The sequence below is a fragment of the Leguminivora glycinivorella genome, chromosome 6 (assembly GCF_023078275.1).
Source record: "Leguminivora glycinivorella isolate SPB_JAAS2020 chromosome 6, LegGlyc_1.1, whole genome shotgun sequence".
NCBI classification, from domain to species: domain Eukaryota; kingdom Metazoa; phylum Arthropoda; class Insecta; order Lepidoptera; family Tortricidae; genus Leguminivora; species Leguminivora glycinivorella.
In genome coordinates, this window is record NC_062976.1 from 3617807 (window position 1) to 3678754 (window position 60948).

At 36.6% G+C, this 60948-nt stretch overlaps 4 protein-coding genes and 1 non-coding gene across 5 annotated transcripts; 4 read left to right on the forward strand and 1 right to left on the reverse strand.

The window, feature by feature from the left end:
• Positions 1-1986: 1986 nt before the first annotated feature.
• On the reverse strand, positions 1987-10358 carry LOC125227623 (HEAT repeat-containing protein 1 homolog). The gene is made up of 5 exons (XM_048131979.1): positions 10229-10358; positions 8921-10104; positions 3971-8473; positions 3018-3437; positions 1987-2249 (listed from the first exon to the last, which is right to left on the reverse strand). The coding sequence occupies exons 2-5, from the start codon at positions 10090-10092 to the stop codon at positions 2057-2059; spliced, it is 6288 nt and encodes a 2095-aa protein (XP_047987936.1). The 5' UTR covers positions 10093-10104; positions 10229-10358; the 3' UTR covers positions 1987-2056.
• A 1639-nt stretch (positions 10359-11997) lies between these two features.
• Positions 11998-26030, forward strand: LOC125227628 (lysosomal thioesterase PPT2 homolog). The gene is given in 7 exon segments (XM_048131983.1): positions 11998-12336; positions 12923-13064; positions 13459-13566; positions 22189-22229; positions 22396-22526; positions 24246-24347; positions 24525-26030. Coding segments are annotated over 7 exon segments (852 nt in total). The 5' UTR covers positions 11998-12207; the 3' UTR covers positions 24724-26030.
• On the forward strand, positions 23941-24012 carry Trnaq-cug. Its single transcript has one exon. It is a non-coding gene; the product is annotated as a tRNA-Gln (tRNA).
• Positions 26031-47457: 21427 nt separating the features above from the next.
• On the forward strand, positions 47458-49555 carry LOC125227433. The gene is made up of 2 exons (XM_048131752.1): positions 47458-47545; positions 48217-49555. Exons 1-2 carry the CDS (start codon positions 47470-47472, stop codon positions 49548-49550), a joined length of 1410 nt encoding a protein of 469 aa, XP_047987709.1. The 5' UTR covers positions 47458-47469; the 3' UTR covers positions 49551-49555.
• Positions 49556-55792: 6237 nt separating this feature from the next.
• On the forward strand, positions 55793-56600 carry LOC125227309. The gene has a single exon (XM_048131593.1). The coding sequence runs from the start codon at positions 55929-55931 to the stop codon at positions 56301-56303; it is 375 nt and encodes a 124-aa protein (XP_047987550.1). The 5' UTR covers positions 55793-55928; the 3' UTR covers positions 56304-56600.
• Positions 56601-60948: the final 4348 nt, after the last annotated feature.

Here is a 60948-nt window from a genome sequence, read left to right on the forward strand (position 1 = left end):
TTTTTTAAACATATGGTTCAAAAGTTAGAGGGGGGGACGCACTTTTTTTTTCCTTTAGAAGCGATTATTTCCGAAAATAATAATATTATCAAAAAACGATCTTATTAAACCTGTATTCATTTTTAATTACCTATCCAACAATATATCACACGTTGGGGTTAGAATGAAAAAAAATATCAGCCCCCACTTTACATGTAGGGGGGGTACCCTAATAAAACATTTTTTTTAATTTTTTATTTTTGCACTTTGTCGGCGTGATTGATATACATATTGGTACCAAATTTCAGGTTTCTAGTGCTTATGGTTACTGAGATTATCCGCGGACGGACGGACAGACAGACATGGATAGCTGACTACGGAACCCTAAAAAAGGCATGAAATATCAAATTTTCCTTCGCCCTATATTTTCAATAGTTTTTTAAGTGCTAAGTTTAACTCGTCGATGATTCCGTCACGTCAAGAAGCCACGCGCTTTATTAAGACAATTGGCGGTTAAGCCCTACTTTTATTCTGCCACTTTTTTTACCTGACAAGATTTGCTTAACCGTCTAAAGTATAATAGGTAGGTATGTATAAATTCGACTTGCATATAATAAGAGTTTAACCAAACTAAGTACATGGGCAGCGATACTTTCATAGAAGTTCCACGTTTAAACGAACACTTGCGCTGACTGGACTATCAAAATCGCTGCACGCTAAGCTTGGTCTGACTCAAATATCAAGTCGCCTTAATTCAGACATAATGCTGATTATGGTACTTTTTCACGCCTACACCTTTGGATTCAAGCCAAACATGGAAATGCCTCTATTACTTTTTATGGGAAAAATCTGTTGAGAATTTATTTTTCTGCTAATATTTGTTTTATTCTGAAATATTTTTTATTTTTTAAAAACAGACAAACAGAGTCGCAGTATTAGTGCATTTTCACATTATCCGATCCGATTTTGACATTGTTTTTTATACGAGTAGGTATCCTTCCTACATCCGATATCGGATCAGACCTCTTGGGTTATTTTTGTACCTTTTTGGTACACGGAACACGTACGGAACCCTAAAAATAGCGCTACGTAACGTGTAGCCCAAATCCCAAAACTACTAGGTACCTACACATCACATGGGAAAGTTTCTGTTATATAATAATATATTAGAGATTTCCACTAGTAATTTTGTAAATTGATTTGTGAAATATGACGGTTTTTTTTAGTCTAAATTATAAATTGATTTGAACGACATCTAGACAACAGTCAAAGAAACTAATAACAGCGCCATCTAGTTTAATATGTGTACAGCACCACTTGAATATTGTAATTAACGCCATCTAGCGTTGGTTTACCCCAACAATATTAGGAGAGCCATCTAACGTGTCTCATAGGTATTACTTGCGAACCCTTCTTAGGTTAGCGCTTGTTTGCAGAAAGTTTAATAGAAATTCGCTAGATGGCATTTAAATCAATGAATAAAACGCATTAGATTGTTTCACAGAGAACCTCCTATAGAGTGGCAGTCTTGTATATTTGGTTCGCGATACGAGTCACCAGTGTTTGGGGTGCGAGGAGCGGGCGGGGAATGTGTTAAGCGCGCTGTGATTGGCCGTTTCAAGGACGGCGGGCAGTCGCGCCAGATGAAAAGGGACAGAAGTATGACTGTCCCTCTACTGACGCGTAAGTGGCCAATGTAAGTTGACCTATGCCGGCTCTGAATAAATTATAAATATGACTTATTTGTGGAATGTAATGCCGTCTGTTTTTAAATTTGAGCTTCTTGTTACCTTCCACACCATTTCACACTACAGGTGGACATCTTTAAGGCATCAAAATACCCTTTTCCAATTTTTTTGTGCGAAAAACACGCGCTGCTTTCGGGTCTGTTACTTGGTCGATACTGATCGGGCACGGCGAGCGCCCGCGCTTATATCAGTGCAAATACTAGGAAGGCTGGCCACCGCGAGTCGTCTTGTAATAGATGTCTATAGGGGTTGGTCTGTGGATTGTTTACTTCTTTTACTAACAAAGTTTTACAAAAACATTTGTTGTGTTATTTTATTATTCTTAAAAACTAAAAGTATTTCTCAAGCGGCTCCCCAAGTATGGTCTCCAGTTTCCGAATGGCGTCCTTCGTGGTAGTCTCGATCTTGGGGTCGCCATCTTCTAGAAGTTCGGCAAGGAAGGGAACGCTCTCGGCTAGGAGTGGGAGCCAGCTGCTGCCGAGCTGCGTTGCCATGGCAACCAGGCAGTCCAGGGCTAGCAACCTGGAAATCAAAATAAACATTTGGAATTATTTTAATTATTACAAAGAAAGAAATGAAAAAGCCAGTTAGTGAAAATACTTCTTTTAGACGAGCTGTGGTGATTATAGGTGGCGCTACCTCATATCTAATGTCATTTAAAACCAATAAAAGTGGTTAGAAATATACTACTTTACATTTTGGGTACCTGTTTTGGGTTTTGTAGATGCCTATAATTATAAGGCCTACCTGGGGGGTTACCATGACGTACTAAAGACGTTCAGATTGGGTTTAGAGAAAGGGACACAGCTATAGCAGTTACATAGCTCCGTCCCGCTCTCTCAACCTAAACTGAACGGCTTTAGCACGTCATGGTAACCCCCCTGATGTCACATTATGTAAACTTCGACCACGCTAAGTTTGCACAAGCTTGTCAATCAGGATATTTTGCTCGAATAATTCTGGATCCATACATATCCCTCAGTTCCAAACTAAATGCACGTAGCACTTGAAATGCACATTTAGAGTTATATCTCACAAAGGTAAGGTCCTTCGAAACTTAAATTCTATACATACTAATATTATAAATGCGAAAGTGTGTGTGTCTGTTTGTTTGTCCGTCTTTCATGGGAAAACGGAGCGACGAATTGACGTGATTTTTTAAGTGAAGATAGTTGAAGGGATGGAGAGTCACATAGGCTACTTTTTGTCTCTTTCTAATGCGAGCGAAGCCGCGCGCAAAAACTAGTATTGTATATTATTAAAAAATTTACTTCAATAAACAGTCCTCACCTTATCTCGGCATCATTATGTCTCGTCTTCAGCAGCACCTGGTAGTTCAGCAGCTTCCACAAGGAATCGTCGGCCGTCGCCACCGCAAACTGCGCCACGCACGGCACTAACCACTCTCCGGCCCTCTCCTTAAGGCTCACTATCCCACCCAAATCATTCTCCAACTGATCCACTACAGGTTGCATCAACGTCTCAAATCTGTCCTTATTCAAAAAGTTTTGACTGTCGTATAAGAAAACTATGTGCAAAGTCTTAATAATATAGTTGATGAGCGTAATGCATTTTTCCTCGGAGTCGAAGTATAGGTCTTCGGTTTTGCTCTTGTTGCAGGAATCGAGGAGTTCGGCTGCGTTTTTGATGAAGTGGCCCGCGAATAGCACGAATAGGCCTTTTAGCTTGTCTGCGATCGCGCTGCTTACCCTGAAATTTGAGAAAATAATATGTAAAATATTTTTAACTTCTGATTAGCAGAAACGTCTACAATCGATGCCACTAGGCTTAGAATAAATTTAAAAGTGGAAAATGTCTGCCTTGGGTGAGACTTGAACTCACGGCCTCTGGATCGATACTCCAGCGCTCTGCCAACTGAGCCACCAAGACTTCAACCAAGCCAGCGAAATAGTTTAAAAAAATTTTTTTACAAGATTTTGAAAATATATTTAATCATAGGTGCTAATGGATTTTCACGTCGGTAATGGATAAATTTCAAGATGAAAACTATGTCTCCTGAAAACTAACTCCGTACCAAGTGCCATATAAATCGGTTTAGAAGTAAAAGCGTGATCAAAAAACAGACAGATTTACTGAACTTATAGCTTTGAAAATTGACATGGTTTTTAATGTCAATCACGGGTCGCATCCCAAGCGTTCATTCCTGTGTAGTGTGTAGGTACAGAATGCGAGAATTTAAAATATTAAAATCATGGTGTCAGAAAACAAAGAAATTGTCTTACCTATAGAAAGTGATAGCTCTGTCCCTCTGCCCTTCAACATTAGTCCTTATCGCCCAGTCATATATCTTGAAATAGAACGGCCTGAAGCTAGTCTCAGACAACTTCAGCACTAGACTCACTAAGGCATTCACCACCTCCTCCTCCGCGGAGTCTATTGTCGAGTCATCTGCTTTATCCACAGAGTCGCTTCGTAACTGCAGAGCCGCCAAAAATAACGCCGTCAAATCTTGCTGCAATGCTGTGAAATCACTCGAAGTTATATTAGCAAAGCTTTCAGCCAACACTGCCATCACTGGACCAACAGCATCATACTTCTCCTTGTCCAAAAGCAATTGATAATTCGCATTAGCAACAGGAATCAACACTCTCGGCGGAATCGAACTAGCTATCTTCTTCTTAACAGCCATCAACTTAGTAACTATCGCTGACACTTTTGCGCACTCCTGATCAAAAGATTGCCATTTCGCTAGCAATATTGCGTACTCGTATAAAATCTTCTGTAAATACGGACTCAGGAATAGAGGTAGGCTTTCTATAATCTTCGCTAGCGATGTCACTGTGCTTAACAAGACTAATTCTGGTGTTTCCGCTTTACGCTGTAGTTTTAGTACTTTAATGAGCGCCGGCATGAATTTATGAAGGTATTGTAAAGCGTACGCCTTCATGTTGGCACACAACTCTGCTAATGTTAAGACGACCGATGCCATAACATTGCTGGAAATGTTTGGTCTGCATGTGTACTCAGTAACAGTTTCAAGCACGGACCCAAATTCTTCAGGTTCGGTCTCCGCCAGCATTCTTGCTAACAACTTCAAGGAGAGAAGAGCAGTCTGTTGATTCAGTTCCATATCTTGAGCGACCAATTTATTCCCTTCTTCGTTTGTAACGTCGATAGTTTTGACGATGTCGACCAGAGCAGGCAATAAAGAATAAACCAAATCTTTACTGACACCCTTGAACATTTCAGCGTTATGTTGGATTTTGTTATTTAGCAGTTCCATGGACTTCCTTCTGACTGTCTGCAGGGTGTGTTTCAGTAAACCTCTGACGACTGATAAGAACATGGGCGGGGATAGCAAATTGTTCGTATGGTCCAACAAATCATAGCTGTGGTGCAACATAACTCTGTAATACTTGACGGTTTTCTCATCCGTGATTTTGGTAATACTTTGGATGAATGTCAGAACATTAATAATGAATGTTTTGTAATGTGTCTCCATTGTCTTAATGTCAGTCGCCTGCCTGCTGTGATGGATGAATCTCGATGAAGCTAAGAAGCTGTTCATGAAGGTAATAATGATATATTTGTAATGTCTGAGCTGATTTGGTCGATGTCCGTTCACGCTGAATATTTCTGTCGGGTCGACATTCGTGTCCATGGCATTTTCATCTTTCTGCAGTGGCAGGGTTTTGGCATATGCCATCAATTTAATGAAAGTCTCCATGCAGATTTCTGGGGAGAACTCTAACAGAAGGTTTTGTCCGAAATCGAGTCTGTTCATCGGAGATTCTCTCTCAGCTAGGGATTTAGGACGCTTGTCTGCTTTCTCCTTTTCTTCGTTGAAGTGTGCGACGTGCGTCTCCAGCAAGAGAGCGAGGAACGTCCACAGGAACTGGTTAGGTCCAATAGTCTCCATCAGTTTCTTGTAAAGGGGCAACCTCCTATGTTCCGGCACATGCAGCACGACGTCAGCAAATATGCGCAGCACGGGCACGACGCGCTTCTGCAACTGTTGCAACTCTTTCTCACTGTACTCCTCTACAGGTCTATCGAGTTTCACCAAAATCGGTATCAGGGTTTCGATAATTTTGATTATGATTTGGAAGCTGTAAGCATCGTCGTGCCTCAAAACCGACGAGCCCATGAAAGTGAAAATCTCCATCGTGTGATGCAGGACTTGTTCTGGAAGCATGTACGCGGCGTGAGTCAGCAGTATCAACGCGTGGTGATGAGTCTGAGGGTTCTGCGTGCCACGAATACATTGCACGACTAGTTCAATATCAAACATGGATTTAAGACTCTTCAGTTGATCTTTGTCCGTATCATCGACAAATTTCTTGCAGTAATAAAACAGAGATGACAACACCAGCTGCTTTGGGTACTCAACATAAGACTGCTCTTCGAACCGCAAACATTTGTTCAACACTTGAAACAAGGTTGTTACGAAAGTGTTGTCCACGGTCATTCTCTTTTTATTCTGTACATATTCCAGCATAGTGACTCCTAAACGCCATTCCTCTGTTTCTGTCAGTCGATAAGAAATCATCGAGACAGAGGCAGTTTTCTTCTTCTGGCTGACGGCACCGGGATCAGCCGCATTCAGCATTTTCTCGAGTATAGGTTGGAAATCGGCGAAATTCAAGTGAATCTTTCGCACTACTTTAGCAGCGGCGCTTGAAATAAGAGGGTTGTTACTGAAAGTACCAGCAGCCGCGATCAAATTAACCAAATCTTTTATCCTTTCTTCGGGAACCTTCTTAAAAGATTCTTCATCAAGTTGCTTCATTATCAACACACACGGGCTTCTAAACGTCTGATCCTCCTCCATAATGCATTCCCTGTATTCTCTCAGAGCGAATGCTACAGGGTCCCAGAAAGTTTGCTTAGATAATGTCGAGATTGTGGCAGAATTGATTCGGCTGCAGATGTTTCTGAAGATCTTAGACTCGTAGACGTCAAACGTGAACTTCGGGTTGTCTTTGTTCAATTTGAGGATAAGTTCAAACATGTTGAAGGCTGGAATGATTATAGAGAATGCCTGGATGTTATTGATATTTGCCATGATCTTAAGCAGTTCGCTGGACACATGGGCGGGCGTGTCTTTAACTACGATGCCTAGAAGTTTATCCAAGCACTTCTTCCTGAAAATTTTATCTGCCGACTGAGTTAGGAGCGTATCGAGGACTTGAGATATTTGTTCAGGGTCCATTATTAATTCTTCTCTATGGTCATGTAACCCTTTCATGAGCTGGACATATATTTGGTTTTTGTGGGACTTGGTTTTCAGTAACAGCTCAATCATGTCAACGGTGTAAGATCTAATAACAGAAATCGGGTTGTTCAGATTAAATATAATCATGAGCATGATGACGTCAGAGTCATAAAGCCAATTCTCGTTTTGCTGCATCTGTATGAAGGTGTAGAGTAGTTTGAGACTCTTCAGCTGGAGTTCTGGGTTGATCACGTCGTTAGGATCATTGGCATACAGAATATGTCCACAACCAAAGTTTACGATAAATTCGAATTTTTCTTTTGGATCAGAAAAGGATTTATCAAGCAGCTTTTGAAGCAACTTTGAATAATTATGGCTGTAGCCTTCGAGAGAACATCCGGTTATAAAAATCTCGTATAATCTCCTGATGAGTATTGTGTTTGGGTCTTTGCAAAGGTCGCACCAGGGCTTGGACATTATTTTTATCTCCATACCATCAATCATTCTACCGAAAATGTACTCCATGACTTCAAAGACAATTTTGTTCTGATGTGAAACCTTTATGAAACTTGGTATCATTTCCACTGAAAAAAATTCTCCTTTAGTTACTGGAACTATTTCTCTGCCCTGAATGGATTCTAGAACTAAAGCCAGGATGTCCGAAAATTCTTGGGCAGTCATTGTTTCAAAGGAACAGGATTTCAGCAGCAGATAAATAGAAATGTCCAGTATATTTTTTTTATTTAGTTGCAATGGGTCCAGGAAGTCAAACTTCGTTGATCTTTTTACAAACAATTCATTATACACCAGTTGTATTAAGACCCCACAATTGTCGCTGTATGATTTTTTCAGTTGAAGATCTTTCGTCAATTCAAACCTTTTTCCCCAACTAGAAGTCAATATTTGCCAAGTCACTTTAGCGGAATCTTCGTCATACGGAAACAAGTATGGCATCAAGGCAACCACGGTAGCCTGATTTACAGGTAAAGCATCTAATTCGCACAATCTCATGATAGCATCACGTATCACAGGTTTCCATGAATTATGCCTCGCTTGTTCTAATATCGACGTAAATGCGTCAGTAAGTTCCGTGGCATCAAACACAGCATTCAAGTTTTCAGTTGGGATTTTCAAAACAGCGGCAACTACTTTAGAATTTAAATCGTGAAGTCTGTCCATCAGAGCATCTTTGACAAACTCTTTGCTTTCTGTTATCAAATGTTTGAATTCCTTGCCTATATATTCCATGGCTTGGATCCTACGTTCTGGGTTGATATGAGTAAGGTTTTCAAAAAGGAAGGTGCCACCGATTTCATGAGCTACAGCCGGATTAAATCCTAGAACTTTTATAAGTTTTCTATTCATTTTCACAGAGTTCTTGTCAACCAAACTTAGTTGATGTTTCACCACTTTATCAAAGTGTTCTGGGTATTTTCTTTCGATGCTTTTCAAGAAGTGCGAATACCAGTTGAGTAGTTTAAATGAGAAGGAGCTTTCATCTACCATGGTGATGTCATCGTCAACTTTCATACTTTCTTGTTTTGGTTCCTTGTAAGACATGATTGCAATTCTGAAAGAAAAATAAGTTAATTTAATGCCTATGTAAAACATATGTACAATTCCAAAGTATTTTCTGTAGTTCTAGGTTATACAATTGAGCAAGATTTATGATGGCTAGCGGGAACAAATATCTTTTCAAAGGTCAATTGGAAAAAAATAATCTTAACAAAATTGTTGGTCATTAGGCAACAATTAAATATCACAATTACAGAAGGCTCAAACAGCTAACAGCTCAAGATTTAGGGCCGGTTGCATCAAGCTGCCTCTCACCATTAACATTCGTTAAATTTGATATTGTATGGGAAGTTCCATAGACATCTGTGTGACAATGTGTGTGTCAAATGTGGTTTATGCAACTGGCCCTTAATGAGTAATACCTTGGGTTGAAAATTAAATAAAAACAATTCTAAAGTTATAACCTCTAGTAACAACATAAAAAATGTAATGATTAACTTACTCAATTATTTTTTCAGGATTCTGGTTTGTCAGATCAAGGCTGTCCAATAATATAAGTGGCATTTCACTATACAGCATAAACTCTTCCGTGTTCTTGAGCAACTGGTTCACTGTGCTACTCAGGAACGCACACACAAATCTGTGCACTTTGATCTTGCTCTCAATCAACCTCTTCAAATGCTTGCAGAGAGTGCCCACAATGTCGTTCGACAAACTATATAGTATTGGGTCTAACAACAACGACATACCCGAATTTTGCTGATTGTTATACATCAAGTTTATAAGCAACACTGTGTCGTAACTCAAATCAGAGTTCAGTAATTTATCCACAATTTTTATCAATGTAGTCAATTTGAAAGTAGTTTTGGTAGACAGAAAACCAAGAACTACCAAGCACGAAGATTTAAAATCAGGGATAGAAGAATCTAAACCTGGCATTATAGTTTTCATGATGTGGGGGAGCATAAGTTCAGTAACCTTTTTAGCAGAGTTAATAATGCCGATAACAGTTGAACACCAGAAAGCATACACGGTGTTCAGCTGTGTAGCTCTCTCTCCAAATTCCTGGACAGCTTTGTAGGTGTTCTCACATATGAAGCCTAACAAGGCAGGGTTAGAAACACACTCTTTATACAAAGCCTGCTTTGAGAGAGGTGCTCCAGTCTTCTGCACATTTCGGAGCAAATTCCTCACGAGTATAGAAACAGAATCTATCTTCAGAATTTGGACGATACGCACAAATATTAATGTCTCATGGTACGGAAGAATCAAAGCTAACACAGCTAATGCATTATATTGATGGATACTGTATCTGTTCACCAGCCATTCTAGAGCCTTATGGGCCGACTGTAGTTGTAAATATGGCGACAATTCTATGAGAAACTTTTCAATATTAGCGTCCAAGTTTTTGTTTACTTCCTGGCTTTCTACAGCTCTTTCGAAATCTAAAGACGACTTATTGAATAGTGTTTCCTCGAAAGTCTCAAATTTGGCGTTTAGTGATATGAGTTCCTGCAGACCGCTGAGACCGAGTTCGTAGAAAATGTTTCGATCCTTCAAAGCGGCATCATTTGGGTCGAATAGTAAAGATGCTTTTTTTTTGTCCTCCTTGTAAACATCAGTTTGTGGAGCTGCTAATTTTTGCAGCTGCTCGGCTAGCGAGGTCGTTGCCATTGTGTTATTATTCTGTTGACAAAATACAACTTAAATGAATACTTTAAAAGCATCGAATCGGCGTTTTATAACCTGCTTTAGGTGTGTATTTTTCCGAAGCGGTTTATCGAAACTTCTTAGATAAAATTCAACTTACCAAGTATTCATTTGATACAAAAACTAGTTTAACAAAACACACGCTCCTTGGCTATTCAAATATATATTTATTGAATAAAACACGTGCACTAGCGAATCGCTTTGATGATTTTGTCGATTTTGATGAAACAAGCATGCTGCATGCATGCATGTCAGTGTCACTTGTCATTGTCAATGTCAGTTTGTCAGTTTTGACACACAAGAATAAAAGGCTAATTAGATCCACGCGTTGCTAAAAAGGAGTTAAGTGGCTAACACACGATCGTAATACACCTTAAACTGCACCTGCACAAATTTCACTGGGAGAGCGTGAAAAAAAAAACTGTTAACATACGCCGGCACCGCATACATGCATGGATCGCGCCACGACGAATACGTGAGTATATAATTCTTTGATCGTCAATAATAATTATGAAACATTTACATGATTGGCAATAATGGAAAACATACATTTAGGCCGGGCCGGCAACAGACAGTGTTAAAATTCATAATCTGAAAAAGCCATAATCTTATAAAATCAGATCGAGTGCACGGATTTCCATACAATTTCGCAACTGTCCACACACAATCATAATTATTTTCAAGATTAAGATTTTTTTCAGATTGATCTGACAGATTGCGAACAATTTGAATTTTAAGAATGTGAGTGGCAAGGCAGTCGATCTTATTTTATAAGATTATGAAATTTAAGACTGTCGGTTGCCGGCCTTAAAATTCATTTCATTGAAATCTGTCAGATCAAACTGAAAATTCATAATCTTAAAAAATAGGAGTGTGTGTGGACAGTTGCGAAATTGTATGGAAATCCGTGCACTCGGTCTGATTTATAAGATTATGATTTTTCATATTATGAATTTTAAGGCCGGCAACAGACAGTTAAATTTCATAATATGAACCTAACTTCTCCAAATTCTACACTTGCAAAAATACATGGCGATTTCAAAATAAAATGAAATCGTGAACTAGAGATGGGCCGAATATTCGGTAAATATTCGGTATTCGGCGTATTCGGCAACTTTGCCAATGTTCGTTTTCGGCCGAATAGTTCGGTTACATTGCCGAATATTTACCGAATAAACAAAGTGTTAAATAACGTAAGTTTTTTCGTAATTCATTGGATAATGTCATCCTATTTCAGTATTCCAAGGAACTACAAAAATAGAGTTAAATATATGCTTAACAATATCAATAAAATTTTGTATTTTATAATACAATAGATCGAGAAAAAACAAAATTTTAAGTAGGCGCCGTAGTATCACTAGTAACATTATGTATTCATTACCATTCGTTTAGATGTTTTAAATTTTACACTAACTTTAAAAATATAGAGCACCGAATATTCGGCCGATTCGGTTCGGTAAGATCTGAACCGAATGTTCGGCCGAATATTCGTATTCGGCAAAGTCCATATTCGGCCCATCTCTACCGTGAACAGTCTTTGAATTAACGCCACATTCGAGTTTGCGGTTAACACAGTGATTCGTGCATGAGTGTAAAGAACGCTTAAGTTGCGACTACGCGGATTTAATTAGCCCTTAAGGGATTGTTCCAAAATACCAACCGGCTTAGCAAACATACCAATCGGTCACGATCTGTAACAAACATAATAACGCATCTTTTACTATCACACTAGTACAGAAGAGCGAGAAAGAAAAACAACGAGTATAACAAACTTAGAACAAGCGATCGTAAGTTTGGCTAGGCCGGTAGAATTGTCAAAAAAAAAAACAACATCAACAATTCACAACTGTCATTCATTATCATTTCGTCATTCGCCTTTGAACTCTAAATTTCTGTTCTTATTTGCGTAATAATCGTCCTTCCTCGCTATCAGCAAAACGTAATAAACAGTAACTGACAAATCTAAACCACAAATAATAATTCACCCACAATACAAATACCGACTCAGTCATATTCATATCATACTTTGCCTGCGTCGTGTTCTTTGTCCTTTTTTATATTATAAAATTGAACTGAGCAATGGCTCTGTGGATATACGGTCTGTTTCTGTTGATAAGTCCATGCTTGAGCTACAAACCGGTGGTTTTAATACATGGAGTGATGACTGGCAGCGGCAGCATGGAAATGATAGCGCACCGAATACAGGAGGTAAACAAGAAGTTTACTCGTTCTGAAGCGTTCGATAGATGATTATTGAGGTACTTTAAAGTAGTTATAGTACATAATAATAATAAAGAGCGTTAATTCATCGCCTAGTACCCTTAGTTCGGATCTAGTTAGATTTCTGTAAGGTGGCCCCCCCATTATGTTTTTTTTAATTCATACCCTTATACTTATTCACACACTATACTGAGTTTGGATGTTGTTAGATTTGTGTAAGTTAATAGGTTATTCCCACTATATTTTTTGTTATCTGAGCATTTTCCAATTTATAAACATCAACTTTTAATTAATGTTTCTAGAAGTTGTCTCTAATTTTTATTACAGTTTTAATCTTATATTAGCTTATAAATAAATTAAATATTGTAATAAACAAGTGGACATAATAGAAAAGTTAGAAATATTCTCATAAAATAATTATTTTTTGTGAAATTTTGTTATGAATTTTTAGACAAATTTTAAAATATTACATGTATGGTATGCTTTTGCTACATTAGCAAAACTCTTGTGATCATTTTACTCTAGCGAATATATAGTATTACATACATATGATACATAGATTACAAATTTTCAGAAACACCCAAACACAACTGTGTACAACTGCAACCGCTTCGAAAGCTGGTCCAGTCTGGAGAACATGTGGCACCAAGTGCTGGAGATTGGCCAAGACGTCGCAAACATCTCGGCGAGGTATCCGGAGGGCATTAACCTTATAGGTGAGCTATCAGTGACCTATAACCAACTTGAATGTTTAAGTTATACATCTATATCATCATACATATATGTATGTATATCAGTTATACACCTTGTTTTTTATTGAATTCTGTTAACTTTTAGGGAAAGTTCTTTAGGTTAAATACCATTGATTTCTCTAAGAAACTAGTGTCCTAACTCTCACATACAAGAAACCCGTTGACCACAAACGATGTAAAGTGTTCGAAACTTTGGGATGAATCGTAAATTCATTATACGCGATATAATCCGTTTCCATAGTTCTATTTCATAAGTAACTATCGCGGTAACGCGGTAACCGAAGACAATAAGCCTAGACTTATATTTGCGTGATTTAACCAAGTTTTCCTATGTATAAGTTCCGCCCTTGTTTGCCAGGGTATTCCCAAGGAGGTCTGATAGCCCGGGGCATCGTCCAGACATTCCCCAATGTCTCTGTCAGCACCTTTATATCTCTAAGCTCACCGCAGGCTGGCCAGTACGGAGGTAAACTGCTTTATATTATTTTTATTTATTTTATTAGTTAGGTAGTTAGTTGTATTTGCATTTTCCGCAAATCGACAATGCCTATTTTGCCTATTTTATTGTTTCAAGGGTTGAAGGAATCAAAATTGTGATATTGCAGTGTCAGGTTGCCCAGTCGACTTCTACAGTACCCAAGGGAGGAAAGGGGTGATGAAATTCTTAATCTTAGTTTATGTTACATACATATGTTGTTACATACGTATGTATGTATGTTTTACTTCAAAATTGTACAGCATCAGCATAACAATATTAAACAATAGATTTGCTACTGATATGCTATTATAAAACAAGTATCAAATACAATGAACATTCTTATATGGGCATGCACACACTTGTACAGTCAGCTGTACTGTACCATAGACTAAGCTTTACATTCAATTATAAATAAAATAAATAAATATTATAGGACATTCGTACACAGATTAACTGACACGGTAAGCCCAAGAAGGCTTGTGTTGTGGGTACTCAGATGATATATATAATAAACAAATACTCAGGGATCGGAACCCGTTCCCAAATACCATTTGATATCGTTCTTAAACCGTTACCTATAAATTTTGTTCAATGGGAACAAAATAATTTCGGTTACGGTTCTTATATCGTTCCCTAAACGAACGGTTCATTATAAATTTTGTTCAGTGGGAACAAAATAATTTCGGTTTCGGTTCTTATTTCGTTCCCTCAAAGAACAGTTCCTTACAGTAACGTTTAAATGAACGAACAGAATTTTAGCGTTCCTAAAACCAATATTATTTCGTTCCGAGCCGCGCGGGAGTAGGTATAGCGACTGTAGCGAGCGCCAGAGCCGAACGTTTTCGCCGACGCACGAGCCGCCTTTCGCTGTCTCTTTTTCACACGAAGTTCATGTATATTTCTGTTTCGGTTAGCCGGCCGGCCGCGGCCGGCAATGAAGGTGAAGGTAGGTTGTTTGTTTTGTTTACTTCATTTACTTGAGTTGCAACTTTCGGCGTATAAACAGCGAACGTGCAGTGATAGTGTATGCTTGATATTGAAACTATTAGGATAGGAAGAAACAGCATAGAATATACACCATGTATAAAGGGCGGCAAATTTTAAAATTGTAGGGCTCACCGGCCAATTGTCTTCATAAAACCTGTCTACTTAAAGTTTCACGTTAACGGAATCATTAAAGGATTAAGACGATACAGGAGGCAAGCACGAATTCAGATTTTTAGGTCTTTATCGCCGTCGCGTTGACGGGGGCGGAACCCACAGAGAGGCCCTGTATAGTAAAGTTGTGTGTGCGCGTGGCGCACGCACACAGACGCGTACGCCGGCGGCGCAAGTACTCGCGCTCGAGCCGACCGGCGCCCGCAATCGCTCTCTATAGTCTCTATCTATATTTTTCTAGTTTTGGACTTCTGATTTGCGTATAGTTTTGGACTCCGTGAAGTATACTCGTACTGATTTGAATAGAATGCAAATTTGTCATATTTTAGGTATTCTAAATATTATTCCTTACCTTATACATAATGTAATTATCTTAAAAGGAATCATGATACCGAAATAAAGTTATTCGGTATGTAAAAAACTAAAGCCTTTTCGATGTCAAAAAGAAAGTTTAAAATAATTTTGTGGTAAAGTAAATATTTTCTGAAAGGATTGGGTTATACCTAGGGATTGCAATAATATAAAATCCGGATTTTCGGATTATTTTTAGGGCAAAATCCGAACTCCGGATTAAATCCGGATTTTTTTAGTAACTAAAGCCTGACAAGTTTTTATTTGACCCTGGAAGAGTGTCGCTACAAATCGTTTTCATATGGCAATAATGTGCCGACGTCATGTATAATCGGGACAGCGAGTACTGGGTTTCGTTTCGCGTTAATATTTGTAGAAAATTAAAGCATGGTTTTAGAGAATGACAATTTAATAAGCTAGGTTTGAAGACTTGCTACTTCCACACAGCCTAAAATTCATGAAGCTTGTGCCTGTATCGAAGTCGTCGATGTTTATTTTCTTCTTACGTGGGACCTTGTTTTGTACTGGTGGCGATGATGAAACGGCCTCCTTATTTCTTTAAATATTTTTCACGGCAGAGCTAAATACAGACACCATAAATAAGAACAAAAAATATATTAAGCTAAGTCGAAACCAACTAATCATTGCATGAGAACATTATTAGGGTGCCCGCCCCCTACACGTAAAGTGGGGAGAGATTTTTTTTTTCATTTCAACCCTGACGTGTGATATACCTATTGTTGGATAGGTATTAAAAAATGAATAGGGGTTTACTACTAACATTTTTTGATATTGTTAATTTTTTCGGAAATAATCGCTCGGAAATGTATGGGACATTTCAGAGGTAAACTTTTGTATGGGCTTTGTCAGTCCCGGTATCTATCGTCCTTGATATTAGGCAAGTCAATGTGCACCTCTAACGACTCTTACGCAGTGGCCATTGAGGCCAATCAATTAAAGGTGAGGAAACAGTCTCAGCTGTTGCCATTAGATTTGGTGAAAATAACATTGATCGCGTTGGATATGGTAAGTATGGTTAAGAAACTAAAGCCTGACCAGAAATATAAATAACTATTGTCAGGCAGGAGTGCGCTGTTATTCTGATGTATGGAGTGACAGTTCAGTATAGTATGATGACTATGAAGAAAATAGTTTTAATGAAATTCCGCTACATGGCGCGTAGTCATATATTTCTGGTCATGCTTTACATGTGTATAAAATAAAACAAAACTTATGAATCTTATGATATAATCTTTCCAGTAATTGCCTATGGGAAAATAACATTGTAGTTACCACTGGTAACAACTTACTGGTAACTCTGACTAGTGGAATAACCCTTATTTTATAACGATATTTCACTAACGAATGTACCAAAATATGATTGACTTTTACACTGAAGCTATAATTATGATAGAGTACACATAATCTTGATACACATTTAATAATATTTTTCTATTTTATTTTCGAGATCTTCTAAACAAGCCCGTAAATTCTCTTCGGGAACTTGTTCTAACTTTTTCTTATAACGACTGCAACTATATTACGCTTGCATGAACAAGGGCACATCGCGTCCGGTTCCGGTTCACTATAAATGGATTGCATGGGTTGTGCTCTCTCAAGGACTGCATCTTGGTCCTTAAAAACATTTAAAAACATATCACTATTACAAATTCACACAGATTAAGTAACACACATATTTATACAAATTAGTGCAGATTATATTTTATACAGCTTTCTCACACTATAAGCACTTACATCCAACTCAAGGTCATCAGAATCGCTTGGATATGGGGTAGTTTTTTCTCTATATATATTTTTTTGAAGGCTAGATCTTCATCATCTATGTCAAAGCTTTTATCTGCAATAAAAATATCTTATTTATTTTGCATAATGTACTTACATTTCTAGAAAATTATTACAATAAGTTACAAGCTTTTGAGAATTGGGCCCTTGGTGTATCTACATGGAATACACAACTGTAGTTGGCGAGTGTATTAGTGTCTACACTGTCTACAGACGACCAAACCGACCAAGGTCCAACAAGTACGGGATTGTAAGAGCGGGAGAGCTACGTCAACCGGGGTGGCTTTAGGAAAATTTGGGGTTACTTTGATGGTATTTGAACGGCTTTAAAATTAACATCATTCATTATTTACTGAAACTGTTCATGTAATTAGTAGATAGATAATAGATCAATAAATATTCTTGTAAATCTACCATAGAAAATCGCGAATTTACTTACAGTATGACTTTAAAACTAAATTTTCAAAGTCACCCCTGCGTTTTAAAGCCACCCCGGTTGACCGTATAAGGCTTTCTCATTTTTTTACAAATAACTGCGTCCCTAATTGACATATGTCGGTACGGTCGCCTGTAAGTACCTACTTTAGGAGTGACACCGAATAGGGCTTGTATTGTAATCCGGATATATCCGCTGATTTTGAAATTCGGATAATTTGCACGTTAAAATCCGGATAAAACGAATAATTCGAATATTGTGAATGACAGAAATACCATTGCAATTTTTAAGAAGCTCATTTGGAAAACAAATTTTAAAGTAAAATTAACACATTTACGATATTAAAGTGATTTATATCAAAAATTACTCCTTGAGTGGCACTACTACCTTATTTAATAATAGTCATACTAGTTATGAAAAGAAAGCTGCACTTTTGGATGGAAGCAAGTCGCTTTGCATGGTGATAGTAGACATCATAGTAAACGATTTTTTCCGAGGATATCGAAATTTCATCCCTTAAGAAGCCGAGCGTAGCGAGGTGTTTTATGAAAATGAAAAAAATTCTATCTTTTTATTGTATCGTCCGATTTTGACAAAACGTATCTCAAATGAAAGGTATTAATTTGTGTAATTAAAAAAAAATACAAAGAAAAAAAATTTAAAATAAAAGTAAGAAAAAAATAAAAAAAGTAAATTTCCGTCTCGCACTGAATAACTTCAAAGAATGACAGACAAAATGTACAATGTCGATATACAAGTTTTTTTTTAATCGATTTTAATTAAATTTTTAGTTGAAAACTGAAGACCGCATCGAAATCAGATCAGCATTTTTTAAGATACAAGTTGCCAAAGTTGGGAAAGATCGCTTTATATGGCCACTTTGAAATTCCTTTGCCAGAAAGTCAGAAATAATATGTTTTTCGGACACAGAAAAATACATAGTAACAGTACACATCAAAATAAAATTAAAAATTCCGAGGATATTATAATTTCATCCCTTAGAACGACGAGCGTAGCGAGGTCGGTTACGAAAACCGAAAAAAAATCTCATTTTTTTGTACGTCGTCCGATTTTGACAAAACATGTTTCATTTGAAAGGTATTACTTTATGTAACTTAAAAAAAAATATTGAAAAAAATTGGAAAAAAAATGTAAGATTTAAAAAAAAACCTTAATTTTCGTATCACACTGAATAACCGCAAAAAACGGTAGACACGGTGTATAATTTCGATATATGATTTTTTTAAATTAAAGACAAATAAATGTATGATTATAAACTATAAACTAAAAAAGGAATTTCAAAGTGGCCATATAAAGCGATCTTTCCCAACTTTGGCAACTTGTATCTTAAAAAATGCTGATCTGATTTCGATGCGGTCTTCAGTTTTTAACTAAAAATTTATCTGTCTTCGATTAAAAAAAACTTGTATATCGACATTGTACATTTTGTCTGTCATTCTTTGAAGTTATTCAGTGCGAGACGGAAATTTACTTTTTTTTTTTTTCTTACTTTTCTTTTAAATTTTTTTCTTTGTATTTTTTTTAAATTACAAAAATTAATACCTTTCATTTGAGATACGTTTTGTCAAAATCAGACGATACAATAAAAAGATAGAATTTTTTTCATTTTCATAAAACACCTCGCTACGCTCGGCTTCCTAAGAGATGAAATTTCGATATCCTCGGAAAAAATCGTTTACTATAATGTCTACTATCACCATGCAAAGCGGCTTGCTTCCATCCAAAAGTGCAGCTTTTGGTCAAAAATTCTCCATAACAAGTATGACTATAAGTAAATAAATAATAAACAAAAATATTGGGGGACATCTTACATAGATCAACCTAGCCCCAAACTAAGCAAAGCTTGTACTATGGGTGCTAGGCGACGATACGAATACATACTTATATAGATAAATACATACTTATATACACAGAAAACATCCAAGACTCAGGAACAAATATCTATGCTCATCACACAAATAAATGCCCTTACCGGGATTCGAATCCGCCGGGACCGCGGCTTAGCAGGCAGGGTTTTTTTCATGAATATTTGTGGATAATCTCATGTAAATGTATATCAATTTAACTCAATCAATCAAGTGACACTGAGTACCGTATCAAACGCTGCACTTTCATTATTGTTAGCATCCGAATACATTATAAATAAATAAATAAATTGCAAACAGAACTAAAACTGTTCAAATTTTCTGACAAAAAGAAGTCTTCTATGTATCCCGCGGCGGAAGACCTGTTTAGTATTGAACTGCAGAACAAGATGAAGTAGTTAAGCAGATACGCTTTTACATTTTATCCTTTCAAAATAGGTTGCAAGTGTTGCAACACCAAAACTTTTTCGCTGTATACGTAACGTAAGGCCCTCTGGCTAAGAACGTCTACCCGAGAGTCCCAAGTGTAACTGGAATGGAGTCACGAAGTCATCAAAGATAAGAGGTGAAAATTATTAGAGAGAAAGATCATTCAGCCTTGTTATTTAACAAAGCTAAATGGTGTTTGTAATATGTCATAGTTCTTTTTGCATTTGAATAAATCGGCAATGAAAACCTCGTAAATGCAATCTGATATTTAAACAAGGAGTAGGTAGGTAATACCTTTTTTAGGTAATATTCGATCTAAACGATCACAACATGACGTTTTGCCTCATATGGCAATCAGATTATGTCTCTAGCATTAAAATTCATTAATATCAAATATTAGTCAAAATTACATAAAAATAAAATCATATATCTTATGGGCAACTGAAGTCATTTCATAAAAACCGGCCAAGAGCGTGTCGGGCCACGCTCAGTGTAGGGTTCCGTAGTTTTCCGTATTTTTCTCAAAAACTACTGAACCTATCAAGTTCAAAACAATTTTCCTAGAAAGTCTTTATAAAGTTCTACTTTTGTGATTTTTTTCATATTTTTTAAATATATGGTTCAAAAGTTAGAGGGGGGGGACGCACTTTTTTTCCTTTAAGAGCGATTATTTCCGAAAATATTAATATTATCAAAAAACGATCTAAGTAAACCCTTATTCATTTTTAAATACTTATCCAACGATGTATCACACGTTGGGGTTGGAATGAAAAAAAAATCTGCCCCCACTTTACATGTAGGGGTGGTACCCTAATAAAACATTTTTTTCCATTTTTTATTTTTGCACTTTGTTGACGTGATTGATATACATATTGCTACCAAATTTCAGCTTTCTAGTGCTTACGGTTACTGAGATTATCCGCGGACGGACGGACGGACGGACGGACGGACGGACGGACGGACGGACAGACAGACATGGCGAAGCTATAAGGGTTCCTAGTTGACTACGGAACCCTAAAAAAGGCAAGAATGAAATAACTAAGTAACCTAACCTAACATTAAGGTTACGAACAACAGCTCAAGCCTGATTATAAAATAACAATTTCCTACGACGTGTTTTTCGTATCGTAGTACATAATTATGTTACTAATTATGAGATTTATTAAATAAAATAAAAAATATTCGAAATATCCATTTTATCCGAATATCCGGATTTTCAAATATCGAGTCGAATCATCCGGATTTCGAATTGGACGGATAATTGCAAGCCCTAACACCGAACCACCGGGCAGAGTTTCAGTATTTAGGTTTATGAAGGTTTAGTATAGGTAAGTACTTACTCAGTGGCTCATTCTGTGCATCGATCAAGTCATAAATATCATCATTAGTGCCCCTTTCACTCGCAGCAGTATAAGAACATTGGATGAATTGGGATTCTTCGAGTTCTGGGACACGGGAGTGTTGAATACTAAAAACAATTTATTTTTGTGACTAATTGCACATTTCACATCTTTCATTGTGACGTTTTTAGACTAAGGGCCCGTTGCATCAACCACATTTGACACACACATCATCGTCACGCAGCAGACGCCTATGGAACTGTCCATACAATAAAATTTAACGAATGCTTTAACGGTGACAGACGGTTTGGTGCAACTGACCCTAAAGGTCCATTGTTGATAGTAGCTGATGTAATTTCTATGGTAATTGACTATCTACAGTACCAACGACACAATTAATGGGAAAGTAGTGTATATTGTACACACGCACACGCACACGCACACGCACACACACACACACACACACACACACACACACACACACACACACCTGAGATGACCGTACCAAGGTCAAATAAGGACGCTCGCTCTTGCTAATAGCGGCGTCCCGTCCTTATTTGACCTTGGACTGTACGATTGCCTGTAAATAAATACTTAAGCGTCGTGACATTACTTAAATTTTAAAATCGGTAAAATTGAAAGCACTAAGTTAAAAGAAAAAAACTTACTTCATTGTAGTTGTGGTGCAGAATGTTTTCGACGTATTTGTTTCGTTCGACGCCACGTTTACTCACCGCTAGTCTCAAATCAAACTAAAGTTACTAAAGTGATGGCCGTGGCCGACACCGCTTGCACTGTTCGTTCAAATTCTTGGAAATAGAAAAACCGAAATAATTTCGTTCCAAATACTTATATAATCCCACACCGGGGCAAACGACGCAACGGAGCCGCTGTGACGTCATCGTCCAAATCAATTGTTTAATTTATTTTTATTTTTCTCTCTATTATTATGGTTCTCTTTTTTGTTATCTAAGTTTCGTGACGCATTGGTTTTACTGTAATGTCATGTAAACATGTTTTTACTAATAAATAAAGGTTTATATACAATTATCCATAGAAAACATCCATAACTCAGGAACAAGTATCTGTGCTCATCACACAAATAAATGCCCTTACCGGGATTCGACACTCAGGCAGGGTCACTGCGCGCTAGGCCATACCGGTCGTCCCGTCTATATCTTCATATCTTCTTCTTTTATTTTTACAGCCGGTTTCCTCCACCTAGTTTCCCCGGCCTTGTAAAGGAGAGTGCATACGAACTCTTCTACTCGCGAGTGGGCCAACATACCTCAGTCGGGAACTATTGGAACGACCCTACCACCAAAGTTTATATGAGAGCTACAGTGTGTACCTGCCTTATATCAACAACCATATTGAGTAAGTTACATGTTCCATAGTATTGTTACCCTGGTAGAGTGCAAACAAACTGTTCTACTCGCGAGTGGGCCAACATACCTCAGTCGGGAACTATTGGAACGACCCCTACCACCAAAGTTTATATGAGAGCTACAGTGTGTACCTGCCTTACATCAACAACCATATTGAGTAAGTTACATATTCCATAGTATGTTACCCTAGTAGAGTGCAAACAAACTGTTCTACTGGCGAGTGGTCCAACATACCTCAGTCGGGAACTATTGGAACGACCCCTATCACCAAAGTTTATATGAGAGCTACAGTGTGTACCTGCCTTACATCAACAACCACATTGAGTAAGTTACATATTCCATAGTATTGTAACCCTGGTAGAGTGCAAACAAACTGTTCTACTCGCGAGTGGGCCAACATACCTCAGTCGGGAACTATTGAAACGACCCCTACCACCAAAGCTTATATGAGAGCTACAGTGTGTACCTGCCTTATATCAACAACCATATTGAGTAAGTTACATATTCCATAGTATTGTTACCCTGGTAGAGTGCAAACAAACTGTTCTACTCGCGAGTGGGCCAACATACCTCAGTCGGGAACTATTGGAACGACCCGTACCACCAAAGTTTATATGAGAGCTACAGTGTGTACCTGCCTTACATCAACAACCACATTGAGTAAGTTACATGTTCCATTATGTTACCCTAGTAGAGTGCAAACAAACTGTTCTACTCGCGAGTGGGCCAACATACCTCAGTCGGGAACTATTGGAACGACCTCTACCACCAAAGTTTATATAGTGTGTACTTGCCTTATATCAACAACCATATTGAGTGAGTATTATTAAATTAATTAGTTGAAGTAAATCTCGTTAGTAAGTTTATCACATTCATTAACCCGTTTGTCCTTTGAACAAATGTGACGTTTTCAATGAAAAGGTATCACGGTTTTGGTTGATTATGGAAATAGCGCCTAACTGACTTGATTGTGATTGTCCCACGTTTATTTTTTATTTTTTTATTTTTTTTATACTACGTCGGTGGCAAACAAGCATACGGTCCGCCTGATGGAAAGCGGTCACCGTAACCTATGAACGCATGCAACGCAAACAGTGTCACATGCGCGTTGCCACCCCATTAGAAACTATTTATTATTTATTTTATTACTATACATACAACTTTTGTCAAGTGGTTCTGCCACGATCTGCGTTGTTTATCACAGTTATCACGTTACGCACGTCTATAGTAGCCATTATGACGTTAAATGATCAATAATAATATTATAATAAAAATGTGTGTGTCTGTTTGTTTGTCCGTTTTTCACGGCAAAACGGAGCGACGAATTGACGGGATTTTTTACGTGGAGATAGTTGAAGGGATGGAGAGTGACATGACTACTTTTTGTCTCTTTCTAACGCTCCGCTTTCCTAAAAGAGTGGGTGAAATTTTGTATGAAGCATTCCTCATTTTTCGAATTTAACGCGTGTAAAACCGCGGGCAAAAGCTAGTATTTCATATTTTGCTGACCTAAAAGCGTAACATGATGTAACAAGAGCTTGTGATCAGTAAATTCGTCGATTAGCTCAGCCGGTTCCATGGTGTAATGGTTAGCACTCTGGACTCTGAATCCAGCGATCCGAGTTCAAATCTCGGTGGAACCTGAATTTTTGTATTTTTACTTTTTATATTTTAATTATATTATTTTATTTAGATGTTGCTTTTTATATTTTTTTTTAAATGTTTTTATATTATTTTAATAATGATTTTCTTTTAAATTCATATTTAGTACATTATTGCGTAGATACAAGCTTATCGATTTAATACTAATAATACTATGCGTAATTATGTTTTTAGGTCAAAGACGTCAAAGTTAATTTGTTCATTACTATTCTAGGTCAGCGAAGACGAATGATTTCAAAAACAATTTGCTGAGGCTGAAACGTTTTGTCCTGATTGGGGGACCTGATGATAATGTTATTACTCCCTGGCAAAGCAGGTAATTTCCTAAATATTTTTTTATTCAATTTATTACCTAAAACAGCTAAAATTCACTATGCACGTTTCTTGCACACGTGTTAAATATTTTTTACTTGTGTTTTTATTTCATTATTTTGAGGATAACTTTAACGTTCAGTTAACATTATATTTATTCTACACTTTCATATTTTTGCAGTCAATTCGGGTACTACAACGCTAACGAAACTGTAGTCGAAATGCGCGACCAGCCAATATACAAAGAAGATAAAATAGGACTCAAAGAATTGGACAAAAAAGGAAAATTACATGTCGTCACTGTACCTGGAATCAACCATTTCAACTGGCACATGAATGTTAGTATAGTCGACGATTATTTACTACCATATTTGGATTAATTTAACCATTAAGTATGGTACTTCAGCATTTTTTACGCCTAGATAATGAAAACAGCGTTGTTTAGTTCCATATTTCTCCGTGGCGCTCCTAATGATTCCGCAGTTCGCCAATAGATGGCGCTTAAATCAATTTCTTATATTTTAGTTTCTGATTTTCCCGTAGACGTGTAGTGGCGATACTTGTTAGTATCACATTATGTCAATAGATGTCTCTGTGATAGATTATTATGTTTTACTGGTCGTGAAATCAGGAACGTACGATTATTATTTTTAATAATTATTTAAAATAAAATGTAAATTATCGTTAAAAATCAAAAGTGCCGCCACTCTTTTAACTATGAAATAGAAAACGTGTATAGAAATTAAAAAGTAAACGTGATATTTTTGTAATTTGTGCAGATCTGAATTGTACAAGCTTTTGAAATTAACTGTCGTACAAATGTCAGCCATATTTTCTCAATGTGTTTATACAAATTTAAATTATTCGCCAACAAATTATGCAAGTTTGACATAATGATTGGCTTTTAAATTAAGAAATGGAGTAGGTAGTTTTTTCTAAGAGGTATTTTATCATATAAATACCCAAGTATTTTGGCTTTTACCAAATAATAGCTCAATTGTAGTAAGTAAGTTTGCATTGTAAAGCGTGATTTTATTTTATGTATTTTTGTATTGTATAATCAACTCGTCTGAAATGAAAAATCAATTCATATCAGATATTTATTTTCCGAAACATTTATTTAATTATTTCATACGATTGCAATATTAGCTCAGTGATGTTTATTTTTGTAAAATTATTGATAAGATTAAATGCATGTGTGTGTGTATTTGGTAGGTTCATTTACAAAGTATAGTAGGTAGTTATGTACCTATACCTAATATCTATAATATATTTTTTAAATCCCATAATAATTAAGTTCTCCACTGAGACGAGAATCTCAATTTTGATATCGATTTTTTTATATTTAATATCATAATTAATTTATCGAAGAAATTTAAAGATTGTAAAGTATAGATTCCACCTCAGCAGAGCACATGAAACTACTCAAGTTTCAGTGTCACTGCCACTCTTGGCAAATAAGGGGTCAAAATGAGACTTGTATAGTCTTCGATCAATATAAAAACTTGTGTGAGTGACTAAATAGTCCAAGATCAAATAAGGCTTACTCATTATTATTTTTCTATAGTCTTGTCACCATTTTTTCATTAAATTATGTCATTGTCATTATACTCTGTATTTTACATTCGGTTTATTGCAGTCTAGTCAGATATCTGATTGATTGAAATATATTTTTTATTGCAAATTACTCAGCTTATTATTTTGTATATTCCTTATCAGAATATAAACCCATTTAGTTTTTGGAAATACATACATACAATCACGCCTGTATCCCATAAAGGGGTAGGCAGAACACATGAAACTACTACAGCTTCAGTGCCACTCTTGGCAAATAAGGGTTTGAAAGAAAACGAAACTGTGGCAGCATGCTCATGAAATTCCAAAATTTTTATCATAACTTCAGTAAGTAAACACTTTTTACATTTTAAGTTATTAGATATGACTAATTTGGTGATATTAACCCTTAAATGCATAGTGATGTATATATGCATCATGTATTTTTGACTCTATTGACAGCATGTCAAAATTCAAATATGAATAAATATTTGTCAAGGTCATGCATTTAAGGGTTAATAACAAAGTAGATACGTCATTATGTTGATAACTGAACAGATGCAGTGCGAAAAGATTTGCCTTCGTATTGTTACGGAAACGTACGAACGTGTTATGCTATTTCAGTCAGTCTCAGTACAAGACGTACTGACACTGTCTGAACTAGCAAGAAAATACGAACGTTTCCGGAAAAATACGGAGGAAAACCTTTTCCGCACCACATTTGTGCTCTTATTTGATATTTACTGGAATATTTTTGATGTAATGCGACCAGCGGGCCGATTTTTGAGTCTCACGCGTTCGAATTCAGAAAATTGTCACTGAAAATAATAAGCAAGTCACCGTTTTCAACCGGTATTTTAGTGACAAAATCCCGTATGCGAGATTCAAAAATCCTGTATTAGACCTTACAAAATATTCTGTTGCGATTTTTTTGGATAGTTTGAAGACTGTGGAGAGCACTGATGAGGAGTGTCCACAATCGTCATGTCCCCCAAGAATAAGCGCGTTACAAAACACGGAGAAACTAAAAAGCAAAAAATAATAAACCTTTGAATTCAGATTTCTTATCGTATTGCAATAATCTAAACATCCACATTATAAACAAATCAATTATTTTTGTAGTCGGTACCAGACCTGTTCGTCGCCTTGCTATTGCCTATTTGCCCCACACAACCATACGCAGGCTGGTACCGACTCCAAAAATAATTGATTTGTTTATAATTTGGATGTTTAGATTATTGCAATACGATAAGAAATCTGAATTCAAAGGTTTATTATTTTTTGCTTTTTAGTTTCTCCGTGTTTTGTAACGCGCTTATTTTTGAAGGCGGTTTTATTTTTTGTTAAAAAGTTTGTTTATTTGTTGATTTTTAGTGGTTCCTATTGATATTATATGCATCAGTCCGAATATATGCACACTAGTGAAAGAATTATCCTTTAACTCCTAACCATTGAGGAGTTGACCTTCCATCATCAGCTCAGCCACATAAAATTATTACCATCAGGCGTAAATACTGGTGTACCTTTGAAAAATACACTAAAAACATTACATGTGCCTATAACATTTGAAGAGTTCCCTCGATTTCTCCAGGATCCCATCATCAGACCCCGACTTGGTACCAATGGGACCATCTCGGGGTTATACCCGTACGATCAAAAAAAAAATTTTGAAAATCGGTCCACAATTCTCGGAGATATCGAGTAACATACATACAAAAAAATAATAAAAAAAAAAAACATTCAGTCGAATTGAGAACCTCCTCCTTTTTTGAAGTCGGTTAAAAAAAGAAGAAGATATTGGCGTGAGCAATACACATGATTTCAGAAGTTTGAAGCACATTTTTTTATCGCGCTTATTATATTCGTTGCAGGGATCGGAACCCGTTCCCTAAAACCATTTGATTTCGTTGTTAGGCAACTTTTAATTTATTAACGGAACGATTCGGTTTTGCCACATGTAACTAATTCTTTGAAACGATAAAATGATGTTCTCTGAAGTAACCTTTTCTCCAAAATGTCAATGATTGACATATCTTTATCCAGATTCAAAGTAAACGATTATCTAGATCAAATCTTGCAAACAGATGTCTTGTTATATGATGATATTGAAGATGATAAAATAATTCTTTGTATTTTGAGCGGTGAGGTCTATTTTGGAACGAAAAAAATATATTTGTGTTTAAGTAGTGAAATCTTTGCGAAATTAGATACATATATTCACCAACGGTTTTTTATACGTTGGTATAGGGTGCTTTGTGGTAACTTAGTCTTACATTTAGGTGAGTGTAGAGTATGTAAGGGTTTGAGCTCGTAAGTCACAATCTAAGAAGTATGCCTTCGAAGTAGTGAAATCTTTCCGAAATGAGATATATTCACCAACGGTTTCTTATACGTTGGTATTAATACGTTGCTTTATATTGGAGAAAAAATTCAGTAAAAAATTAAAATATTTTGAACACCATTTTTTAAGGTAGGGGTAAATTCGAAACCCAGTGGGGTAATCTCGAAAGTCTGTAGAAATGATTCTAATGCTATATGCGTTTAAGGATCATTTTTTTTTTCGTTCTAATTTACCCTCCTTAAAAATCCCGCTGATAAATGGTAGGTACAAATAATAGGAATTAAAAAAAAACGCAGAATTTATTTTCGAATTTACCCCGCGCTATAAATTTTATGATCAGTGATGTCAACGGTTTTTATTTGAAGAATCAAGTTTTTACTAATGTTTATTAATCTATTAGAGAATTAAACAATTACGACTCTGACTGATAGACCGTAGTATTAGTACATTCATTTGAAATTTCCTCATGGGTTACATTCGAATGCTTTTTTAAAAATACATATAGGCCGTTATGATGCACTTACTAATACAGCGAAATATACCTACACAATACATGGCGTCTTGACAAGTACTGCCAGCGTAGAAATTGTTCTCAGTTTTGTAGAAATTTGTTATTTTCGAATTTTCCCCAAATTCGAATTTACCCTAAAGCACCTTACTATATATATTATATTACATAATAATATTAGTTACGTACATAGTCATCAGTGAGGTGAGGCTTATATAGTCAAAATCAAGGATCCTTATTTTTAGCGCCACCTATTAAATACTAACATAACTACACTGATGTGATGATGCCTACAATTTTTTTTTCAATAGGTATATTGACGTGATATCATCATATTAAAATAAAGAAGCTTGTCATTTGTTCTCATAAAAATAAAAACACGCAAAAATATTTGGGGAAAATATGATTTTGGCCACTTCCAGGCTGCGAACAGCGCCATCTAGTTTTAAGCCTAAAGGGCCCATACATTTCAGGGGAAGCTTTTTTGTATGGGCTTTGTCTCTCCCGTATTATATGGTCGTTGGTCAAAATTAACATAAATAATCCAGCTTGTAATTCAATATTTTAGGGCAATTAAATATAAAATATAGTTATGAGTCAACCTATAAATTATTTGAGATACAGATAAGCATACGGATGTATCTAATACAGTAAACATCCGCTAATAATATTATCTTATCTATTTGGCGAGATAAAACATTTACCCATTAGAATAATTATTTCACACCTTGTGCAATATACAAAACGTCTTGAAGTCCTAGTATCTACAGTCAACAACACAGCTGTGAACAAACAAAATGCCAAGAATAATGTATACACACCTTAATGTAGTAGTTTTGTAGTGTGTAGGTGGTAGGGCATATCGAATGATATTCCGCTTTGTGTGGTAGGGCACAGCACTGCGGATATCATCTCGCTCGAATCTAGAGCAGAGCCCAACTGGGGAAGTATAATACCTCCACCTAACAGAAGACCGCAGCCAAATAGCACTAGACCCTACAACATCTTTAGAATATTGTTCCATTTGACATTTTTGTTCAAGTAGTAATAGGTATAGTCAGTAATAACTAATAAAATTATGCAGACGTTTGAAGGCTAAATTATGTATACCTATTACAGGAGTTTATTGCCTAGGTAAGTACATATTTTACACACGGACTGTATTCAAATCTTCGTTGCTGTATGTACTGTAGTAAAACACTTGCCCAAAACAAGTACATAGCACAGAGCGAGTTTATTCCCTTGTGATCTCTTCCAGATAACTATTTGTCTTTTTGGATAGGGTTAGTTAAAAATAGTTATTTGTTATACAAGGGGGCAAAGTTGTATTTTAACGCCGAGTGTGGAATTGAACCACGAGCGAAGCGAGTTTTTTAACACGAGAAGTAAAATACATTTGCACCCGAGTGTAACACAAAACTTTTCCCCTCACTATAGCGAGGAAACTGCAACGCAAACAATGCGCTTATCACTGCTTCCAGTAGTTCCACAGCTGGTAAATCATCTTTATTACTAGATTCACCTGCTTTTATCAATTTTAAAGCAGTTAATTTGACTTTATTCAAGGTCAAATTACTTTACCCACTAGTGGATAAAATGCGTTTTTACCCGCTGGTATTAAAGGACAAAACACGTGTTTCCGAGCTAGTGAGGGGAAAAATATGTTTTACTGTAAAGGGCATAAAAGTGCCAGAAGTTAAAAAATCGCGAATGTGCATGGATAATCAAACATACTTAAAAATATACCTCACCTTCCTCCTTACGCATTGTAAACCAGCACACAGGAATGCAGGCACAAAAACAGGCATGCCTTAGGGTTCTCGGGTCCGCAATTTGATGACTCATACGCTGTACGTATCAGTCTTATCGAGACACGTGCGGTGAATCACGCGGGTGACATGGGTGGTTAGATGTTTGCGCAAAGAACTTTTTCAGTACAGATGGTGTTTTTTTTACGCACTAGTGCGGTTCATTATATGCCAGACCGAAACTTCGGAGGCTCATCTGTACTGAAAAACGTCGTACGATACACGTGCGAAAAGGAAATTCGGAACTCGTGTCGATTTAAAACACTCCCTTCGGTCGTGTTTTAATTTAGCGCCACTCGTTTCGAACTTACTTTTTTACGCACTTGTATCGTAATGTACTATTTCATCACACCCGCACTTTAAATGTGCTATTGCACAGGCGGAGCGTGAGCTGCGTGAGTTATAGAAAATTCGTTCCCCCAAGGGAATAATGAAATTTCTTGTACCGTACTTAACTTTTTTACATCTAATTACATTTATTTACATATTTTTTACATAGTGAGTGTGATGAAAAATATTGTGTGTAACTCGGCGAGTATGAATATTACTAACCTGAGAGCCGTCGCGATTTAACTTACTCTCGTTAGTAATATTCAACAGATTCAACTTCCTCCCCTTGTTGCACAATGTACTATACTGGGATCCGTGTTGGTAAAATTCAAACTGTCATAGATTTGAATTCGAACATTTATTTAGACGTGTAGCCAACTTTTCAATTGTTAACATTCCGAAGTGAAAGAATATCAAATAAGCAATAAGGGCCTCTTGCACCACCCGCTTAACTCAAGGTTAGTGGGCTGTCAACTGTCAAATTGGTGGGTTAACCTCGAGTTAATAACCCTCCATTTTCGGTGGTGCAAGTGACCCTACGAGACACAAAACGTTGATTGTCGTAGCGCAAGCGATCGCCACCTTGGCCAGGCAGGTTGCAGCACTGTTTAGAAAATAAATTTCAATAAATAATTATAGTGTACTAGCTTTTACCCGCGGCTTCGCTCGCGTTAGAAAGAGACAAAAAGTAGCCTATGTCACTATCCATCTCTTCAACTATCTCGGCTTAAAAAATCACGTCAATTCGTCGCTCCGTTCTGCCGTGAAAGACGGACAAACAAACAGACACATGCACACACTTTCCCATTTATAATATTAGTATGGATGTATCTAAAACTTTTCTTATGTTATGACTTTTTATCTCATCACGACACAGCCTTTCAGGAAAAAGAAGTACCAACCACAAACTTTCTCTACCACCGTGGTCTTGATTGTTTTGATTTCATCATCCTCCTTGCGTTATCCCGGCATTTGTCGCGGCTCATGGGAGCCTGGGGTCCGCTGTGACAACTAATCCCAAGATTTGGCATAAAGCGACTGCCATCCGACCTTAGGGTAGGGGACCAAAGGGTAACTAAGTAGGCCTTATTAGAATTAGTCCGGTTTCCTCACGTTGTTTTCATTCACCAAAAAGCGACTGGCAAACATCAAATGACATTTCGCACATAAGTTCCGAAAAACTCATGGCACGAGCCGGGGTTCGACACCGCTACATCCGGATTGAAAGTCGTACGCTCTTATATATACCTTACCTTCTTGATTGTCTTGATTTGGTCCCTTTTAGCAGTAGGTATTTTCTAAGCCTACCTACTGTAGGTGGTAATATTTTTTCATCACACACCCACAGTAACTGTGAAATTGCACGTAGGCAGAGCGGGAGTTATAGAGAAATCCTTCTCCCTATTAGAAAATTATGAATTTTCTAGTATAAAGTAGTAGTAGTTTTTTAAAAATATTTTTACATATATTTTATGTTGCAAGTCCACCCCACCCGATGGTATGGCCACATACGCCGCAGACCGGTAGACTACGTCGGAAACAGATGCCTCAACCTCACCGTCCAAGGCCCTAGGTCACGCGGCCGCGGTAGGCCTAAGAAGCGCTGGCTGGACGTCGTGATAGCGGACATGGAAGAGAACAATCTCTCACCTTAGGATGCCGAAGACCGGGCAAAGTGGAGAAGGCTGAGCAGGAAAGCGGACCCTGGCGCGAGGCCGGGAAAACGCTAGGTTGCAGAAGAAGATTTTATGTTGCAAGTGTAGTGTGTTGAAAAACATTGTGTGTAACTCGGAGGCCTCGGAGCATAATAACATTGCAAACTCAAGTCTTTACATAGGCCTTAGAGGAGGAAACACACTATTCTAATTTCTGAAAAACATATCAGTAAAAACATTAGTTAGTGTCAGATGAGGGGCATTTCACGCCAAGCGGGCCAGGAAAATGGAGTCATGTTTCAGAATTTGTTGAAATTTGGCATAGTTATACTGCTCAATATTCTGAATAGATGTACATTTTTATTTTTTTTGTATTCGTTTCCGTTTCCGGTTTATAAGCATTCAAAAAAATGAAAAAATTGGAGAACTGCATTTTTCAGAAGCTGTTGCTGCTGTTACAAAAAATTGATAAATAATTTTGGTGATTTTTTACAGCTCTTAAGTTGTTGTTTTTTGTGTTTATAATAATTTTGAATTTTATTGATTTTTTCATATAAAAAATCTGAATTAATTTTTTTAAATGTAATTTGCGGGAAGTTCGGTATTTTTGAAAAAATATTTTTTTATCTTAAAACGTGGCTTATTGTTCATATAAAATGCACAAAAAGTTTGAGAATGGGATCTGCATTGGTTTTGGAGCTACATGAATTTAGGTGTAGAGGTGCCGCTCTGAACGCCATACTGGCGACTGGCTTAGGTTGATTAACGTACAAGTGAATAATTTATAAAAACGTTTTATTCTAATATGAATGTGCGTTACATCAACAGTTTTATGTAAGGTCATATGTAATATGATAGTATTGATAGTACTTATATTTTAAATGAAAAACAGTCATTATTTTTAACCTTTAATTTCTAATCAAATAGCAACAAATAGGTACCTAATTAAGATATTATTTCGACACTTTAAAAATTTTGTGATTTTCACTGTAACTTGTTCGTCTCACTATAAGATAATTAGACCGCCTGTTGTTACCTAGTTTTAATCATATTCATATTTATTTTAGCGTGGCATGACCATTCTCGAGAACTGGCGCAGGTAAGTACTTGTAGTACGGTACTTCGCGGTCCACAAGGCAGTATTGAAGAGCAAGTTGCTGGTGAATAATCCTGGCTACGAGATTATGTCTGTGCAAGTACTCACCGTTAGCAAGATGAGAACAACCGGAGATGATATGCCTGAGTGACTCACCGGGACCGCGGCATGCCCGACAAATGTCGACCGTACCGTCCTTCAGGATATATTTCCGGTAGTTGTTCCTCATCATAACTTCGACCGCAATTGCACAGGCAAAACCCTCGGTTTCTCCGAAGAGATCCCCGAATCGTAACCAGTTCACCGATGCGGGCAGGTCTACATCGGGTCCCGTGAGGTCCTTGTAGAACCGCCCGTGTAGCTATTTGCTCTCCCATACCGCCTTGCGGTCCGCAGTACTTAGTACCACAGGTTTGCGTCAGTTTTCTTTCGCCAAGGAGAGCGGCGTGAGGTTTCCGTCTTCTGCCACCACATCACGATGTATCCCACACTCGTTGTTAAGGAAGTAATTCCTGAGATTGTACACCTCACGGTTGTGGAGATTTTTGGCATTTAGTAAGCCGCGACCTCCACACTTCCGTGGGATGTACAATCTCATAACAGACGAGCGCGGGTGTAACATACGGTGTGTGGTAAGCAGTAAGCGGACCCTCCGATCCAGGGCGTCCAGCTCGGTCTGTGTCCACCTTAGTATGCCAAAGGAGTATGTGTGTAGAGGCATTACCCAGGCGTTAAAGGCGCGCACTTTGTTGCCTCCTGACAAAAGACTCTTAAAGACTTTTGTGAGCCGACTGAAAAAGCGCTCCTTCACCGACCGTCTTATGCCAACATCCTCAATACCCAACGACTGTGACATACCAAGGTCTTATAGGTTTCTGATTCAGAGATAGATCTGAACGACATCGTCTCAGAAAGTTGTAAATTTTCTGAATTTACAACCTCCCTCCGCTGTACATGCATAACCGCACACTTATCGACACCAAACTCCATTCTGATGGCGGTACTGAAAACTTCTGTGGTTTTCAATAGCACCATCAGATCTTGGGTGTTCGGTCCAAATAGTTTAAGATCGTCCATGTACAGAAGGTGAGAGATGAATTCACCCTCTCTCCGAAGCCGGTAACCTAGCCCAGAATCCTTCAGCAGGGTGCTGAGGGGATTCAGAGCTAGGCTTCTGCCTCACCCTGGAATATTCGTCGCTCAATCCTTATGAAGTTCTGCGGACCAGGGGGGCCATCCCTACCTCCTGGTTGACGAAGGACTGTGGTCCACTGCCTCATACATGCGGCCAGGAAGGATATTAGAGCTGCATCAAGTTTATACAGCTCCAATATCCGCCTCAGCCATGAGTGAGGCACCGAATCATAGGCCTTCTTATAGTCAATCCAAGCGGCCGAGATGGCCCCCTTGTTCCGCCGAACTTGTTGGCAGATGGTCATGTCTATGAGGAGGAGCTTTTTAGTACCACGGGACCCAACCCTACATCGATTTTGAGCGGTGGCCAAAATGTTGTTAGCGACAATATGCGCGTTAATTTTTGCTCTCAAAATGGATGTAAGGAGCTTGTACAGTGTAGGCAAGCATCTAATGGGTCTGTAGTTTTTTGCTTCCGTGGTACTACCGGACTTATAGAGCAGGAAGGTAACACGTACCAGTTGTTAGGGAAGGTGGGAGATGTATTTATTAGTTTATTAGTCAAAAATTCCGAGAATTTCATGAACACACTTGAAAACCACCTAACCATTCCACCCTACGCCTTCGCCAGTATGGCGTTCAGAGCGGCACCTCTACACCTAAATTCATCTAGCTCCAAAACAAATGCAGATCCCATTCTCAAACTTTTTGTGCATTTTGTATGAACTATAAGCCACATTTTAAGATAAAAAAATATTTTTTCAAAAATACCGAACTTCCCGCAAATTACATTAAAAAAATTTAATTCAGATTTTTTATATTAAAAAAATCAATAAAATTCTAAATTATTATAAACACAAAAAACAACAACTTAAGAGCTGTAAAAAATCATTAAAATTATTTATCAATTTTTTTTTGTAACAGCAGCAACAGCTTCTGAAAAATGCAGTTCTCCAATTTTTTCATTTTTTTGAATGCTTATAAACCGAAAACGGAAACGAATACAAAAAAATAAAAATGTACATCTATTCAGAATATTGAGCAGTATAACTATGCCAAATTTCAACAAATTCTGAAACATGACTCCATTTTCCTGGCCCGCTTGGCGTGAAATGCCCCATTGAGTCAAATGGTTCCAGACAGTGTGCCAGAGGTTAATAATAGTGATTACGCACTGTCGTCTAGACTAGCGATTTAGCATAATATTCAGAAACTCAGTTCAATGCGAGAGAAATATTTCAGGCAAATAATAACAGGGTGGTAAAGGGTTACCTGAGCATTTTTTTTTCTTTTGCCAATAAAACAATTTTGATTGTTTCTAGAGCTCCTGGTCGTGACCGTGTTTCGTGTACCCGTAGCCGAATCTCCGTTGCCGTGTTACTCGGCAACGCGCAACGGAGATCCGCTCCGTTTGCTCCGTGTGATTCGGCTACGTGTAATTAAGATACGTAGCTACGTGTACACGGAGATACGTATCTTATTTATACGTAGATCGGATCCAGTCGTGACCGTGACGTTTAGTGTAGATTTTATGCGTGTCACTAAGACCCCCGAATGTAATGCAAGGGGCGAGTTTTTAATTTCAGTTTCCATATTTTTGCATTTTAAATAAAGTTTTAAGAGTGATCAAAAATAATAAGATGCAAATATTATCATCATCATCATCATCATATCAGCCGAAAGACGTCCACTGCTGGACATAGGCCTCCCCAAAGATTGCCACAATGACCTGTCCTGCGCCACCCGCATCCAGCGGACTCCTGCGACCTTCACCAGGTCATCAGTCCACCTTGTTGGGGGCCTACCCACGCTTCGCCTTCCGGTACGCGGTCGCCACTCGAGAACCTTTCCGCCCCAACGGCCATCGGTTCTACGTGCAAATATTATTTTGGAGGCAAAAATAATAGACCAGTACAAATTGTAAAAGATGTGTATCAAAAGAATTCGCGTATAATCAACGTATAAAAAAATAGGTAAAATTCTAATTTTCATTCACATGACACAGACTATAATTAATCAACTTTTTTTAAATAATCTAACATGTACAGTCAGCGTCTTATAGTTGGTAGTATCCGAAGTAGTCAAATAGTTTGTTATTTTTGCTTTCACTTAACTTCACAAACAATAGGAACACATGGTACTTAACAGGTAAATCCCAAAGCCTTGAAGGTATTTATTATCAATGGCCCGCAAACTATTGTTTGTTATCTTTATCTGCACGTGCAACTATTTCTTAGTATTTTCACCGACGAAAGACGGTTGTCCAGCCAGTAATAATATTTATGAACAACGGTGTATATTATTATTTCACTTAAAATACTTTTAAATTGTTGAATTGGTCTACCTGTAGCATTTCTTACTAGGGAGTAAATATTAATTAGAGATATTAATATATTTATTTGGATGGACTTTCATATTCATCGACATCCCCAAGTAGGTACCTAGTACCTACCTGAGGTGCGATTTTTGATTCTCATCGGGTGGCTTATTTCGTACTAAATAGTCATCGGCTGCATACAAAACAAGGCACCGGTGAGATTCAAAAATCCCACCAATACCACCTCTGGTTTGTTTTGTACAAACTCATAATGTCTGGTTATCAGAGAACAGAATAATACCAATATGTAATTACTTAAAAAACATCTGGAATCAAATCAATGCAAAGACCACGAGTATAACACATAATGCGAAGGGTCCGTTCGACACTTACAAGCTCTCTTTCAACAACCGAGCGGAGCGGAGCCGAAGCCGAGATTCGCGGGAACGTAGCCGAATCCAGAAACGGATACGTATCTTTGACGTGACCGTGTAGTACGGGATCTTAGCACCGCCGGTGCTAAGGCTACGTAGCTACGGTTCCGCGTGTAACACGTATATCACAAGCCCTAATACAATACAACAGTATAATATAATATATATATTCGTAATTAGTGTCGATTTATAACTTAACCACAAAATTAAATTTTTGAAAAAAACCTCGACATAGTAGACCGATTATCATGAACCATAGCTAAGAACGGGAGTGTTCTTGTCGGGAGTGATTAGCTCAGCTTTTAAACAAAAAAACTAAATCTAAATCGGTTCATCCGTTCGGGAGCTACGATGCCACAGACAGACACACACACAGATAGACAGACAGACACGTCAAACTTATAACACCCCGTCGTTTTTGCGTCGGGGGTTAAAAACAGCCTTGACTATAAAATAGGCGCCAGGAAATTGCAAGATACTGATAAGTTGATAACTATAACTACCACTTATTTAATGGCAGTTGGCAGTGAAGTGCACTTAATCAAGTGGCATGCTTTATAATGGCAGTTAGGTAAGTACTTCAACTGTTTTTATTATATTTAGGTATCGTATACCTATTTGGTACTAGCCGGGGACTTTTAGAAAGTATTTCCCCATAACATGACCGAGATTAGCACGTATCGTACCTAATGTACCTACACTGAGAGAAAATACAACCAGTTTTCATGTTCGTTCAACAAGTTTTTTGGTTAAAATAGCGCCTACGTACTCTTTGGTTCAAACAACAAGCTACTTGTCATTTGAATCGGCAATATATTTGAATCAACAAGTCGATTTTATAAAAACAACCTGACACATATTGTTTTAAACATACGTTTGGCTGATTCAAACGGATAAACCGCAACAAGTCGAACTTGTTAAATTCACAATGAAAATTTCTCTCAGTGTAGTATTTTATGGTATAGGAAGTAAAACAAGCAGATAAATCGCTTGATAGTAATTCCATTTACCTATCTGCTTATCATCGATCATATCGGTCCGGAGACACCCCAAGCGACAGATCTGGATATCTATCTCTATCGCTCGTGCGTATTGGCGCGACAGAGCCAGACTACCTTTCGCGGCGTTTCGTTTTCGTTTCGCGTCGCAGAAATGCCATTCGGCTACGACACGCTGTAATCTAATGTATGCTCTATACTAGCTTTTGCCTGCAGCTTCGCTCGCGTTAGAAAGAGAAAAAAAGTAACCTATGAAATCTTTCCATGCCGTTCCTTTTTGTACACACGTCTTGGGGTGACGTCTAGCGCCATCTACCGACAGACTATTACATCTTGTAACGGCACTGGAGTCTCAAGTTATATTGAGAATTCACCAGTAACAATGTGCTAACCCATACTAAATTATTATTATTTTTTTTTTTTCCTTTAATATAAAAATGTTTAGAATCGTTAGCAGACGTTTCTGCTTAATAAAAATTAATATAATAAAATAAAATAAAACTTTTCGAAGCGGCGCGAATGTTGACATCGTTGAAAATATGGCAGATTTTGTGGGGCAATGTTCCCAATCAAAAATGAGTCGTCCGATGACCTGTTTTGTTGACAAACGCGTTGGCAAGGTGCCTGAATTGATGATAGTGATGATGGGTGCTGGCGCCGATGTGAGTCGGCGAGTCTGATTTATTTAATGTTGTACACACACATTTATTTTAGATTTAGGATTTTTTATGTACCTAATTACTTCTGAGAATCCATTTCGATTCCAATAGAATAGGAAAAGTGTGTCCTTTAGTCCGTTTTCACATTATCCGATCCGATATCGGATGTCGGAAGGATTTCTATAGAAAAAATCCAAGATGGCGCCTGTAATGTATGGGATATCGGTCCGACATCCGATATCGGATCGGATAATGTGAAAACGCACTTAAGGTTTTGTTCCTTTAAATCCGTTATACCTACATGAACCCTTTAATTTGCACAAACAACTTAAATAATAGTCGTGCGTTCAAGCTTTTTCGCTACTAAATATATCTACAAAACAATTGGTCAGCAGATAACCACAAAATTAAAATTTTGAAAAAACCCCCGATTTTCATGAAACATAGCTAAGAATACTCCCGACTAACTCAGCTATCAAATAAAAAAACTAAATCTAAATCGGTTCATCCGTTCGGGAGCTACGATGCCACAGACAGACACACACGCAGACAGATAGACAGACACGTCAAATTTATAACACCCCGTCGTTTTTGCGGCGTTTTTAACTTTTTTTTTTTTTAAATCTTTTATTTTATAGAGGCTTCCGTACACTCGTGGTGACGATGCCAGCCTCATAGGAGATTTCACATGTGTACCAAACGCTCAGATCTTAGTGCGAGATATTTTTTAAAATACGTAAATATTTTCTCAACCTCTTTTGACAAGGCTGTGAAAGCCAGATATTTAGCGATAAGGCACTATCTAAAAAACAGCCTTGTTTTAACAAGAGGGACTAAGGGCCAGTTGCATCAAACCATCTCTGTCACCTTTAAAGCGATCGTTGAGTAAATGTTATGGGAAGTTCCATAGACGTTTGCTGCGTGACGATGATGTGTCTGTCAAATGTGGTTGATGCAACTGGCCCTTAAGTTAGATGTTGTATGCCTTGTCATGTCAAGTTAAAGTTTAATCGCAGGTAGGGTAAGATTTCAACACAATTAAACTGTTTATTTAGGTAAATATTTGAACCTGTTTTGTGTCACGCACTCGTACTAAGAATATATTTTTAGCACAATTCAACAAATCATAAAATCGCGAGAAAAAGTCATAACACTGATTCACATGGCAAATAAACATCTTACTTTTTAATGATCCATGCGAAACAGCTTACATTATATATTAATTACCCTAGAACCCATCTATTTCACTGACAATAAGGTTATATTTTGAACGTACATATTATTTATTTGTTTGCCTATGCGTCGACATATTATGAGTCAGCTGTAACTAATGAAACGATAAAAATAAGAATGCAATATGTGTAAAGAATTATCTATAATCTTATGATTATTTATTTAAATTACAATAAGGTTGATTCCTTTAATAAAACGTATGGAATGGTGTATTATACAGCGTGTATTTTTGATATTACCACATAATGAAAGGGTCATTAGTAAAAGCCCTATGGAACATATTTTCATATGATTTAATTAAAAAATACTATTTTTATTTTTTCATTCAAAATATAGCAATTTATTTTTGTTCAACGACTTGATTTGCCGTAAAAACTGTCAATTAGTCTTCCAGATGTCAAATAGTTGCACGCACACATTGCTGGCCAATATTTTTCAAAAATTAATTACGCTCTAGTAGTTAGGACCAAACTTACCTATAATAACTTGTTGTATGGGTTCTTAGCACTAAAACCTTGGTCTGGTTAAAGTTTGAGGTAATATCAAACATACACGCTGTATAATCTCACGATTTTACAAGCCACAGCTGTAATATGATCAGTTGACCTGTCATTGATTAATTTGTTTACAAACAACTGTGTGAGGTTATATTATGATCGATTTTATTTTCGTGGTATTTTTATTTTAAACTCATGTCATATCGTATGATATATGATTTAATACATTAATTCAGAGAATAAATTGATGAGTAATTAAAATGGTATGCTTAGATAATATATAAAATTACATATGTACTTACACGAAAATATTCTATAATTATTGTTAAATTTCATAAAGGCCTACTTACCCTTCGGGTTGGAAGGTCACAACGCACATATGGAATATGTTCTTAATGTGACCCTTGACTGGACTGCGATACGTTTGAAGGGCCATGGGACCAGTACGGTACGCTTAGATACCATACCGAGATATGCTATAGTCATAAATATCTAGTAACAGAGTACTTTCCATTGCCACTTAACGGACTTACCTAAACTTAACGGATTTTTAGGGTTCCGTAGTCAACTAGGAACCCTTATAGTTTCGCCATGTCTGTCTGTCCGTCCGTCCGTCCGTCCGTCCGTCCGTCCGTCCGTCCGTCCGTCCGTCCGCGGATAATCTCAGTAACCGTTAGCACTAGAAAGCTGAAATTTGGTACCAATATGTATATCAATTACGCCAACAAAGTGCAAAAATAAAAAATGGAAAGAAATGTTTTATTAGGGTACCCCCCCTACATGTAAAGTGGGGGCTGATATTTTTTTTCATTCCAACCCCAACATGTGATATATTGTTGGATAGGTATTTAAAAATGAATAAGGGTTTACTAAGATCGTTTTTTGATAACATTAATATTTTCGGAAATAATCGCTCCTAAAGGAAAAAAAACTGCGTCCCCCCCCCTTTTGACCCATATGATAAAAAATCACAAAAGTAGAACTTTATAAAGACTTTCTAGGAAAATTATTTTGAACTTGATAGGTTCAGTAGTTTTTGAGAAAAATACGGAAAACTACGGAACCCTACACTAAGCGTGGCCCGACACGCTCTTGGCCGGTTTTTTACAACAATGGTAATGCATGTTAATCTTTAAAGCTATTTAAAATTGGATCTGTGTTAATTTCAGTGGCGCCCTAATTCCAAATAAGTTTAAAAATACATTTGGATTTGTTTACACACACACTTGTTTAAAAATACAAGTGTGGATATATCAGGCCCCGTAGCCGAATGGCATTTCTCCGACGCCAAACGAAAACGAAACGTAGTCCGGCTCTGTCGCGCCAATACGCAAGAGTGACAGGGATAGATATCTACTAGCGTTTCGTTTCGTGAGCGTTAGTGCCATTCGGCTACGCACCCTGAGCCTACAGCAAAAAATTATCTACAAATGCCTTAGCGCTGTCAAGGAACCAACTCCGCAAACTAGTGAGGGTGCTCACAGGGTACTGCCACCTAAACAAACACATGCACATTATCGGGATACGTGATGTGAACGGGCGGTGGAGATTCTGAAGAGACGCCTCTGCACATCCTGGCAGAGTGCCCTCTCTAATGCGTGCACGTAACATGATTCAGGGGCCTATTGCATAACAATTTACAACTTGTATTACAAGTGGAACTCTCTTTCTTATAAAATGAATTGGAGGGGGACTACCGCTTGTAATATGAGTTGTAACTTGTTATGCAATAGGCCCCTGAGCAGCTACTTAATACACCCAGATGATGTGAGGTATCTCGATTTCAAAAAGATTAAAGTCTTTGAATTTGTAGGACTTGATCGAGAGTTGTAGTAGATGACGATCACAACAGATCAGAAATGGTCGCAGTGATACATAAGTCTCTCTCTATGTACCCTTATATAGAAACAAAGAAAAAAAGAAGTGTGGGTAAATCAAATGGAACCTATAAATAAATAAAGTGAGAATTAAAATTTTTAAAAACCCCCGACCGCGACATAGTAGACCGATTTTCATGAAACATGACTAAGAACACTCCCGACTAACTCAGCTTTCAGACAAAAAAAACTAAATCTAAATCGGTTCATCCGTTCGGGAGCTACGATGCCACAGACAGACACACACACAGACAGACAAACAGACAGACAGACAGACAGACAGACAGACAGACGGACAGACAGACAGTTTTTGCGTCGGGGGTTAAAAAGGACCTTAAAAGATGGAGTTCATCGGTTCTGTCAATAGCCTATACAGGTAACCTAATATTCACTAACTTTTCTAGCCCATTTCTCAAGACATACCTTATTTTCATGCATTTGCATTACTGTTTCAAGAAGTAAAATAATAAAGTCGGAGGAAACACGTGAATTCTAAAACTGGTCTATTTTGAAAAAGGTCCTAAGATAAATAACCATTATGTCACAACCATAATATCAACAACAAGGGTCTTTGCATAAGATGATTCAACCAACAACGGATAAAGTAACTGAATCAGTTTTATAATGACATAACCCGTCCTCACATCCCAACCAAGACATATTGACTATCCACAGAAGACACAGCCCCTACATCCCGGGGGCCTAGTTACCTTGGTCGATGAGTCACCAGTCACGTCGCCCAATAGGTACAGTCAGCAACAAAGCTATACAGCCAAAGTGTCAAAATATATGTATACAGAACTTTATTGCCTGTACATTAAGGTATGTATACATATTATTGGCACTTTGTATTCACAGCTTGGTTGCTAACTGTACTTGTGAGCCTAGTGACTCCCATACCAAGACAAATGGACTCTCCTCAGAAGAAAGCCCCCTATATCCCGGGGGCCTAGTTACTTTGGTCGATGAGTCACCAGTCATCTCGCCGAATTGGTGCCACAGTATAAGGACGACTCAGTAGTTAATCTCCCGCGATCGGTATTTGGCTCTCTTCTCTCGCCGCGCGCGACCTTGGCAGGGCCACGCAACGCGGCGCGTACTGACGCGACCGGCATCATCCGGTTCTGCATATACTCTCTGCACCTCGCTCGCGCAGAGCGCTACTCAAGGACAACCCCGCGGCGCAAAATTTGTTAGAAGAATTCTTACTGAGTCGTCCTTATACTGTGTTGGTGCGTGCCCGGTGACTCATGCGTCATGCGGTTGCGTCTGCGTCGGTATGCGGCGATTTTTTTTACTGGAGTCCAGACTCCAGCCAAACAGGATTAGGGCACACTGGGTAAAGTGTTTGGGGCAGTATTGTTTCGGGCTACTGAGCTATGAATTATACTTCAGTATAACCACATTTTGCATTTAAAACATTAAGAAAATCAGGAGTTAAGAAAAGATAAATTGGAGTTTGGAGGTAGTGTAGGTACCTAGTCAAAAATGTCACAAAAAAGGGCTAAAAGACACAAAACTTGTGAATATTCTGATCTGACAATTTAGAGATAATTGTTATTTTAAAGTAGTAGAGACTCGTTTTAGGAACATTAGAAAACATGTGAATAATGACCACATACATTACAGTACATTGGTAACTTGGTACACAGAATAAAAACAGCCAAATTCTAGATTACAATTTTGAAAAAACCCTCGACCGTGACGTAGTGGACCGATTTTCATGAAACATGGCTAAGAACATTCCCGACTAATTCAGCTTTCAAACTAAATCTAAATCAGTTCATCTGTTCGGGAGCTACGATGCCACAGACAGACACACACAGACAAACAGGCAGACAAGTCAAACCTAAAACACCCCGTCGTTTTTGCGTGGGGGATTAAAAATTGATTATGGAGACAAGTCCATGGATATTTATCTACTTATAGGCCAGCATTTGACATTACCTTAATTGAGCTTATTCCACCGTCCCCATTCTACCATCGGACTCTTAGACGCACGGCCGGTCTCCATCCTTACTTGTTAGATATTCCACGAATCCGCACGAAGCGCTTTGCTTCTTCTTTTCTTATGCGCACTGCCAAGGAGTGGAATTCCTTTTCGGCGGCTATATTTATAACCCGGCAACCTTCAAATCAAGAGTGAACAGGCATCTTCTGGGCGAGCTCACTCCATCGTAGGCCACGTCTTCGCCGTTGGCTAGTCTGTGGCCAAGAGTAAGCCCATTTTATAATAATAAAAAAAAAATGTTTATCTGAAAAAAAAAACTTCAACCTAATACATCCACCACGCACTTCGAACATATGTCGTAACTACTGAGTTTTTCGCACTCAACGAACTCATTAACTTGTCAATGACGATTATGACGTATGCACACGAGTATGAGAGCAAATATTGACATAATATGTTGCATCGTGATACCGTTACCCTGTGGTCATTGAGTCAGGGAAATACCGGTCACATCCTGCTTCGATGGCGGTCAAGGCGAAGACTTTATGACCGTCAATTTAGATTTATGTAAGAGTTTTTAAGTACCTAATCAAATTTCTAATCATAGCGTAACGTCTCATCTTGAATGTGATGATTAGTTACAATAGTTACATATACCGTTAACCGGGGTGACTTTAAAACGCAGGGGCGACTTTAAAAATCTAGTTTTAAAGTCATACTGTAAGTAAATTCGCGATTTTCTATGGTACATGTACAAGAATATTTATTGATCTAACTAGTTACATGAACAGTTTCAGTAAATAACGAATAATGTTAATATTAAAGCCGCTCTGATACCATCAAAGTAACCCCAAACTTTCCAAAAGTCACCCCAGTTGACGGTATCTTGCATATATTAAGTCATAGGTCATTTCTCAAAATTTTGCCACCCCCACCTGTCAGTACGTTTATGTTAGAACTTTTTTTTTAGTATACAATATCTTCATAAATAAATTATCAATACATATTAAAAGACAGTTTTTACATAGAGGCCTGATGCTTTGAAATCGATTAATTTTATATTAATGAAATAAATAATAATTGTAACTAAGTTTTGTCGTTACCTTCGTGTCCCAACGCGGAGTATCATGTTTCGAGTTGTTAAGTACACAAATTATTAACTTTACTTACCTTTATTGCTGTATTTTATTTGCATATATCCTTAACTTTTAAAACTAGACTATCTGATAATAATATTAAATGTTGTTATTTGGCTTTAAAGTTTGTCCACGGCCGTTTTTGTCGTTGAGAACCTACCGCATCGCAGCCGCCAGTAACGGGAGTTTGTAACGGGTTTCGTTATTCTGTCAATCATAATTTCGTTATTGTTTGAGATACTGCATTAACTGTCACATAAAAGTCATCGTTCACCTGCTAAAATAGGCAAGTGAACGACATTTTTGGACAAGGTGACGACAATAATGATAAATTTACCAATCCCAGTTGACTCGGTATCTTGTATTAAAACATAATCATATTTTTATAATTAAAAGTATGCCCCCTTTAAAAAATGAAATCTTAATTATAGCATGTCAGTAAGCAAGTGCTTGCGTCACTTCATTATACTTCGCTATTATATTACAATTTTATTTAAAGGTCGGGTATAAAATATTATTGGCCCTTATATTGCCTTCAATAAGTCACTTGTAGCTTTAAATACACCAGCACCCTCGGCAATTTGAGGGTTCGGCCAATTTTTATTTGGTTATTTTAACTAATCAATTTTTTTATAAAAAAAAACTTATATTCTTCTTTAATACTAACGTAATCAATATATATCCTCAATTTTCGTGATAATCTGTAAAAATGGTGAAATAAAAAAAAATTAAAATGTATAAAAAAATAAAAATCATTATATTATATAGCCTATATAGCCTATATAGTATAGCCTTTAAGATTTGAGGAGTTCCCGTTTCAGAAGCCCATCAGAACTGGGTTCTGATAAAAATGGGACCAATCTGTATATATATACATGTGGGCCTGAATAGTCGATATATATATATAGTTATGGTGTTTTTTTTTGACGTGCATAATAAATATTAATTTTTATAAATATAAAATATACATTCAATAAAAACAAAATATTCAAAATCGGTCCAGTAACGACGGAGATATCGAGTAACAAACATAAAAAATAATAATCGTAGCGACGCTTGTCGTTAACTTGTCAAATGTGTCATACAAATTTGTACCAATTTGTCGTTAACCTGCTGCTGTTGTCGATAACCTGTGTATATTTATCCTTCACCTGATCATGATGTGTTCACCTGAATTTTAATCGACTTCTAAAATAATTAATTGATGCCTTTGACACGCATTCAAACGATACCTACAAAAAAAAATTTAAAAATGCGACATTTTGAATTTTGTATTACCTCGACGATTTGCTGCAGGTTTTAAGCAGCGGATGATGTTCTAGCGAAGTGTTAAGACTCTCAAAACGACCGATAAAAGATACATTTTAAAAGTATCGAGTAGGTATCTAACTAACGCAACGTCAAGGTATGGCTACTCAATACTGCCTACGATCGACCAAAACCAAAAGGAATTTTCAACCAGACTGTTTTATCTACGACGGAAAGTTCCTCATAAAAACGTTAGTTGGAATGTCATTTTGCTAGGAGATATACCTGAGAGGTACTTAAAGAAAAGGATTGGTTAAACATTAGCTAATGGAGGGCAGCCTTGCTTTGCCATGGTCGTATTTCGAAGTTTACTCCTGTTTCTGTTAGTGTTTTGTATTAGGGAAACTTATTGCAAGCCGGCAGACGGTAAGTTAATTTTATTTTACATAATATTTATGTAGCTGAGAAGTATTAAATGAATCAAATTAAGTAGGTATTCCGGTTTAGATAGATCGGCAGATATCATACTATTTATTGGCACACTTTAGCAAAAGATACAGCGGAGACAAATAATTGATTATAAATATAGGCAGACAACCAGCGGTATTATCGCTAAAGAGCGATCTCTTCCAGACAATCTTTTTTGTACTATATTACATCTGATTCTAACTTTCACGATTTTTACACATATTTAAAATTGCAAACGGGATTTGATCGCGTATTTACTATGTTTTAAACACTATAACCTCCGACGTTTCAAGACATCAACATCTTCTAGCTGTACGAGTTTTTCGAAAAAAATAGTAAATACGCGATTAAGTCCCGTTTGCAATTTTAAATATATATTACATCTTTCACAAAGTTTTTAACTTTATCGTAAACTACCAATGGTTAGGAAATATGAAGGAAGTGCCATTTCTACATACATGTTCACCTTTCTAAATACTTCAATTTATAATGAAAGCATCATGTAAGAATTTAAATTTAAATATGAATGCTATGACCGATAGATATCAATCAGATTTTATGAGATTATGTAGTTGTCAGCAATTTATTTTTCTTAATTAATATTTAAAATCAACTATTGTCATTTTTAGATGAGCAAGCTGTGGCACCTAGTGTTTGGTCCAGACTCTGGGGATGGGCCGCGTATCTCAACCCTTGGGGCTCCGAAGTCAATAATGCAACTCAAGCCCCGTCCATGCACGATGTCAACTCAACTCAAATAAAAAAGTCACTGGCTGATCAGGCACGGCAGTTCACTACCATTACTGTGCCTGGAAAAGCGACAGCATCACTAAAACCTTCATCAGAAGAGTCTGCAGGTAATAAAGAAACAACTACACCCATGATATCAGTTCAAAATGTCCAGACCTCGAAAACAAAAGAACAAGAGTCGGTGGAAAATAAAGTGTTAAGCACAAGTATAACGTCAGGCGAAAACATTACATCTATGTTAGAAATATCTGCGATAGATTTAGAGGGGTTGGGACCGATTAGCCTAACAGAAACAGGTCATCGAGAAAGCCACAAAGATGCAACAACTGCAGAACCTGCGATAGAAGACCTTAAGAAACCAAAAGCATTTACAACGCCTTACGTGTCGGATTCAGTGAACCTTGTTATAACAGAAGAACCCGAAACAGAACAAATTTTAGAATTAGATATATCAACAACACCCATCGCGATATACGAAAATACCCCAACAACAGAAGAAGCTTTTGTAGATAAAACTTTAGAACTAAATGGGATAACTATATCCATCATTACCCATACCGAAAACCGGACCACAGAAGACGAACCAATAGAAACTGAAACACTGACCTATATATTAGAAAACACCCCGGAATTAGAGGCTTCCACTACAACCACAGCTATAGACAAAAATATCCTGATATTAAAAGAAGAATCCGTGACAGAGCAACCTGAAGAACCAGAAGTACAAATATCAGGAGAACCCTTAGAATCTGAATCCTTGACTGATGTAGCAACCCTGAATACGCCGATAATAATAGACAAACATAACACAGAATTGGAACCAGTAGCGTCAACTATACCCATGTATGTAGATCAAAGTATCAAGGCATCAACAGAGCAACGCGTGACTGACATGTTGAAACAAAATTTGACATCGACATATGAACTCACGAGGGAACAAATTTTAGGAAATAAGTTGTCAGTGTCAGATGACGTCTTGGCACCAGAAACCACGACACTCAGGCATTGGATAGATCAGATCAATATTATAATTACAAAAGAAACCTCAACCAAAAATACACTAACTGGACAAACAGGCGTAGTATTGAATCCACAATTATACGAATCGTCGATTGTCACTGATCTAGTTGCAACGGTGTCGGAAAAAGACGAAAAGTCTACAGAAAAAAAGAGGCGTGGACACTGTCTGGACCTATCACTAGTCAGTATTTAGGAATAGCCCTTGCGGCGACAGAAAGAGAAGTAGAATCTATAGATAATAGAAACGAAACTTTAATTCTGTCGGAACCTTTTCCAGACGTAGCTAATGTGACCTCAGAAGACGAAATATCTGCAGAAAGGAACTTACAAAGAGGTGAAACCTCCAAACCTTTCACGAAAGAAACTACAGAAGCAAATGAAGCATCAGTTCTGACTAAAGCAGTCACATATTTATACCCTGTTGAAGGAGGAAAACTATTACAAAGAAATGTAATATCAACGGAAGAAACTAAAGCCGTAGTAAAAAATGAAGCTGTTACATACAAAACATTAGTAAATAATAAAACTGTGACATATTTATACCCTGTTGGAGGAAAAGTATTAAGAAGAGACGAAATATCAACAGAAGAAACTAAAGCGGAAATACAAAGTGCAGCTGCTACTAATCCATACAAAGTAGTAGAAGATTCAATTTTGAAGGTCGAAAGCACCAATAATTTCTTTGAAGTAGATAAAGCGGTATCTTCGGGTGTAAACGAAATATCCACGAAAGTAAGTTACAGTGTAAATGAAGTTGAAGGTTTTGAAGCAATTTCTTCAGATAAAGATGAAATGATTTCGGCACCACGGGTGTTGAGATCGCACAGTGCGGGATATCGACTCAGTGTTTGTAATCTTCGTTACATGTTATTATTGTATGTAGTATATTTCTTAAAAGTTTAATATTAAAATTAATGTAAACTTATTGAATAAATAAAAAAATATTTATAAGCTTAAGTTAATAGTGTAACAAGAACGCGTGGAAAAAAAATCGAGTAGTTGAAATTTGTCCCCGAGTCGTAATTGCTCCGCTGTACCTTACAGAATTTTACATACTTAAAATACCTTGCTTGTAAAATATAAAAACCTCTAAATGAGAAATTTACTCAATGGAAAAATCAGTGAATGATATTATGATTATCTCTTTGTTACAAATAAATAAGTTGATATCGATTTATCTTTAGCGGTATTTTCCATGTAACTTGTAAAATCATTGACCAAGTTATTTTTATTACAATTTCTATTTTAGTTACCCTTATCTTTCAGATGTTGACAATATCAAAATAACATATCTCATATGTCGTATGTCAATTTCCAAGAAATATTTATAGATATTTTGCACGTGATTTGTGGCGTTTTAGATTTCTGTAAACTTTATTATATGTTTACTATACGGCTAGTGAGATAAAAAAAAGTTAGTTTTTCAGTACATATGGATATTGGATATGGCCGTTTGAAGTGGCGACCTGATAAGAAATGTACTACGTTGCGAACACTTGCGAAAAAAAACACCATATGTTTAAAAAAAAAAACCGGCCAAGTGCGAGTTGGATTCGCCCACCGAGGGCCCACTATACAATCATTCAATAGTTGAATCATCAATATAACTCTACAGACTTGACTAGATCCCTCAAGACTCAATTTCCCTCATAACAAGAATATTTAACATACAATATTATTTAGAAAATGTCCAAAGAAAATCAAGACAATTCGACTTCAATAGTTTATGACATAATATATCTTAAAGGACGCTCCTGACCCGCACCCGACCTAAAAACTTAAAAACGCGATGTAGGAAATGAGCGTTCATCGTACAGACACATCTATCGGCAATTTAAGTAAACTAATGTGCGTGAGCTTAAAGTATGGAATGGAAGATTATTTTTATGGGATAATAATCTATTTAGTGAACCGATTTTAACCATTTTTGCAATATTTGAAAATGGGTATATTTTCTGAGATTTGATAATACAAAAATTTTATAGAAATACCTATTTATTGTTGGTTCAGGTTCTTGAAATAACGCAATCCTAAACAAAAGTAATTATAAGAAATGCAAATGCAAGAACATGCCTATAATAATATCGAAAGATGTGCAAGAAATAAAATTGTCATTAAAAAACTTCTATTAGGTATGCGCTATCTAGGTAGATACTGTATTACGAGTATGGGGCCGTTTATGTATTACGTAAGTAGATTTATTACAATTGTTTACCCCCCATGCATACTTAAACATTTTCCTATTATAATGTTTTGTTTTTCATTCAAGCATAGACAATGTGTTGGTGGCCATTTGCTTAAAAAAAACACAAACATAATCAGCATCTAGATGTCCAAAAATAAGCAAAAGACCGCCCGTCCCATTTAGTGTTTGTGTGGGTAATAATATTTTGACAGGGAATTATAATTAATAAGCACACACATATTTGTTTATTTATATTATTTTTTGTCCCACACTCTATTAGCTTTCTATGGCTATTTTTAGATAGATACATATACATTTTCTATGACTAGTTTTATGTTAAGCCTTTTAGTAACGCACGATAAGATAACGTAGCATAGTAAAGTAATCGTCAAGTAAGTACAAAAAAATACATCGAAGATAACAAAATATGCAGATTATGTAGGAAGGAAGCTTACTACAAGAAAAAATTACAATAAAAAAAAAAAAATATTGCTCATTGACGATGCTATGTCCTGCTTCGTATGCAAGTCGGGTTTTGTCGTTTTATGAGTTACCTGTTAGGTACTTTGTTATTGTTTAAAATTTATAATTTGCTGTGAAAGCGTGATTTTAAGGCATTAATAATAATAGTAAATTACGATACAAGTGCGAAAAAGTTCGAAATGAGTAGTGATATATTTAAACACGACCAAAGGGAGTGTTTATAGCAGCAATTCCCGTCAACTTTGTACAATGCCACGTCAGCAAATTTTAATTGATCCTATTTTGTTACCAACATTTAGTAATATAATTCGACTTTCGTAAGATATATACAGGATAATTGTTATAATTAAGAAAATATAGATACAAGAGAACCTTAATGACGAAATAAAACTTAATAAAATCTCAATTCATCAACAAAATCTTGGTAACAAAATAGGAATTAATAAAAACAATTTTAACTTTTCCCTTAATTTTTGTACAAACTTTTCGAGAACTGCTGATAGTCGACACGAGTTACGAAACGTGTATTGTATGACATTTTTCAGTACAAAGGGGTCTGAAGTTTCGACCATGATTGAACCATAACCAGAGAGATAATTTCTTTGAAATCGATACGAGTTATGAATTTCATCTTCGCGCGTGTATCTATCGTACGTTTTTCAGTGCATATGGCTCTTTGAAGGTTATACATAGGCCTATCCTATAAGGTACTATTTTATAAACTCGAACTATATGTAATGCAAAACTTAGGTACCAACACGATGTGATACTTAACAGCAAAATTTATGATAAACCGATCTGATCAGACGACATAATAACATAGTAATGATTGTTTTGATAAAGATCACTGCTCCGGTGATTCCCTCGGTGTGTTAATATTACAAGGTGCTCGCGAGGAACCCATATAACTTTAACGGCATATTCTTGGTCACATTTTAAGACTAAAATGTCATGTGTGTGTGTGTAAATGTGTAAACTTTTCTAGATTTCGTCTAGTTTCAGAGTTATTGCCAATTAAAAAAAAACATTTCGGTATTGTTAAGTAGAAAAGGTCTTCTTAACGGCGCTGATGAGCAATTCTGGAGCATAGTCTCACAGTAGTCATTGATAGATGTCAAAATGTGACAAGAAAACTTCCAAAAAATTTGATTTTTAGAAAAATTTATTAAGGAACTTATTTTCATTGCCAACTTTATGCATATATATTGTCTAATCTGTCTAATGAATATTGATTGCTGATTATTGATGTGCTTATTATTGCCATGGAAGTTATCAGGGTCGCTATCACAAACGCTCACGAAACGAAACGCTCGTAGATATCTATCTCTATCGCTCGTGCGTAATGGCGCGACAGAGCCAAACTACCTTTCGCAGCGTTTCGTTTTCATTTCGCGTCGCAGAAATGCCATTCGGCTATGGCACCAGGGTACAAAGCCAACATGTTTACGCTCGGTAACGTAGTCAGTCATTTCGTTCTATCACTACCATTTTAATGCGACTGTGACTAATATTTTTTCGTTTTTGCTACAGGTATTAAAAATTGGCATGATGGCAACCAGGTATCAAAAGTACTTACCTATTGCCTAAAATATACTTTCATTAAAACATACTTTTTTAATCAGCAAAAGTTATTGCAAAAATTTACGTTGATCGATCTAAAATAGTTACTTTGGGTATGTATTTTCAATAAGTATAGCTAAGATATATCCATATAAAACATGAGAAATATCTTATACATGTTTGTGAAAGAGCACAAAAAAATACCCAAAAAGTTTTCCTCTACGTTTCTTTATCTTTATTCTTAGTATTTTTTTTTTCAAACTCTCACTAAGTAATATGCTTCTGATTATTTTACGTCATTGATTGTATCCTTGTCATAATAATGATAACATCAATAATTTACTAGAAATAATGTCATATTTATTAGTACTGTAATCTTATCATTTCACTATGATTTCATTGGAGTTTTCTGAAAGCGACGAATTTTCGTGGAATTTAGTAAATTCACTGGAACTTGGGAATTCACTTTTTAATCATTACCATTTGTTTTGTGAGTCCGAAAAACAACACACTTTCCTCAAGAATATCTAGCAGCCCGATTCGAACTGCTGATAAGACGTCAAAATCATAGCACGTGACGATCCATATCGTATTCATCTTTTAGTTCGAATCTGCCATAAGTCCTTACAACAATTTTATTATAGCGTTATTCTGGATTTAAATTTTTAACTGCAATGTTCATTTGATAATAAGCAAGCAACATCAGAAATTTTACATGCGCAGAAAAAAAATCTTTTGGAATTTTTAAATGTTGTTGTTACCTATTTTTCTGTCTCTTTTATTTATCGACTATAATAAAATAATTACGTACACTTAAATCTATTTATATAAACTTTTTGCTACTGACATTTTTTTATACTCACTAACATTTATTTTGTAGCTAGTTAAAAATCGTTCTGTCACGATAACTTTGAAATCAAGCGTAGGCGTAAAACATGTTTTGATTTATCGAATATTATTATAATAATTACGCACACCTAAGTCTATTTATAGAAACATACTTCTTACTTTTTTGCTAGGGTCCGCTCAAGTATTACGTAAACACTACAGTGTTCCCTACAGGGAGGCGGCGTCTTCGCATTGCTTATTTTTGGTGACATTGGTGAGTACTAAGTACGGTCTAAACGATAAATACGTCATCCGTAGTTAATTACTTTTTTGGCAACCCACATTGTCTATGCTTGAAAAAACAGTACATAAACTGGAAAATGTCTATGTAAGCAAGTGGTGGTGGGGGGTAGCTTTGCTTACTTTTGCTGACACGGGTGGAGGGGGTTAAATAATTGTAATAAATCTTCTTACGTAAAACCTGAATGGCCCCCTACTACTTTTTTTTATTTTTACCAACATTCAATAGTTAAAAATCGTTCTACCATAATAAGAGGAAGTGACCATATAATAGGTATAAAAGGAAGAACCTCGGTCACGGTAGGTCAATGACTCATCCTGATCAAAATAAAATTCTAATTTTAAATGTCACGGTCATGATCATATTGATCATGAATCTGAACAAATACAAACACTTTAATTAGGTAGGTTGAATTAACTTGAAATTAATCAATAATTAAGAAACTGTCAGTTTTTAAAATGGCAATAAATGTAGGTAGGTATTTGGCAACAATATTATTTAGCAAAACCATAATAGCAAAGAGAGATAATATATGTAACGTATATTAAGTTATTTTATTTGTGAAAAAGCTAAAACTTTGTTTTGATTCTTTTGATGTTCATTAATAAATATCTTATCATATTATTTTGTATTTATCTGAGCATAAAGAGACAAATAACCTGATATTGCGTGAATAAATAAATAAAATATTTACTACTTATAGGTATCACAAATTGGAAAAACGCGTAAGTAAATTGATATAATATTCCAAACCTCCATTTTTAAAAGGCGTATTTTCAATTTACTACACAAATTACCTCATTCATATTGATAACAGAATACTCAAAGCTACACGGCATGCAAATAAACAGTACGTAGTAAACCTATAACTAAAATAACATACAACAACTTAATATAAGCAAACACCAAAAACATTGACCCGTTAGAAAGTTTACCTGAATTCGGCGGGGAATAACATATACTGACAATAGCCGAAACTCGATGAATGAATGACGCATGACTCAGGGGAATCCTCCGCGGGTCGCGGGGCTGCGCACACGCCGCCGCCGGCCTATAAAACGAGCACGCGGCGCCCATTTGAATCATTCTTGATACAAACAGCCAGTACGAAGTACTATCAAACTACCGGCCGGTATCAAACGATAATAACAAAAACTACACACGGCATTTCTCCAGCCAGCATTCGAAATTTGAAAAACATTCCAATTTCAAAAATGAAGCAGTACTCGATCGTCGGCAACAAGAAGAAAGTCACCATGGAAACAAATGCCACCCGCCTAAAGGTCGTTGGCAACGGCTGCGTCATCATAGTCAAAAGCAATCAGGGACACATCGAGGTCATCGGCAATGACTGTAAGATCGACGTCGTAGACAACTTCGGGACTATAAACCTAGTTGGCGCCAGTGGGCTAGTTACAGTTTCTAAGCGCTACAAGAACGATGATATTCAACTGATTGGTGCTTCCTGTCATTTACTAGTAGATGGGAAGCAGAAGTCTACATTTGAGCCGTTTTCGGCTCAACTGTCGCCGTTCAGCAAGAACTTGGATGACGTTATTGAGTCTATCTTCACCTTCGTGATGCGTTGAAGAACTGGGGCCTTATTAAGTGATTGAACTTTGCTGCTCAGTGATAACTTTGACGTCGCGTCAATGTCTTCGATAAGATATGTGACGTGTTTTGCCGTCAGCCGGTGCGTGATATAAGTGTTGATACTATGTTCGTATCAGTTTGTAAAGAGGCGGCTTTTCGTTTGAATGAAATTACGTTCAATTGTTTTTGAAGATTGTGTTGTTTTACGCTTGCTTTGTATGTACACCTGTTTTTAATCGATTGTCAAATGTTTGAAAAGTAACGGAAAGGAAATAAAAATTATGAGGTACCTATTTATATTTTTTTATTGTATTATACAACCCTTGCAATTTTACAAATTAAATATCTAGATTTGCGTCTTTTTAGGGTTTCGTACTACATATAATGGTACAAAAGGAACCCATAAGATGTTAGACGGTGTAAGTACAGGCAATCTGAATCTGACATTAGAAAAAAAATCTGAAAAAAATGTGAAATAATTTTCTAAAGATACACCTAAAGCAATATGATTACTATGATTACGTTTAAATAGCTATATATCATAATGTAGAGTGAAATAAAGGGCTATTATGACTTAATCGTACATCACACAGGTTATCGGTACCCCAAAAACACACATGCCTCTATTAGATCAATTATTAATCAACAAGGAGTGGTGACAACGTAGGGCTGGTAGTTGGCTACTGAAAAAAATATTTGATTTATTGACATAATAAACTAACACGGAAGTGTTTTTTTATTCATTTAGCAATTCAATTACGAAATTAAATAGGAAACTCTATTAGGTACGGTAATGTGCAGATTTAAGCACCCCTACCTAACAAATTTCTATGAGAAGGGGGTATAATTCAACTCTACTACTTACTATACAATACAATATACATAATTATGATTTACAAATACTTATTGTCATAGTCATAGAGGAGGCGACTACTGCCACTTCATTCCAAACTTCATTTGAAAATATTTACCTACCTACCTATAGAACTAAAATAATTTTTGAGTCTCCCGTGCAAAAAGACGTTATAAGTACTTAAATTTTACTCACCTACTACCTGTCTATCTTTGGAACCGATGAACCGATTAGACTTAAGACTATGAAAGTCTAAGAGGTTTTTTTAATTAGCCAGATTTAGTGTCCCACAGCTAGGCAAAAACCTCCCGATTCGGGGACATAAAAAATTGTTATTGCGGTTTTTCATTTAGCGAGGTATTATTAGATCGAGTGAGTTCTTTATTCCAGACAGAAAGAAAATTAAGAAACCAAGATAACATATTCGTAAGTGCTACTTACACGCATTTGACATTCTTGTATATTTAGAGTCAGTCACAGATAAGTTGGCAACGATTGTTTAATCTCGCTTTTAGAAGAGTAAGAGGTTTATTGTAATACAATTATTGATTTTCGACACATCATGTCCCATATGGTGGTAATTATGATATCCTTTTTACCAAAAATATTTTTACGCCATTTCAACTCTTTTCACTCCGATCCTTATCAAAGAGTGACAACCCTACAGTACAAGGATGAAGACATTCCGTGACTACGGGTAGTTTGGGTCTAGTTAACACATTTGCTGTAATTACCATACCATAACTTCACCATATAATTGCGCATGGTGACAAAGATTTGGGGTTTTTGGGGACAAGTCCCGTTTGATCATATTTAGTCAGTGCTGCTGCTGAAACTAATGAAAAATGGGAAAATAAACGGATTAGTGGAACAGAATTTTAATTAAAGACAAAGTTATTTAATTTTTGCAACAATGAAAATCTTAAATAAATAAAAAAAAAAAATATATTCAAACCTTATCCTTATCACGAACTCATTTATTAACTGTTGTTAAATTGTGTTTATGGAAACTTATAAATTGATTGCCATAATAATCAGGTCCCTCAAAGTACGGTATTTTTTGTATTTATTAATACACTAATTCTTGAAATTATCAAATCTACTCTACACATAATATCTTCTAGGTATCATCTCAATAAAAAGCGGGAACAACCCAATTTACATATATCAGTTCCCAGAATTTAATTCCCGATTGCGTGGGCGCATTCTTGCCGCTGTCCAGAAACTAGCCACAATCAAAACTCAACTTTATGCTTCTTGGTTTTAAGTTGAAAATCGAATGACCGGAGTTTGGACTTAATGTTTTAGGGATTGGAATGTAGGGGGTAACGAGTAATGTCCCGATTTTGTGCCAAGTTCAGTTACAGGAAGTTTTAAAACAATAATGTGTGAATTTTCCTACTAATGTTTCGTGAAGTTTTCAGCGAAACTAGAGCATATGTCAAGGTCAATGACATTTGTAAATAAAACTACGAAGCATATGTTATTCAACATATATCATGTAATATGTAGCATTTGCCCGCAACCGCGTCTGCTTAGAATGATAATGATAATTTGATTGAAAATCAATTCAAAAATCTTTATTTGCTAGAACTTGGATTGAATCTTCTTAAATGTGTTAACATATTTAGCAGCAGTCACGAAGAGGAAAATAGACAGACAAACAAGTTACTTCCGCATAATAGTTATTATGTATAGTACATAATATACGTAGAAGCGCTGGTGGCCTAGCGGTAAGAGCGTGCGACTTACGATCCGGCGGTCGCGGGTTCGAATTCGAACCCCGGCTCGTACCAATGAGTTTTTCGAAACTTATGTGCGAAATGCCATTTTGATATTTCTAATAAAGCCAAATATATACTAATTCCAATAAAGCCTACGTCAAATCTTGGAATTAGTTGTCAAAGCCGACCCCAGTCTCCCATGAGCCGTGGCAAATGCCGGGATAATGCAAGGAGGATGCAGTGCGAATCGGACTCGCCCACCGAGGGTTCCGTACAAACTTTCTTTCAAACTTACTAGTAAAAATAATCTCATATTTTCATATAACTCTAATGACTTGACTAGAAGACAAAAGTATAGGCACTAATGAGTATTATAGTGTATAGCGCCATCTCCCGGTCAATTTGCTAACTAATTTGCGCGACCTGGATTTTCAGGGATAATTCTTTATAATGTTAACCGATTTAAACAGTTTTTACTTTATTGGACAGGATGTAACATCTCATAATACTTATGAAAACTGAAAAGTAGTATGAATATGCTAAAATTTTTATAATTTTTCGTTGGTAAACTTCGGAGATAGGGGGGGGGGGGGGGGGGACGGTATTTTTTTTTACATTTTCCTTCAAAATTCTTTTTTTCCACAACAAAAAAATTATAAAAAATAGTTTATTTACGCACTGTTTTAGATAGGTATTATTAAAAAAAAAGTGTTTTTGTTCGCATTGTGGCATCATATCATCAATGTCGTGTTGTGATCAGCAGATGGTAATTGGAAAACAAAGTGTCTGTTTGTCAGCATGTGGTTGTGTAAGATATAAACGATAACATTTATGTAGGCCAGTGGAAATAAGGACATGTGAGTAATTTAAGATCCAACCCGGTATTTCCCCGGTCCGTCCTTGTTACAGCGATGAACGTCCGGTTCATATCCGGAATTCGTTCTAATAACGATCCGGATTGGAAAATAATGTATCCTTCGACACGTGCGACATGTTTGACTTATATCTTTTAATTTAACTTTATTGACTCTATGTTTTAAAACTAAACTTTATCTACTTTTGGTTTATATCTAGGATATTTTAAGAACAAAATTATTTTAGAAAACGCATTGGAATAATATTATTCATATTTGAACCAACATTTTTCTGTAGCTATTATATCATATTCATATTATAATATTCATTTATTCATAAAATGAAAAATTTTACATGTCAAAGTTAAAGTTAAATTATCATTATTGGGGTACAATACAATTTAACATTTTAAAAATAGAAAATACTCTCAAAAAAATTCAATAATTAATTTAAAAAAAATAGACGTCGAACAATAATAAAAAAAAAATTCAATAATTAATTTGTAAAGCGGTCACCGTAAAAAATAGACGTCGAACAATAATAAGTACACAAAAATAGTAATATGAAATTGTATTAAACATTAAAATGCATTATTATTACAATATTCCGAGATGTCGTAAAAAGCACTAGCTAATAGTCAGCCATTTCCTTAATTAATACGTGTCCCTACTTAACATATTTTTAATTTTACTGTACCTATTCTATATTTTTAGTGTAGGTTGTGTGTGTACCTACTGTTGTTATATAAAACTGCAAATGTAATATAAACCTATGGCAGGTTAATTTAATCATGCCGGATGCAGGTTAGCGAACAGCAGTGAATTTCAACCTCAAGTCAAAAATAACAGTTGCAACGGTGCTAATCTAATTTAACTACATACTAATCTGTAACCACAATCCTGTAGGAAATGTACATTAATAAGATTAACATCCTAACTTTCATGTTACTGATATTTTGGCCCTATTAACCCCATTGTAACAAACAAATTTGAAGTTCTAGTATTTAGAATAGAATAGAATAGAATATTTTGCTCTATTTGAGGCCTTCAAACGAAGACGTCATTTTTGATCAGGAATGAGTATATTAGGGGAAGTTTATGCCTTCGAGATAATATTATGTAGATAGAGCTAATTAGTATTTGACGTATCTATCTTATTTGCTACGAATATTTTTTATTGCACGACCGGTAGTGCCGCGAAATGCTCCTC

What these genes read in the sequence shown, in the direction of transcription:
- LOC125227623 (XM_048131979.1), bottom strand. Translation starts at nt 10,092, where the DNA reads ATGGCAACGACCTCGCTAGCCGAGCAGCTGCAAAAATTAGCAGCTCCA. An exon ending in AATCCTGAAAAAATAATTGA is followed by an intron (nt 8,474 to 8,920) that starts GTAAGTTAATCA and finishes TTTTTCTTTCAG; the next exon opens with AATTGCAATCATGTCTTACA. An exon ending in CATAATGATGCCGAGATAAG is followed by an intron (nt 2,250 to 3,017) that starts GTGAGGACTGTT and finishes TTTGATTTCCAG; the next exon opens with GTTGCTAGCCCTGGACTGCC.
- LOC125227433 (XM_048131752.1), top strand. Translation starts at nt 47,470, where the DNA reads ATGGTCGTATTTCGAAGTTTACTCCTGTTTCTGTTAGTGTTTTGTATT. An exon ending in TTATTGCAAGCCGGCAGACG is followed by an intron (nt 47,546 to 48,216) that starts GTAAGTTAATTT and finishes TGTCATTTTTAG; the next exon opens with ATGAGCAAGCTGTGGCACCT.
- LOC125227309 (XM_048131593.1), top strand. Translation starts at nt 55,929, where the DNA reads ATGAAGCAGTACTCGATCGTCGGCAACAAGAAGAAAGTCACCATGGAA.